The 72089-nt window shown below is 38.5% G+C and overlaps 1 long non-coding RNA gene across 1 annotated transcript, besides 1 other annotated feature; it reads right to left on the bottom strand.

Annotated features, from left to right (window-relative positions):
- Positions 1-40023: 40023 nt before the first annotated feature.
- Positions 40024-60588, bottom strand: LINC01432 (long intergenic non-protein coding RNA 1432). The gene is made up of 4 exons (NR_038394.1): positions 60394-60588; positions 45990-46239; positions 41212-41290; positions 40024-40176 (listed from the first exon to the last, which is right to left on the bottom strand). It is a non-coding gene; the product is annotated as a long intergenic non-protein coding RNA 1432 (long non-coding RNA).
- Positions 68393-69059: an enhancer, noted in NCBI's record as "OCT4-NANOG-H3K27ac-H3K4me1 hESC enhancer chr20:22026257-22026923 (GRCh37/hg19 assembly coordinates)". NCBI's record gives its function as "activates a minimal SCP1, AML or CMV promoter by ChIP-STARR-seq in primed H9 embryonic stem cells {active_cell/tissue: H9 hESC(primed)}" and the evidence as "EXISTENCE:reporter gene assay evidence [ECO:0000049][PMID:30033119]".

The following is a 72089-nucleotide window of genomic DNA, read 5'->3' as shown; positions in this document are numbered from 1 at the left end:
GCTGTAGACTGGAGCTGTTCCTATTTGGCCATCTTGGCTCCAGGACTTTTCCCAAGTTTTGATCATTAGCTAATCTTTGTGATACTCTCCTTCCCTCCAGCCCCCAACCAAGAGGTCCCAGTGGGTACTGTTTCCCACTATGTGTTCATGTGTTCTCAGCATTCAGCTCCCACTTATAAATGAGAGCATGTAGCATTTTGCTTTCTGTTCCTGTGTTAGTTTGCTAAGGATAATGGCTTCCAACTCCATCCATGTCCCCTTATGGCTGCACAGTATTCCATGGTGTATACTTACCACATTTTCTTTATCCAGTCTATCATTGACGGGCATTTAGGTTGATTCCATGTCTTTGCTATTGTGAATAGTGCTGCAATGAACATATGTGTCATGTGTCTTTATAATAGAAAGATTTATTTTTTTTCAGGTAAATACCCAGAAATGGGATTTCTGGGTCGCATGGTATTTCTGCCTCTAGGTCTTTGAGGAATTGCCACACTGTCTTCCACAATGGTTGAACTAATTTACATTCCCACCAATAGTAAATTTTTTTTTATCCACAACCTTATCAGCATCTGTTGTGTTTTGGCTTTTTAATAATTGCCATTCTGACTGATGTGAGATGGTATCACATTGTGATTTTGGTTTACATTTCTTTAATGATTAGTGATGTTGAGCATTTTTCTTATGTTTGTTGGCCACATGTATGTCTCTTTTTGAGAAGGGTCTGTTCATGTCCTTTGCCCACTTTTTAATAGGGTTTTTTTTTTCTTGTAAATTTGTTTAAGTTCCTAGTAAACTCTGGATATTAGACCTTCATCAGATGGATAGATTGTAGAAATTTCCCCCATTCTGCAGGTTGTCTGTTCACTGTGATGATAGTTTCTTTTGCTGTGCAGAAGCTCTTTAGTTTAATCAGATCCCATTTGTCAATTTTTGCTTTTGTTGCAATTGCTTTTGGCATTTTCATCATGAAATCCTTGCCTGTGCCTGTGTCCTGAATGGTAGTGCCTAGATTTTCTTTTAGGGTTTTTTTTTTTTTATATAGTTCGGTGTTTTACATTTAAGTCTTTAATCCATCTTGGGTTAACTTTTGTACATGGTGTAAGGAAGGAGTCCAGTTTCAATTGTCTTCATGTGGCCAGCCAGTTCTCCCAACAACATTTATTAAATAGGAAATCCTTTCCCCATTGCTTGTTTTTGTCAGGTTTATTGAAGATCAGATGGTTGTAGGCAAGTGGTCTTGTTTCTAGAGTTCTCTAGTCTGTTACATTGGTTTATGTGTCTGTTCTTGTACCAGTACTATGTTGTTTTGGTTATCATAGCCTTGTAGTATAGTTTGAAGTTGGGTAGTGTGATACCTCCAGCTTTGTTCTTTTTGCTTAGGATTGTCTTGGCTATTTCGGCTCTGTTTTCAGAGTCTGAATTCCATATAAAATTTAAAATAGTTTTTTTCTAATTCTGTGAATAATGTCAGTGGTAGTTTAATGGGAATAGCATTGAATCTATAAATTACTTTGGGCAGTATGGCCATTTTCACGATATTGATTCTTCTTATTTATGTACATGGAATATTTTACCTTTTCCTTGTGTCCTCTCTGATTTCTTTGAGCAAGGGTCTGTAGTTCTCCTTGAAGAAGGCCTTCACTTCCCCTGTTAGCTGTATTTCCAAGTATTTTATTCTTTCTGTAGCAATTGTGAATGGGAGTTCATTCATGATTTGGCTCCTTGCTTGCCTCTTCTTAGTATATAGAAATGTTAGTGGGTTTTGCAAGTTGATTTTGTATCCTCAGACTGCTGACGTTGATTATCAGCTTAAGAAGCTTTGGGGCTGAGAGAATGGGGTTTTCCAGACATAGAAACATGTCATCTTCAAACAAAGATGGTTTGACTTCCTCACTTCCTATTCGAATACCCTTTATTTCTTTCTCTTGCCCAATTGTCCTGACCAGAATTTCCAGTAATACGTAGAATAGGAGTGCTGAGAGAGGGCATCCTTGTCTTGTACTAGTTTTCAAGGGGAATGTTTCCACTTTTGCCCATTAAGTATGATGTTGGCTGTGGGTTTGCCAAACATCGTACCTGAAATCATTACAGTCTCTCAGACCACAGCACAATCAAATTAGAACTCAAGATTAAGAAATTCACTCAAAACCACACAACTACATGGAAGCTCCTGAATTACTCTTAGGTAAATAATAAAATTAAGGCAGAAATCTAGAAGTTCTTTGAAACTAATGAGAACAAAGAGACAACATACCAGAATCTCTGGGATGCAGCTGAAGCAATGTCAAGAGATAAATTTATAGCACTAAATGCCCACCTCAAGAAGCTAGAAAGATCTCAAGTTAACAACCTAACATCTCAACTAAAAGAACTACAGAACCGAGAGAAAACAAACCCCAAAGCTAGCAGAAGACAAGAAAAAAACCAAGATCAGAGCTAAACTGAAAGAGATCGAGACATAAAAAACCCTTAAAAAATCCACAAATCCAGGAGATTTTTTTGAAAAAATTAATAAAATAGATAGACTGCTAGCTAGACTAATAAGGAAGAAAAGAGAGAAGAATCAAATAAACATAATCAGAAATGATAAAAGGGATATCATTACTGACCCCACAGAAATACAAACAACCATCAGACAATACTATAAACACCTCTATGTAAATAAACAAGAAAATCTAGAAGAAATGGGTAAATTCCTGGACATGTGTCCCAGGATTGAACTACACCCTCCAAAGACTGAACCAGGAAGAAATTGAATCCCTGAATGGACCAATAATAAGTTCTGAAATTGAGGCAGTGATATGGTTTGGCTCTGTGTCCCCACCCAAATCTCATCTCAAATTGTAATCCCCATAATATCCACATGCTGAGAGCGGGACCTGGTGGGAGGTGATTGGATCATTGGGGAGGTTTCCCTTATCCTGTTCTCATGATAGTGAGTGAGTTCTCATGAGATCTGATGGGCATATAAGTGTTTGACAGTTCCTCCTAAACACTCACTCTTTCTCCTGCCACCTTGTGAAGAAGGTGCCTGGTTTCCCTTCTGCCATGACTGTAAGTGTGAGTGGAACTGTGAGTCAGTTAAACCTCTTTCCTTTACAAATTACTCAGTCTTAGGTATTTTTTATAGCAGTGTGAGAACGGATTAACACAGGCGGTAATAAGTAGCCTACCAAACAAAAAAGCCCAGGACCAGACAATTCACAGCAGAATTCTACTAACAGTGTTACAAAGAAGAGTCAGTACTATTTCTACTGAAACTACTCCAAAAAATTGAAAAGGATAGACTCCTCCCTAACTCATTCTATGAGGCCAGCATCATCCAGATACCAAACCTGGCAGAGATACAACACAAATAAGAAAACTTCAAGCCAATATCTTTCATGAATATCGACGCAAAAATCCTTAATAAAATACTGGCAATCTGAATCCAGCAGCAAATCAAAAAGCTTATCCACCACGGTCAAGTTGGTTTCATCCCTGGGATGCAAAGCTGCTTCAACATATGCAAATCAATATATGGGATTTATCACATAAACAGAACTAAAGACAAAAACCACGTGATTATCTCAATAGATGCAGAAAAAGCCTTCGATAAAATTCGACATCCCTTCATGTTAAAAACTTTCAATAAACTAGGTATTAAAGGGACTAATTTTTAAACTTGGAAAGAAATAGATCAACTCTCTAATTGGGCAATATAGGGACTACAGAAGTAAATTAAGTTCAGATATATAAAATAAAGTTGGCTTTCACACCTGGGTTAAAAGGTGTATGAGCATCATACAAACTACAGATATGAGACAAAATGTTCCACTTCTGTAGTAATAAAAGAAATACAATGTACAATTTATGAAGGTGACAACAGTTTGGTCAATGTCTGTCTTCCCCCACTCAGTATGAGCTCCGTGAGAACAGGGGCCAAACCTGTTTTTGGTCAACAGTACATGCGGTGCATGGAAGGCAGTGGTGCTTTATAAGAATGAGTTGAAAGACGAATAGGTAGGAAAGAGGAAGAGGAGGAGGGAGAGGGAGAGGAGTAGGAAAGAGGAAGAGGAGGAGGGAGAGAAGGAAGAAGATTTAGAAGGAGAGTGGGGGAGTGAGAGGCAGGGGAAAGAGCAGGCAAGGGGGTTGGGTTTTTCTGTGGAATACAATATGGAAAACATAGGCTGTGCTTTCTAAGGTCTTTGCCCTATAAATATTTATGTTGGAATGCTCACATGTGTTTAACACCCAAATGAATTTGGAGTGGGTATACAGAACTAGATTTCAGAGTATTGGAATTCTTACTTAAGCATCTTGAGTAGTGGTAGGAGTTAAAGCTTTAAATCTTGACAACTGCAAATTACCCCAGATGACATTTACAGTGGTGGGAGGTGGCAAGCCATATCTGATACTCCTGTCCTGCATCTTCTTATCACCTTTCATAAATCTGCTTCTCCCCTTTTAAGCTTATTCATATTCATTTCTGAAAAAACCTCTTTAAATCATAACCACATGTCATCACTTTATGTGCCTTCCTCATCCCTTCCCTCTGTCCTGTGTTCCTTGCTCCTCTTATCATTCTGCCTCTGTCCTTTCTTTCCCTGAACAAATATGTATAACAAATCAATTTCATGGCCTTTCCCATTTTGTTCCTCTTCATCTGAAATTCTTTACTTTGTCCCTGTCCTTTCTAAATGTGGAGCCCAGAAGAAAGGCACTACTCTAGATGTAGCCTTACAATGCAACAGTCATATTTCTGAACCCGAATATCAGGTTTTTATTAATCCACGTTAAAAGTACACTTGGTTTGGAGCAGCCCATAACGCTTTTGGCTCAGGGTGTGCTCACAACCCACTGAGCCTTCTTGGGTGCTTGGTCAGGCCAAATCATGTCCAGGCTGGACAGGTAGCATCAATAGCTGTCACGATCCTGTTCAAATGACCTGGTTATTCCTGTTATTGTACACCTTGCTGTTTTCAGGCTGTCTAAAATAAATAAAACCCTCTGCAATCTTGCAGTTTGTTTGCAAAACAACAGAATGATATGAGAATTAATTTTTGTGACCTGATAAAACCAGGACTTACGCAGCTTGAATACTTTACCAGTTTCATTCCATTGTGGATTCTTTTCATTTCATAATGAATTTACATAACTTCTGGGCTTTTTAAAGGTGAAGCAGAAGTTGGGCTTCACCTTCATTTCGACAAGACCGGCCCTGATATCATCTCTTTCGTATTTCTGCATTCTTCATGAAAGAGTGTAGAAAAGACAATGGAGTACACTATTTTTAAAACATGTGAAAACCGGCGACTTTTACAAAGCATTCCCTCCTGTTGACATCTGAATGTCAAAGTCATCCTACCCATTATCCTTTCCATATAGGCAGGAAAAAAGGTCTTTCTTCTTTTCACTGAGGTAAAGCTCTTGATTCTCCAGCTCAGCCACATGCCCTCCAACCTCTCCTGCATCTCCAATTTTTTCTTTTTTTTGAGACGAGGTCTTGCTATGTTGCCCAGGCTGGCCTCAAACTCCTTGGCTCAAAGGATCTTCCTGTCTTGGCCTCGCAAGTAGCTGGAATTACAGGCACATGCCACGTCACCCAGCTTGCAATTTATTTCTCTCAGTGAACATCTTCCCCTTAATCTACAAACAGAATAGCCCGCGCTAACCTGGCACCAGCCCAGGCTGCCTTCACTTCACCATCCCTTGCTTACTGGTTTTTGAGTTGTGTTTGCCACCACCCTGTGTGTCCTCATCAAAGGCATCTTAACTATTTCCCAGTGTTCATTATCCTGAAATCTTCACAGCATTTCTTAAAATCCAACCATTAGCCCCACTCGCCTACCACTAGAATCTCCCTTGAAACCTCTCCTCTCCCACAACATAAACCCATTGTAATGGCCCATATTTCAATGCCGTCAAAGTTACTTCAGTTTGAGAGTTTAGGATTATTCATGCAGCCTAACCCAGCAAAAATTGTGATTTTTGTCCTCCATCTATATTAGGTTTAACCATATAAAACTACTCTTTTATAGATCAAAAATGTTCCATAGTTTTGCAATGTTACCATTGGAGGAAACTGGGTAAATGGTGCATAAATTCTTTATGTATTATTTCTCACAACTGCATGTCAACCTATAATTTTTCAATAAATATTTTAATTTAAAATGGTCAAATAAAAATTTGACACGAGTCAGCCTAATAGCATTCAAAAATGTTCAGAAACAAATGAGTTTTTTTTCTCATTGTGGATTTTTCCAAATGTTATGAAATGGTAATACAGAGAGCCCAACTTTATAAACTAAATAACTAATGAAGACATGGAGTATTTCCACGTCTTCCTCCATGTCATAAATATTTCTGGAAATATTCCTTGATTATTTCCAGGAATAATTATATTTGTTCACATAGTGATTAAGCTTAAATATTTAGTAGATGTAACATTTACTTAATGCCAAATTCTTTTAACAAAGAGTTGACCTTAAAAAACTCTCATTTTTTTTTACAAATATATATTTCCCATGTGTTACATAATTTTTGCGACTAATAAATCCAATGTCAATTACATAAGTTTAGGCTTGGATTTGGGTGGGAGAATCTAACCAACTTGGCTTTATTTGCTTATCTTTTAAAATGTTATAGATTAAAAAGTTGACTATGGATTGGGTCAAGCCATGGATTAAATACTAAAGGCATCTTTAAATCATAGAATCTCAAGATATATGGGACATTAAGGTCATATAATTTGGTCACACATACCTATCCTACAACTTCCCTCTCCAGATCATCCTAAACCATCCTTGGATACTTCCAATTGTTAGATTTTGTTGTATTCCTCATCATAAGGTGGCATGTATTTCTCTGCAACTTCAGTTCACTAGTAGCAATTCTTTCTTGGGTCAAAAGAAGTAAAGTGTGGAACTTATTAGATTCGTAAATAGTTGCACTTAGCTATTCTGTCCTCCTTTGTCTTAAATGTTGTTTCCCAAGTCCAGTGTTTCCCCAGTTCCCAATTCTTCATCATGTGGCCTGACATTTGGTTTCTTTTTCATCTTGCTTGCTCTCCTTTGATGGGCTCCTCTTTGTGTTAGTCCACAGTTAAGTGCCATCTCTGCAATCTCGGCTGTGGTCTGAGCAGTCGATTGTTCCTTCCACTCATCCACCTAGATACCAGATCTAAATAATAAAGACTGAGATGATCTCATCAGATATTCTTGTATTTGGCATTCAGATTGTGCTATTAACTCTTCCATCTCTTAACTACAGAACCAAAATCATCTTTCATGTTTTCCCACTTCTCCTTCAATTCCAGATCAATTTTTTGGCTCTTGATGGTCAAGAATGGCCAATAACAGGATAAAAATAACTTGTCCCAAATTCAAATATCATCAACAGATCTTATATCCTTCCATACCTCAAGAAATGGTGTTTACGCAGAAATGAGTGATTAAACAAAACACGTGAGACCAAAATTGTCCATTTATCTTCTCTGAGTTTCAGGCTCAAACTTCCAATTAGATAAAAAACCTCTCTGGTGAAAACAGGTTAGTCAGTGATTACCATGATTGGAAGATGATACAGATCATTGCAGAATGTTTTCCATGATGGGAAGGGAATGGTAGCCTGTTTCTCAAATTATAAAGCAAAACAAACAACTTGTTATTTCCAGACAGGCAACAAGGCAAATGCTGAAACAAGTTTAAATTTATAAGAAGCCACATTACAAAAATGAGAGGAAAAAAAAGTGGTGAGGTGTTGGCCTGGGTAGTTCTAGCAAACCCAGAGAGTGTTCAGTGCTGGAAGCATCGCCAAACCCGTCTGCCTGGTGGACTATCAGGTATTACCTGAGAAGGTGAAGCCCACCCACAGGTCTGGGTCCTTCTGTTTCTGAATTAGGAATGGGAGCCTCTCATGATGAGCGGTGCCTTCCTAAGGTGCTCTGAGAGGTTAAACCCCCAGGAGGCACTAGAACCTGTTTAACCCTGTTCTTCATACAATTACCTTCTGCTCTACATTTTCCTTTTCAACTGCCTTAAACTCTTGACCAAGCTTTGCTATCTAACCAATCCCACCTCTGGAAAGTTTAGATTTTATCTTAAGTTATATAATATTTGGAAGCCATCAAAGCTTCCAATCAAAGCTGTATCTGGGGACTTAAATTCTAAGACAGTCATTTCTTTTTTTCAGCAGGTGGCACTGTTGCAATGAGGCTGTTTCTTCTAGAGAGGTCAGCATCAAGAAGAATCAGCAAATTTCAACCTTACAGTATATTTAATTCAAGGATCAGATTTTTTAAAATTACCTTAACAAGTGATGAAATTATTTTCACCTGTAATAGGACAAACCAATTTCATGTGTTGCACTGAGGACCTGCCACCTTATGTGGTGTTTTTGCCAAAAATGCATGACCTGAATCTAACCCTGAAGAAACATCAGACAAATGTAAAGTGAAGGACATTCTACTAAACAATTGACCAGTACTCTTCAAAAATATGAAATTTAGGAAGACAGAGAACGGTTAAGGAATCATTCCAGATTAAATAACAGAAAAGAGACATAATAACTAAATGTTATACATAATCCATGATTGGATCCTAAACCAAGAATTTTTACCCTGGACAGGACATTATTGAAACAATTTACAAAATTTAAATGTGCATTATAGATTAGGTAGTAGTATTGTATCAGTATCTGCTTTCCTGATTTTATGCTGTGGTTATGTAAGAGAATGCCCTGGATCTTAGGAAATGCAACTGGAACTACCTAGAGATAAAGGGTATGATGAAATCATGTCTTCAAAGTATTCTCATATGTTTAAGAAAAAAATATGCTTTGCATATATTGTATATTTTGTATATACTGAAATTATGTCAAAATAAAAATAAAAACCCCCAATGTTATATTTTCCCAGCACCTTACGCAACTTCTCCTTCCAGCTAATAAAATATGCATGCTGATACCCAACTTGATTGAGAACATCCTCCCATCAGTCTTTCAAAAGTTCATAAATTGTTTTAAGTTACTTCCTGTTTCTCTTTGAGCTCTCAAGTCTTCAATACCTTTAGGGACAGCCTCTGAGATATGGTTTGGTCTAATGTCATCTACTTTCAGATCATCTACCCTTCAAATATGTTTTGTAGATTCATTTCCAATAAGCAGTGTATGTTCATTTACTTAAACATGAGAACATGTTTAGAAAACATGATCAGAGGCCAGGTGCAGTGGTTCATGCCTGTAATCCCAGCACTTTGGGAGGCCGAGGCAGGTAGATCATGAGGTCAGGGGATAGAAACCCTCCTAGCCAACATGGTGAAACCCCATCTCTACTAAAAATACAAAAAATTACCGGGGTGCGGTGGTGCATGCCTGTAATCCCAGCTATTTGGGAGGCTAAGGCAGGAGAATCTCTTGAACTCGAGAGGCAGAGGTTGCAGTGAGCCAAGATCGTGCCACTGCACTCCAGCCTGGATGAAAAGAGCAAGAATCCATCTCCAAAAAAAAAAAAAAAAAAAAACGAAAACATCATCAGAATACCTAAAATCACAGGATACATCTTAGAATGTAAGAGCCAAAGGAATTTTAGAAGTCATCGTGCAAATATTGTCCCATCCCACCCTCCACCTCACCTTCTGGGAGAAGAAACAGAAGACAATAGAGCTGCCATGACTTACCCAAGTGTACATGGTCACTTAGGTGCAGAACCAGGTAAAATGCCCCTAATTCCTGTCCTGCCTCTAGTACTCCATCCCTCACTTTGCTTCTCACTGGAGAAATATAGACGATAAGGTCAGATGCTAAAGACATGAAGCCACAAAATAACACAATGTGGCTCCTGCGTCGTGACAAGAAATTTAAAATATCCTATAAAACTAAAATAAAAACGTATGCAAAATTTACTTAAATTTTCAAACTTAAAAACAGCAGACTTAAAAAATAATTGACACTTGTCACGGTTGCTTTGGACTGTACCCTCAGGTACTCTAGGAGTAGAAGGCCATTTTTTCTACTCCATAGTAAAAGTTCTCATTTAGAAACGGCAGAGAGGCCCTGGGACAACTTAACCAACCAACAGGAAAGCGAGTTCAGCTGACAACTCAATCTGCACAGCTCTTCTGCACCAGAGAATTTGGTTAATTCGCTGAATTTCCTCTATACCAGCAAAGTGTAGGTCACCCTGCAGACCAAAACACAGTTGTCAGCTATGAGAGATACTAAATGCCTGGCATCCTCAGGTGCTGTGTGACCAGGGGGAGAAGCAAGGGCCCTTCCAGAACAGCTGGCTGCGTGTGGGAAATGCCCACAACCAACCCCTAGAACAGTGTCCCCCAGCCCCAGCCCCCCACCACCAAACCCACACACACTCACAGGCCAGAGCTATATTTCCCTAACTCTAGCCTGAGGCGGTTAAAAGCCTGGAGCTCATCAGGTCCAGCACATTGGAAATCAGAAGGGGCCTCCCCTGCTAATCTTTAGGCAAATATTTTCTCAGCTCTGCGGACTTAGTGGTGAGTTACCAGCCTTGCACCTCTACAGTAAATTGAAGCAAGCCCACTTGGGTGGCAAGAGCACCAGTGCAAGGGGCCTGCCCTGGCCACTTGCCTCATCACCACCGTCCCAGGTGGAGATGCTAATGTTCTCTTCCTCTTTTCAAGGTGAGCCAAGAAAGGACCAAAAGGAAGAGGACAGGCAGCCCCATAGGGCAGATGACCAGAATGAAACTAAGCATAGTAAGAGAAAAATAAAGCTACCTTTATTTTTCTGGGTTTGGGGACTGATGGATTCATTCCTATGATACCTAGTCCTCTCTTTAGCCCTCAATTTATGATACCAAGTACATTTGAGCTTTTTGAGTTTGGATTTGGTTGGCGATTAGGTTGGATTTCTCCACTAGTGGACCCTGAAACAAGGATTCACACGCAAGTACTTATTTTGGCGGTGATCCCAGGAACCACCCCTAAGAGAATAGGGAAATGAGACAAGAAAGAGAAGGCAGCAAAAAAAATTTAAAAGGTGTGGATCAAGCATGTTTCCATTGCGGTCATTAAGCAACCCTGCTGAGAACCTCCAGGGACAGTGCATCGGAGTTGCCCCATGGCAATTCTTCCTTGTTTCCAGGGGCAAGGAAGCTGCAACATTTATCCACCAATTCTCATCAGCATTCATGTGAGGGCTGCTCCTTGCAGATGGACATGAACTCCCCAGCATTAATGGGCTACCCTGTGCCTGGGCTGAGGACACCTTGCTAGGACATAAAAAGCTCTCAGGCATAGTTCTGGGTGCCTGAGATAGAAAGCCAACAATGATGCAAAAAGAGCAGGTGCCAAAGGGGTGGGGATGGGGCACTGGCAGCATCTACCCCAGGAAGCCCAAAGCTAGAATCAAAGAGTCCCTGAATGTCAGACCAGTAGTTTACTCCAGGTTTGGTTTTCTTCCCATCTTTAGATTCAGTGTGGCAAAATGAACTAAAAGAAATCTCCAGCAGGATAGCAAACCCCAGTCCACTTTGCATGGTCTTATCAAGCCATTTTATACCACCAGTGGACTGTGTAGACAGAAGGGAGGGTGGCACAATAAAATATGGTACTTGGAACCTGATTCCAGTAACATGAAAAGGCCATTTTTACATTAAAAAGGAGTGGAGTTTGGAGATTTACAAGGTTAATAATCCCCCACTCAGGGCTACTCTTGACCTGGCAGAATCCTATCTTCAACAGGCAGATTGTCATCACAATCCAAACAAGATCCTCTCCCATGAGTAACTGGAAGATCCTAGAAGCCATACTCTCTGAACTGGCTCAGGGCAATATCTCCTGGCACCCTGTCCTGATCATTTCTGCTGCGTGCTTACAACACAGCATGCAGCCTCCACAAACTTTGTGTGTCACAGGGCTGCTTGTCACCAAGCCTCAAGCCCAGCCCTCTTAAGACTGCTCCACACTTTTTATCTTGCTGACCTTTCTGCAGAAAATGAAACTGGCCCTCTTTTTTAGAACCTTTTTTCCTTGCATTAAAAGTCATTGTTCTCTGGTGGCCTTCCTCTCTCGATGGCTACTCAGTGATTTTGAGTTTCTCTGCTGTCTTAACCTCACCTTACTACCCTCTAGGACTTTGTCCTAAGCCATAATCTCTTTTTACTTGATATTTCTCTGTTTGGTCAGCTTTCCTCCATTATACCCCAAATATATAACCATAACCCACAGACTGATGACGCCCACTTTATCCTTAACCCAGAATTATGCTCCCAGTTGCCTACTTAACCCCAATACCAATACACACACATTTTATTGCCTCACCCTTTACATCTGCCCCTTCCCTCTGTGTGCCTAGCCTGATGCATACCCCATTCTTCATTCAGTCAACAAAGGCAGAGAGTAGGTCATCGTCCTACATGCCTCCATCTCTACACCAACCATCCCAGTTCTGATTCCCATGCCTTCATCACCATAAACTTTTTAATACATCCCCCCAACCAACTCAACTCTCTTTGATTACTACAGTGACTTCTTTAAACATACAATGTCTCTGGCTTCAGCTTTGCTCCAATTCATCTTCCACATACGTCCAGGCTCTTTCTAAAATGTAATGTTAACATGTGTCTCCTCTGCTCAAAAATGTTGGTAGCTTTGGCTTTCCAAAGCCATCAGGATTAATTCAAATTCCTCAGCCTGACACAGGGCCACCTCCAGTTCATCATCTTCTCTCTCGCTCTCTCTTTCCATTCTCTCTCTGTCTCTGTCTTTATCTTGGTCTTTGTCTCTGTCTCTCTCCCTCTTTCTCTCTCTCTCTCTCTCTCACACACACACACACATGCACACTTTGTCTCTCTCTGCCTCTGTCTCTCTCCCTCTCTCTCCTCTCTCTGACTCTCTCTCTTACACATACACATTCTGTTTCTCCCTGCCTCTCTCTCTCAGTCTCTCTTTGTCTCTCTGTCTCTCTCTGTCTACTCTCTCGCTATCCTGTTACACACACCCACACACAAACACAGACACACAGACATCTCCACATCATTACCCCTGATGCTTACACAAATAGGTTCTTCCTCTCTCAGGCTATTCGTCTCTATACAGACCTCAAGGCTAATCTAAGCTGTCACCTCCTTGGTAACAGACTCTTACTCTCTCAGTCTTTAATTCATTAGACGACTTTTTTGGATGTTCTCATGGGATCCTCTACATTCCTTTGAAGAATCTTTGTGGCACTACCTTGTGATTGCTTAACTGTGTTCTCACTGAGAACAGGGACCATGTGTTTCCATCTTGATTTTCCCAACTTGGAGCACAGCCTTTGGCTCAGAGTTGAAGTCCCCTAAATGTTTGATGAATAAATGAAAATGAATAAATAAATGACACTGATAGTTCATGGCATGGAAACATATAGCTTGACAGTGGTCGACGTTCATGTTTTTCACCCTTTCTTCCGGTTACCCGTTTCCATTACAACCTGCTTAGGGCAGCCAAGGCTGTGGCTGACCCAGGTCTCTCCAGGCCTCCTAAGCCAGCTCTGAGACTAAGAATGGAGAGGAATGCTAACTTTGCCTCGACTATGTAAGACTTTACAAGTTCCAGAAAATTGATTTTTCCAGGCCTGCATGGCTTGGCATAAAAGTCAGACAATTTTTATTGAATCTGATCCTGGTTAGTTAGATTTTTGACCTTAGCAATGTGGCCAATAGATTCGACCATGAATACTTTTTTTCTAATTTTTGCCACATGGGCTCATGTTTCCCAGGTCAGCCAGTAGTTTCAGTCACCATTGGCTTCCCTCGGGATCTGTTTTCCCTGTTCCCGTGGCATCCGTAATTGTGAATAAGCTTGTGGGTGCATTTTTGAGGAGTGGTGCGATGGCAATGGCATGCACTACAGGAGATGTGTGCCAACTGGTACTTGATGGCTGTTTACGTTTGTCAGTGGTCCCTGTAATTGGAAGGCTGTATTGCCTTGCAATTTTACAAAGGATAATAAAAAGAAAATTGGGGAAAACATATAACATCAGACATAAACCAGTGTTATTTTGTAATTTTACACAAATACAGTACAGATTTCTTCCCCAAAATCTACTCAATTGTAGTGAATACTGAACAAAGAAAGCTCAGAAAACTCCACTTTAAAACCCAAGCACAAACGAATAGCTAATCTTTGGGTCTTTGAACTGATACAGTCCACTATAACCACACACACTCTCTGTCAGAATTCAATGAAGGCAGGAATCCAAGATTGTTGTTTTTCCAATGAAAAGCATTAATTAAGAGGTGTAGGAATGCAGCATGCTGTAAAGAAAATGGATACCTTGTATGGTTGCATGGATTCTACCACATCTTTTTAAGATTGCCACTGCAGTAAACCTTGTCAATGCAGACTTCACTAGCTCCAACATTACTCTATAGTTAAAAAAGAAAAGAAAAGAAAAGAAAAAAAATCATTCTTCTTCTGAGAATATGCAAATTTCGACTTTTTTAAAAGAGGAAAATCTGAACATTCATCTTAAAATAAAACTAAAAATTAAGGTTTCTATCAACAACCTGCTCTATTAGATTCAGGAAAATAATATTATTTAAGGGGTTATTTATTGTTAAAAATGAATCTATATAATCTGGTATGCCTTAATGTAGGCATATTGTGAAACTTCTGAAAACTTTGGGTGCTTGTTGATATAATTACACTATGATATGAAAAATCTTTGGGAAAACAGAAATACCCATCACTGCCCTTTCAGTTCAGGCTTTGGTTAGACAGCATCTTACTGCCTACTTGCACATTCCCAGACTTTTCCACATTCACACACTGTCTCAGTCTATTTTGTATTGCTACAACAGAATACCTGAAGCTGGGTAATATATAAAGAAAAGAGGTATATTTGGCTCATGGTTCTGGTGGCTGAAAAGTCCAAGATTAGGCAGCTGCATCTGGTAATGGCCTCATGATGTTTTCACTAATGACGGAAAGTTTAAGTGGGGGTGAGCATGTGCAAAGAGATCACACGCTGTGGGAGGAAGCAAGAGAGAGAAACAAATGAAGCCAGATTCTTTGTCTTTGGTCACTCGCCCCTGAGTGAGGGCATTAATGTCTTCATGAGTGACCACATCCATGACTGAAACTCCTCTCACCTGGCCCCAGCTCGCAATGCCACCACACTGGGGATTAAGTTTCAACATGAGCTTTGGTGGGGACAAACAAAAAATATCCAAACCATAGCACACATCTACAGCATGTTTCAGTTCCTTTTCTTTCTTGCTGCATGATCATAGGACTTGCAGTACAGTTGCATAACTAAAATATAATAAAAACAAAAAAAGTATTATGGTACTTTCTCAACCATACTGGCCAACTTTTAAATATCTAATTCATATATTATACTAATGGACTCAAGAAGTGCCTCTGTTATTATTCATACATATGTTTATATTTTAAAACTTTCATTTACTAAAATAGCAAACATGATTTGCACTGATTTATAGCTTCAGCAGCTTTTTCTCCTCATGGCACTGTCTTCAAGGGCAGCATGCAGAACTCTGAAAAGCCTCTGTGAAGCAGGATGGTGAGCTGTTTCCTCGGACTGTAATCCTGTTCCTTCTGGAGGAGGCCTCTGGAGCCCATCGACCCTCACTCATATCATTTCCAGAGTATGCATGTGTGAAGCAGAAACATGAGAAAAGATCACTCTCTCTGGGCCTACGTTTAGCTTTTGATCTCTACAGGTAAGTGTGTTACCTACTCACGGAACCAACTGGAAAGCCATGAGCTTCCTCAAGGAAATGGTCTAGATGAAGTATGACCCTAACTGTTTTTTGGCAGCATACAGGGTTTCTGAGCTTCTTTAGACTTAACATGCTTAGCATCTGGACTGGCTTAACTTTCCCTCGGCAATGTTTTGGATATTTTAATGGATAGGAAGTGCTTTCTCATTTTCTCTCCTTTGGGGAACCAAGACTTATGTACAGATTTTCCTCTCAGATTTGAGTGAGAGGTCTTAAGTCAAAACCAGGATTTTTTTTCCTCCCCTGAAAAATGCCACATGCCCAATGTCCAGGAACATCCCTCTGGTGGAGGGGAAGAGCAGCACAGGGGTTTCATGTGTTCAGAGCATCAAGGAAATGAGCAGACTCCTTCCCACAAAGTCTTTCATAGAAAGGACGGGGAAGATGGGCATAGAAAGCCAAGCTTCCTGCTTCATTATAATTATTTTTAAATTTATGACTCTTGTCTCTTTCAGTTTTGAAGGGGCGTTTTTAAAAGTATTTTTCTTGGCTACCAGCTAAGGTTTGTTGAAAACTAAAGCCAGAGTTAGAAAAAATGTAGAGGATGGGGAAGTTGACCTCCTGGGGCCAGTAACACACATTTCCTGTCCTTATGCAGACTCTGAAGATGTTTCAGAGTTTATCATCTTCAGCCAGCAGAGGAGATGATCAGTATTGGCAGATGGGTTTAAAGATCTCACAATAAAATCAACTGCAATCAGATACAAAGCAAAGAGTCTTTCTCGTTTATTTTACATTGAAACAACCCTAGGATGAGAAGAAATAAAAGTGATTCAAAAAGAAACATGATATCTGGTCTTTCAAAGATAAATGAAATTCTTAAGAGCCATGAAAGTCCAAGACCAAGGGCCAACATCTACCAGTGGAGCCTCTGATGTGAAAAAGTGACCCACAGCTATGATTCCATCCTGGGATAGCTTCACCCTTATGTAGCGTCTCTACACTGCTTCGCAAACACCCTTCCCTCCACACCAGATAAAGCTTGAAAACCCAAGGAGATATACTGGGAAAATGACTACAGCTGTTTGTTCCCTAATTTTTCTGTCTTTAACATAAGTAACAGAGCCAATGACCTCTCCCCTCACACAACCTGCTCTGCAGCTGAAAGGTCCAATGACAAAAGGCATCTTCACTTTAGAGGGTACAAGAACTCCACATTACTCAGAGATGTCTTACACATAAAAGAAAAGGAAACAGAGAGAAGTGATGGATAACTCATTTCCAGAGGAAGTAGAATTAAATGGAAGTACACACTTCAAAAAAAAAAAGAAAGAAAGAAAATGCCTAGTGTTGTAGAACAAACTAAGGCTGCCAGAAACACTTTTTTTTTTTTTTTTTGTCAGAACACTTTTTAATGGACTCTCATTGTAATAATTAGCAGTCTCACACAAACCTAACCAAACAACCCATATCAATTCTCACTTCTGCTAGAGGTTCGGTCTCAGCCACATCCATCTAATTTTTAAAAAATTTTCCTTTGAAAAGTCAATATATTGAGTTTCTCAGTTGTTTTTAGTTAAATTCTGGGGCAACAAATTTCCATAGCATGAGAAACTTCTCAAGTGCATAGTTAGATATTTCATATTTATTTTTTTTTTTTTTTTTTTTTTTTAAGACGGAGTCTCACTCTGTTGCCCAGGCTGGGCTGCAGTGGCGCGATCTTGGCCCACTGCAAGCTCCACCTCCCAGGTTCATGCCATTCTCCTGCCTCAGCCTCCCTATAGCTGGGTCTACAGGCACCCGCCACCACACCTGGCTAATTTTTTTGTATTTTAGTAGAGACGGGGTTTCACTGTGTTAGCCAGGATGGTCTCGATCTCCTGACCTCGTGATCCGCCCGCCTCAGCTTCCCAAAGTGCTGGGATTACAGGCGTGAGCCACTGCCCCCAGCCTCATGTTTACTTTTATATAGATAAAAGCATTAATCTAAATACACTTTAAATTTTTCAAATACACTTTAATTTTTTAAAGTGTATTTGACTAATGGAAAAATGAATTAAATTATTTGAAATTTATGCAGTTTTTGTGCTTAAGAAATATCTGCCATCTAGAGATTGCAACTTCATTTTAATGGAATTAAAGAGAAGGAAAAAGTGCAAAGTAGGAAAAAGAAATTCTGTCCTTGGAATGGGAGAAAGATTCAGGGGATTTTCTAGGTACAGGAAGACACAGTTTGCACTGATACCTACACATTCTTAACTGTTTCCTATACCCAGCTCATAGATGAACTTAAGTGTCCAATTTTGAAATAATTTTAAAAATATTGAGTGAGTAGCTCATGAAATTCAAAATTTATCATAGTGATGGTTGATGACTGTAACAAAGATTTATTGATCCCAACTGGTAAAATAAAATAACACTGAATTAACTGGCAGAGGAAAATAAAAATTTCAAAAGAAATTCTTAAATTACAATGTTTTCCTTTAGCAAGGAAAAATATATTCATTCAACTGAGTCACTCTGAAGCAGTGATTTTTAAACATCTTCAGGATCTTCTTTGACTGGAATATTACACAATATTCAACACATGAAAGAGATCAATGTGAAGCTGCAAGGCCGAAGCAGGATCCCAGAAACTAGAGTTCATACCCCACTAGCTGTGGACCAAAGACACCATACTCTAAATACAAACAAACGCACAGGTCAGTTATTTTGAAGATCCTCCATCAACATGGAAGCAAAAATCCCGAATAAAATACTAGCAAATAAACAAAAAATAGAGATATTTTAATATATTACTGCAGAATGTTTTCTAAGTTAAATTGTTAAAAAAGAAACAAGCAAAGTGTAGGAAAAAATGTATTGTACTCTAGCACTGTTCAGGAAAGGAAAGTGATATGAATACAAGCTTCTGTAAATTTTCTTTTTAAAATGTATTAGAAAAGTAAAATTAAAATATTTTAAATGTTGACTTATGGCAGAAAGAGAGACTAAGATAGAGAAGACAGAAATAGACATTAAACTTTTTAAAATACATCTTATTTTGCATGCTTAATTTTGAAAGCATGTAAATATTTGTATATAATTTGAATAAACAAATACATAAAATAATTTCTAAAAATAAAAATAAAAAGCAACTATGTATGTAGTTTGTGGTGTAAACACACTCAGAGGAACTATTTCTAGCTACTTTGAGATACATTATTTGACTGTACATTACTACTTGGACATGTCCTAAGGACAAGAAGAACTGTAAAACAACGTTTAAGGCTCTTTTTCATTTGTATATAGGTTTTTCCATTATCTTATTATATGTAGTAACAATGGTGCTGTGTGTGTTTTGTAGGATAAAACAAGTTGTTATGTTGGCGTTTGTGGGAATAAGGTTTTCCAGTATGACCTCATGATGTATTTTATCTTTTTTAAAAAATCATTTCCTAGTGGTGAAAATGTAAAGTGAAAAAAGCATTTTACTTTATAGTGAAAAGAACTAGAAATAATGTCACCCAAGCTGTGATCTTTAAATATCATTTCCCATTGAAAGGAACAAGTTCTCCTTTGGAAAATGAATGCAAGACTGGAAAGGAATTGTACAAAATGAACTTGAGACACATTATTATAGGAAAAAAACAAGGATGCAATTAGGACTTCTGGATCAACTATAAGGAATTCAGCAACTTCTCTCCCCAGTGAAACAATGATCAAGTGTCGATTATTATAAAACACAACCATTTGAAGTCTTTGGAAATGGACCTAAGGGCATACAGCAAATTGAGAAGCATTTATTCAATAAAATCTATAAAACCTTGGAAAGAACAGTGTGGCCGAGAGGATGGCAGATCCTTTTACTCCCAGGACACAGTCATAAGGCTATGGCTTCACCCCAAGAGGGGCAAGCTGCTGGCGCCTCTTTTCCTCTCTGTTCTGGGAGGTGCGGTCAAGAACTGGGCCTCATTTCCCCCACCCACTTCCACTTATTTGGTGGAGGCTCTATCTAAGGCTTTTTAGGCCAAGAATACCAGGCCCTGATTACTGCCTGTCCACGGTTTCTACTTGTATGTTATAGGCTCCCCTCAGAGAGGGGCAAGCTGAGAATACCACAAGCTACTATACTTACTCCCAGCTCCCACTTATAAGGTAAAGGTATAAATCTGGAAGAAGACCACCATCTCCACCTCCAGTTCTGGTACAGTAGAGCGCTAGAGATTCTTCCCAGAGGGAGGGGCAAGATGGGAACACTGGAAGCTCTACAGATCTGACGGAAGGGCTGATATTATCTGGAGAAACTCAGGCCTCAAGGCATTGTGGAAAATAATAGAGATCTTAGCGGTGAGCAATTAAGAAAAGTCTAAAAACTCATCAATAGAGTTCTAAGAAAATAGCTGACCAGCCAGAAGTTTAACAGAAAGAAACAGAGTAGGAAAAAAAAATTTAAAAAAGAAATAAAAAGACTGCTAAGACTGTATTGAGCCCTGGGGTTCTGAAAGCTGAGTATATGCGCTAGGCTGCACTCACCCAGGAGGAGCCAGATGGAGCACTTGAAAGCTACTAGCCTATGTTAAAATGTGGGGTGAACTTGAAACTATACACATATTCATCAACAAAGGGCCAAAGTTGTACAAACTTAAAGGGCACTAATTCTGACCAATATTTGAATGAACACTAAACTATGCTGGGCAAATGGTGGCTTCCAGGAGGCAAGCTTAAAAAATAAAAACAAACAAAATGTGGCACATGCACACCATGGAAAACTATGCAGCCATAAAAAACGATGAGTTCATGTCCTTTGTAGGGACATGGGTGAAGCTGAAAGCCATCATTCTCAGCAAACTATCGCAAGGACAAAAAACCAAACACCACATGTTCTCACTCACAGCTGGGAATTGAACAATGAGAACACTTGGACACAGGAAGGGGAACATCACACACCGGGGTTTGTCATGCAGTGGGGGTGGGGGGGGGGGGATAGCATTAGGAGGAATACCTAATGTAAATGACGAGTTAATGGGTGCAGCACAGCAACATGGCACATGTATACATATGTAACACACCTGCACTTTGTGCACCTGTACCCTAGAACTTAAAGTATAATAAAAAAAAGAAAATATCTCAAAATAAATAAATAAATAATTAATAAAAACAAAGAAGAAAAGATTGAGCAGTGACATCAGAGGCAACCCTTTGGAGGAAGTAGAATTTACAAATTTAGTTCAGGCAAACCACTATACAAATAAACTAACAAAACCCACCAACATCAACATGCCTCTGATAGAAGGAGGCACTAATTAATTAAGATCCAGAGTTGCCACAATGTATTATCTAAAATGTCCAGTTTTCAACAACAAAAACAACAACAAATGAGACATGCTAAAGACGCAAGACAGTGTGATCAGTATACAGAAAAAAAATAAGTGAGTAATAAAAGCCGCCCTTCAGAGAATCCAGATATTGGATGTGGCAAACAAAAATTTTAAAGCAGCTATTATAAATAAGATCAAAGGTTTGTTTAGAAGCTATTTTTAGAGGATTAATGGCGGTTTGATGCAATGATTTATCAAATAGAGAATACCAGTAGAGAATAGAAACTACTTCCAAAACAAATAGGAATCCTGGAATTGAGAAACACAATATCTGATATGAAAAGTTTACTAGAGGTGCTCAACAGTACATTTCAACTGGCAAAAAAGGGAATCAGCAAACTTGAAGACAGATGATTAGAGATTTACAATCTGAATAACAGAATGAGAGAATGATGAAAAATGCAAAACTCTTCAGAGAGCTATGAAAATCATTAAGCATACCAACAGACACATAATGGGAGTATCAGAAGGAGAGGGAGGAGCAAGATAAGATAGAAAGTATGTTTGAGGAAGTAATGATGGAAAATGTCTAATGTATGGTGAAAAACATTAATCTACACAACCAAGACTTGAGATACTTATTGGTCAGAGTTGCCCTTTAAGTTTGTAAGTCCTCGGCCCTTTGTTGATAAATCTGTGTATAGTTCGGGGAATGCTTTCAAGTCCACTCCACATTTAGCCAGAGAATGGCAGCTTTCTAGTGCTGAATCTGGTTGCTCCTAATACAGACAGAAGACAGGGAAACATTGGGTAGAAGAGGGTGGATCCCCAGCAAAGACCCCACCCTCAAGCCTGAAAATCTGCAGCCCCAAATAAAGACAGGAATTTCTGGTTTTGCACCCAAAAAGTTGCCTTTTGGCCTGCCATGCCCCCTCCATCCTGCCCCCATATAAACCTGAGACCTCAGCAGGCACACAAACAAGTGGCTGAACATCAGGACCAGCAGACCAGCTACAGTGAAACAACACAGCAGAAAAAGAGAGAAGAGGAAGGATGTCTGGCACCAAGGGGAGTTCAGCCAGGAGCAGTCAGAGAAGTGTCTGGCTGCTGGGCAGCCTGATTCTAGGGGAAGACCACCTTCCACTCCATTCCCCATTTCTGGCTCCCCATCCATCTCACTGAGAGCCGCCTCCACCATTTAATAAAATCTTGCACTCATCCTTCAAGCCCATGTGTGGTCCGATTCTTCTGGTACACTGGGCAAGGACTTGGGATGTAGAAGGCTGTCAAACTGACCCCCTGCCCTTGAGATAAGGCAGAGGGTCTATTGAGTTGATTAACACAAGCCATCTGCAGACAGCAAAGCTGAAAGAGCACACTGTAACACATGCCCACTTGGGCTTCCAGAGTAGCAGACCCCCACCGCTAAATGCTGCCATGGGGCCAGAGCCCAAAAGTGCTCACACCAGCCTCTACACCTGCCTGTCTGCATGGTCCCCTTAGGGGTTTGAGCTCTGGGGTTACCAAGCAGGCAACACCCCTGTCTCAAAGTCCTGTGAGGGGAACCAGGGAACTGTCCCATTTCACTCCTGGGTGAGTGCAGTCTGGCACATGTACATAGCCTTCAGATTCCCAGGGCTGAATGTAGTCTTACTAGGCTTTTATTTTTTATTTTAAAATATTTTTCTTTGGTTCTTTCTGTTAAACTCCTGGGTAGTCATCTATTTTGTTTGTTGTCATTATTTTCACTGAGTTAATAACCTTTTTTAATTGCTCACCACCAAATCTAAACTTCAAGTAGGATAAACACAAAGAGATCCAAACATAGATATATTACAGTCAAAATGTTTCAGGACAAAGACAAAGAGAAAATCTTGAAAACAACAGGAGAGAAAAAAACTTGTCTTTAGTCACGTACAATGGAACCTGAGTGGGCTTAAAAAATGACTTCTCATGAGAAATGAGGAAGAAAAAATGCTGTGGGACAATGTACTGAAAGAACCAGAAGAAAAAAATCTGTCAACCAAAAATCCTATATTCAGCAAAACTAAACTATCTTTCAAAAATGAAGGCAAGGGAAAACTGATGCCTAGCATGACAGCATGAGTAGGTCTGCTGATTTACTCCCCAGGGAAATTAATAAAAAATATTTTAAAACAACCTTTTGGAAATAACCCTAAAGGCAAATAGTAAATGAATAAACATCTGTTGAAGAAAACCTATAAAAATTCAGTAGCAGGCTAAGCATGGTGGCTCATGCCTGTAATCCCAGCACTTTGGGAGGCTGAGGCACGCAGATCGTGAGGTTAGGAGATTGAGACCATCCTGCCTAACACAATGAAACCCCATCTCTACTAAAAAATAAAAAAAAAGATTGGCTGGGCATGGTAGCACGTGCCTGTAGTCCCAGCTACTCAGGAGGCTGAGGTAGGAAAATCGCTTGAATCCAGGAGGCAGAGGTTGCAGTGAGCCAAGATCATGCCACTGTGCCATTGCACTCCAGCCTGGGCAACAGATTGAGAATCTGTCTCAAAAAAAAAAATTCAGTAACAAAGGTGAGGCCATGTGGTATATGAACCAATACCTTGCCCTCTTTCCTCCCCTCTCAATTTAACAAGGCAGAGACCCTTCTCCAAAATGCTGCAGCCAAGAACACAGAGCTTCCTATTTCCCAAAATGATTAGGACTTCAGCATTTCTCATCCTATTCTCAGCTACTTGTTGTTGAGGCTAATTTCCAGGCAAGCAATGGCAAGAGGTGGAGGTTCCCCTTATCTGCCCAGGCCCCACTTAAAGAAAAGAGGCTCTACCACAGGTACAGTATGCTGAGAACTCAGAAGCCCAAATTGCCCTTTATCTGGCTCATAAGGCTGTAGATTCATGCTAGGAGAGAGAAGCCAGGAGTACCTCCTCAGTCTGCTATCCCCTTCACCCAGTGCTCAGCTCCTAGAGTGGGGATATCACTAGGAGAGAAGATTTCCATTTCCACTACTGCCAGCTCCAGAGCACTGGCTCAGAATTTTCCTGGGAAGATAAATAATCTATAAAATACATAGCTCTTACTCTCTTCCCAAGGGAACTATCTTTATTTACAAAAGAGGATGGAGAAATTTAAACCTAAAGTCACTCTTAAGAACAGTGGATATTGTGGTGAAAGACAATTTGGGGAACTTTCTTGTATTTAATAAAAATACACCCAAGACAGTTAACCAACTGGTTTGCCAGAGAGAAACAAGGAATAAGACATCTAGAAAAACCCTTCTGGGTTAGAACAAATATTACACAGGACATTAGAAACTTTTCTTACAAAGGAGCCATACTTGATTGGATTGGTATGTAGAGCAACCTATGCCCCCAGGAATCATTGCAAACAATAGAGTAATCAGTTAGCATTAGTGGAGTTTAATATCTGAGTTGATCAGGAAAAGAGACTACTAATATCAGTGTCATCCCAAGTGACTACAGACATACTCAAAACTGCACCTCCCTGAGAAACGACCTCAGAGGTTTACCACTGTTGGAGGTAAACAGACATCGCTAAAATAATCCAGCCACTCACTAAAACATAAAGAAGCAAATAACAATACAAGCTAAGCATTGGGGAAGGGCTACTACCCACAGTTGCTGCAATACATATGATCTAAATTGTCCAACTTCCAAAAGAAAGTGATGAGGCATGCAATGAAACAGAAAAATATGAGCCATATACCAGAAAAAGCAGAAAACATAAATTTGTCTGTGAGAATGACAAAACATCAGATTTAAGAGAAAAAGACTTCAAAATAGCCATTATAATTATGTTCAAATAACTAAGAGAAAGCATGATAAAAGGCATAAAGTATAATGATAACATTGCATCAAAGATAATACAGGTTGAGTATACCTAATCTGAAAATCTGAAATCTAAAATGCTTTAAAATCCAAAGTGTTTTGAACACTGACATGATGCTCAAAGGAATGCTTCACTGGGGCATTTTCAATTTTGAATTTTTTGATTAAGAATGCTGAATCAGTCAACAGATAATGCAAATATTCCAAAATCCACCCAACCCAAATCTGAAATCTGAAATACTTCTGCTCTTAAGCATTTCAGATAAGGGATATTCAACCTGTGTTAATAAATAGAAATAAATTATAAAAGAGAATGAAATGGAAATTCTGGAGTTGAAAAATATAATAACTGAAATTTTAAAATTCACTAGGTGATTCAACAGAGATTTAAACTGACAAAAGAGAAAATTGGTGAACTTGAGCATAAATTTATAGAGATTATACAAGCTGAAGAACAGAGATAAAAAGGAATAAAGAAAAATGATGGCAGACTGAGAAAAATATGGGACAATGTCACCTGTACCATGTAGGCATACCTGAAGGTGTAGAGAGAAAAAAAGGAAGAAAAAAATTCAAGAAAACACTGTCAGAAAGCTTCTCAAATTTATTGAGAAACACTAACTCACACATCTAGAATATTCAACTAGGACAAACACAAGAGATCAACAAACAGATACATCATAGTAAAAATGCTGAAAGTCAAAGGCAAGAAGAAAACCCTGAATGCAGAAGGAGAAAAGCTCATCACTTACGATGGAACCCCAATAATATTAACAGCTGACTTCTCAACAGAAACAGTGAAAGACAGAAAGCAGTGGGATGAAACAGTCAAAGTGCCGAAAACAAAAAATTCAACCAATAATTCTACATCCGGCAAAGCTACATTTCATTATCTTTCGAAAATGAGAGTGAAGTAAGACTTTCTAAAATAAATAAAAACTGGTCATTTGTTGCTACCAGATTAATCTTACAAGACATACTGAAGAAAGTCCTTCAGACAAAAAGTAAGTAACCCTAGACACTAATTTGAATTCACACACACACACAAACAAAGAACGTTGGTAAAGATAATTTTGTAATTTTATAAAACAGCATAAAAGCACATTTTATCATTTCTTGTATGTTATTTAAAATCAATTGTATAAAATAATATGTATATGTGCAATGTAATTTTGGGCTTATCACATATAAATATGCAACATATGGATAATATATTTGCCGATACTAGCACAACAGAGGTGACAGGGAGCAAAACTGTGTTAGGATAGATGGTAAATCAATAACTATAACAATGCATTGTTGGTTTGTAATATCAATAGAGGTAATGATATATATAAAAATAATACCAAAAAAGGGGAAAATGAAATAAAGCTCTAATGGAATCATTATTCCATTTAATGTTTCCATATATAACTGCAATTAAGAAAGTGAAAATCTGAAGGTGATTCTGATAAATTAAGATACATGTGGTAAACCCTAGAGGAACTATTTTAAAAAAAACCTCAAAACTTTAATGAAATAAATATTAGATAAACTAAAATGCTACATTAGAAAACATCCACTTAATGCAAAAACAAGCAGTGAAGGAAGAATAAAGGAATAAAAATTGCATGAGACATAGAAAACAAAAACTAAAATGGCACATAAAAATCCTACTATGTCAATAATAGAACTAAATGTGAATGGAGTAAACAATCAAAAGTTAGATTTTGTCACACAGTACTTTAAAAAATGATCCATCTATATGCTGTCTATAAGAGACACACTTTATATTCAGAGATAAAAATCCATTGAAAATAAAAGGATGAAAGAAGACATAAAAAGATATGGAAAAATATTAAAGAACAATGTCTCTAGCCAATGGGCTTAAGTATTACATATAAACAGCATACCCTTCTGCCTGGGCAAAAGAGACTTCTGCCATATGCGTATACTTTAAAGTATACGCCCCAAATATCACACCAAAAAAAGCCCAAGTTAATAAATATAGGGCACCTTAATCAGAACATGACCCTAAGCAGCCACCTTAGGACTAATGTAGTTGAGGCCCCAGGTAAATGCTTCTCTCCATTTTTTGCCTTATGTCTTCAAAGCAAAGGGTGACTGCATGGAAAGGCAATGAAGATCTGCATGCTGTGCTTCTGTCAACGTTAGAGATAGACATGGCTTCAGAACACAGAGAGTTTTAAGCAGTGGAAGCATTTAGTCAAAATAAGTAAGTACAAGACAAAAATTAATTTTCTCTCAGAAAACATAATGACAGCAAGTCCTTGGGTAACAAAACATCATTTTCCAGTGGTGCCAACCATTCATTTTCTTGTTTTCTGTGTGCTACCAGAAGTATTCATGGATTTTCACATTATTAGCAATATTTGCATTTTTGTTAGGGAATATTTACAATATTAACAATAAATACTACTTTTAAATATATAAGTATATAATGCACATAATTACCCATATATATGTATACATATATATCCACACAGACATGCAGGTGCAATTCGTTACATTTGGGATTTAGATGAACGTTGAATACATCAATTCCAAGAATTGCAAATAACCTACTTTTGGTTATTTGATGCACATACGACCAACTTTTTACTTAATATGGCATTGTGAATATTATCTTTTATCACATAATATCTAACTAATTCTCTATTTTTGGACCTTTATATTTTCACCCTTTGCTTCCATAATTAGGGATGAGATAAACAGTGTTACCATCAAAGTTCTACAAGTATTCATGGGATAATATTCTAGAAATTATTTGCTGAGTTAAAGGAAACATAAAATTTTAGTGTGGGCTGTATTACAGTAATCAGTAATTATTTTAGTTTAATAAGCTTAATAAACATTTCAGTAAATGTGTCATAATTAGAGCATCTCATGAATAGCATTCTATTGTCTTTTTAAATTTTTCAGATAAATAACCAAATTTAATACATCAAAGAAGCAATCATGAATGTCAGACAATCAAATTATATCTCAGAAAATGCCTACAACTTTAGTTGCTCTAAAAAAGTGGGCATTCTTAGTCAACCATGAATCTTTTTAAAAAGATGTCCCACACACTTGGACAAAATATATACACACATGTTACATGAGCATGCATTTGTGTTTATTTATTCATTTATTTGTGAATGATTATTATAATACATACTTTGGAAAGACATTTGAGTGAGTAGTTACACCATAAAAATATGCCATGGCTTGGAGGATTTCTCCCATTTGAAGCCTCTGTAGTTCAAAGAGAGAATCTATGATTTGGGTAAATATTCATTTACAAAAAGAAACCAACAAAAACAAAATTTTTTTCTTATGATTTCTTTTTAAAGTCAAGTTTACTTTAAGTGAAAACACAATAAATATTTGGTAATAGGGAGCAGACCCAAAGTTACAGAATAAAAACTATTTAATACCAGATAACAAAACAGAGTCGTCAAAGGAAAACTCATCTTAAACTATTTATAGCATAACCTTGCCCATCTTATAAAGGCTTTTATGTGATACTTGGTTATTCATGTGATTCCTACCAACATATGTGTTTATGTTATTTTGAAGGAAACTATTCAACCAATTATATTGTTCAATTCATCTATTAAGCTTTAATGTTCTTTTACACAAAAATGTTTTTGACAAATTGGCCAGTATTTGATCTACAGTTTATATTTTGCTACTTTTTTGCAGGGAAAATTAATATTTATCTTCATGTAACACTTTACTGAACAGAACTAATAAACACTCAACAGGAGTTTCAAACTGAAGTATATATGAGATTCAAATACATTAAACAGAATTCTTTCAAAAACTTGCCAATTCACAGGTCATGTGGTTTAAATTTTTACATATGAATTTGACACTCAGCACTCTAACTTAAGCATCATAAATATGCAGAAATAGTGCACAGTATACAAAATTGGGAAGTTGCTTTCTCTCTTATGTCCATGGCCCACTCTATTAATTACACTTTGTCTTCAAAAATCTCTCTGATCTCATGCCACTGACTGAGAAATCCCCTAGTTAAATGAAACTCTAGAAGGTCATTAAAGAAGACCTCCATTTGTCACCTCATACTGTAGCTTTTAGCCTCTTCTTGGACTGTTTAAAAAATATGCTGGTGGTGACTCTAGTTCAAGTTAGGCCTCACCTGAGGCCACAAATTGTGGAGAGTCAATAATCAGTAAAGCCCACTGAGTTATAATTTGACTCAGGGAGCCCTACAACCAGAACCCAAGAACTGAGCTGACACAGGCCTACTTGGGACAACTGTTGATATGGGCATGAGGCTGTGGGAGTGCAATAGGGAAGGAGTGTTCATTTTTATAAGAAAAGCTGGTGTGAGTATTCTGTTCCTAGATGACTCAGGATTTTATCTGAATCCTAAGAAATTTTTCTGCTATAGGACCTTGGTTTCCCAAAACATCTCTAGAAGACAAATGGTTGTTCCTAATTATTGTCCTGAAATTTAGGACTCCCTTCTAACCTGGCTCCACTGTGCCCATGGCTGCTTATACTTGTTCTTGGCCTTTTTTGAAGCTTTTTTCGTTTAACCCTAAATTAGTTTCAGACTTCACTAGAATTGGAAAAGTGAAATGACTCTAGATGCCCCTCAGTCCTGCTAATGATAGCTGAATAGAAATGTCACCACTTCAATGAAATGTCTCTGGCAAAGCATCTAGCAAGACTGTGTATATTGTTTTAATTAGGCCATACTATACAAAGTCTTTTTAAAAACACTGAATTAATAGGAAAAGTAATTTTTCAGGAAACGTAATTATCTTTTGATTAACTACATATTGTTGCATTTGAAGAAAAATGTCTAATAACTACATCTTTAGACATTTTTAATCTATATTTTCATAAGGCACAGTTTTTTTTCTTCTAACACCAAGGAAATCATACTGCAAAGAAGACAGATTTTAAAAAAAACAAATAGACATTCATTTTTAACTTGTTACAAACCAAAAGCATTTAAAGCATTATAAACTTGTTGATTAGAAATAAAAATGTTTTTACATCCCTCCTGACATGCTTTGATTTTTCTCCAAACATGTGTCCCTCCCATAGCTAAGAGAAGAAAGCATGTCCAAAGTTTAAATTGCTATTTATTTGTCTTAACTAGTATGTGTTCTCCAACCTCTCAGCAAAGATGACTGACTGAAACCAGAAGCTTAAGTATGACTTTGTCACTTGGGGTGACTCAACCAAGCTCTTTTGCCTTGCATTGGGTTTTCTGTGAAATATGGAAATCATTACACCAATGATTGTGAAGGCATGATGAGACCACATTGTCTCCTTGGAAGATCTGTGGGACAGGGATGGTTAGAAGAACCCTGAATTGTACTTCCTTTCATGTGACCATAGACGGATGAGCCACTCTTTAACAAAGTGCGCCTATGGATACTGGAATTATACAGCAATAGCTAACTAAAACACATACAAAGATATCTATTCTGGTCCCAGAATTAGTAAAGTATTTACATGGGAAGATAAAAAGACATAAACTAATGATATAGCACAGCCAACTCAAGACAATTGAGGAAATAATCTGGATACAGATTTGAGGAGAGATGCTCGGCAAAGTCTATCGGAACGATAAAATAATAAATAAAAAAATTTTCCATTAAAAGAAATCAATATGAGAGAGATAAAAAGGAGATGAAAGAAAGAAAACTCTTACTTTAATTCTACCAGAATATCAAACTTAGAAATGGAGTAAAGTGAAAGTTTTCAGGGTTTAATAAAAATGAGCAATGAAAAGTTGCCTAAGATATATATATATTATATATATATTATACATACATAAGTATATATAATATGTAATATATACATATAATACATATACAACATATGTATATATTATATATACATATACAACATATGTATATATTATATATACATATACAACATATGTATATATTATATATACATATACAACATATGTATATATTATATATGCATATATTATGTAGTATATATGTATATATTATATATGTATCTATATAATATATATGTAATAGGAAGCAGGAATGAATGCACAGAAGACCTTAGAGTTTAAGGCATTATTGGTATAATGAGACACATATATATGTATATTAATATATACGTATATATAATATATACATACATAATATATACATATATAATACACATATATAATGTATGTATATAATGTATGTATATATAGTATATATGTATACACATATATATAATACACATGTATATAATACACATGTATATAATATACGTATGTATAGTATATATGTATACATAGTATATACTATATATGTATATATGTATATATTATATATACGTCTATATTAATATATGTATATATTATATATACGTCTATATTAATATACGTATATATAATATTTCTCATTACACAAATAATGCCTTAAACTCTAAGGTCTTCTGTGCATTCATTCCTGCTTCCTATTACATATATAATATATACACATATATTATATATACCTACATAATATATACACATATATTATATATACCTACATAATATATACACATATATTATATATACCTACATAATATATACACATATATTATATATACCTACATAATATATACACATATATTATATATACCTACATAATATATACACATATATTATATATACCTACATAATATATACACATATATTATATATACCTACATAATATATACACATATATTATATATACCTACATAATATATACACATATATTATATATACCCACATAATATGTACACATATATTATATATACCCACATAATATATACACATATATTATATATACCCACATAATATATACACATATATTATATATACCTATATAATATATACACATATATATGCCCATATAATATATATACGTATTATATATGCCTGTATAATATATATACCTATATAATATATATGCACATATTACATATACCTATGTAATATATATACCTATATAATATAAATGCATATATTATATATACCTATATGATATATACCTATATATACCTATGTGATATATACCTATATATACCTATGATATATACCTATATATACCGATATGATATATATCATATATACCGATATGATATATATCATATATACCTATCATATATCATATATACCTATCATATATCATATATACCTATATGATATATGCGCATATATCATATATACCTATATGATATGTGTGCATATATCATATATCTACCTATACCTATACCTATATGATATATGCGCATATACCTGTATGATATATGCGCATATATCATATATACCTATATGATATATGCGCATATATCATATATACCTATATGATATATGCATATGTCATATATACCTATATGATATATGCATATGTCATATATACCTACATGTATAATAAATAATATAAACGTGTTTAATATATACATATATGTACATGTGTAATATATACATATATAATATATACATGTATAATCTATACATATAATACATACATGTATAATATATACATATAATACATGCATGTATAATATATACATATAATACATGCATGTATAATATATACATATAATACATGCATGTATAATATATACATATAATACATGCATGTATAGTATATACATATAATACATGCATGTATAGTATATACTTATAATATATACATGTATAATATAATATATACATGTATAGTATATACATATATTATATATACATATATTATACATATAATATACAGATAGTATATATAATATATGTATATATGTAGGTATATTATTATATACCTACATATATACATATATTATATTGTATTATTATTATATTATATTAATATATAGTAATAAGTATATATTAAAAGTGTATATATAATATATATAAATAAGCATATATAAGTAAAAGAACGGGAAAAAGATAGTTTTTGTAAACCTACCCAAAGGAAAAGAAGTTGTTATATGAAAAAGACACCTGCACACACATGTTTATAGCAGCAAAATACACAACTGCAAAAATATGGAACCATCCTAAATGTCCACAACCAATGAGTGGATAAAGAAAATATGGTATATATACATCATGAAATACTACTCAGCCATAAAAAGGAACAAATTTAATGGCATTCGTGGAAACCTGGACAGAGTTGGAGACCATTATTCTATGTGAAGTAACTCATGGATGGTAAACCAAGTATCTTAGGTTCTCACTTATATGTGGGAGCTAAGCTATGAAGATGCAAAGGCATAAGAATGATATAATGGACTTTAAGGACTTGAGGGGAAGGGTTCAGATGGGTGTAAGGGAAAAAAGACTGCATATTGGGTACAGTGTACACTGCTTGTGTGACAGGTGCACCAAAATATCAGAAATAACCACTAAAGAACTTAATCTTGTAACGAAAACCACCTGTTTCCCAAAAACTATTGAAATAATTTTTTTCTTAAAAAAGCAGAAAAAAGGGAGCTAGAGTGGCTATACTAAAAAACAAATTTGACACTAAGTGAAAAATTGTTAGAAGATAAAAGGACATTATATAGCAGTAAAAGAGTCAATTCATCAAGAAGTTACAATTATAAACATGTATGCACAAAACAACAGAGCCTCCATATGGGGACAAGAGTGATTCTATTTTAGATGCTAATCTGCCATGTGACTCCTGACTAACTTTGAATCTGGGAATTCCTCCAAGATGTCTCATTGATATATTACTCCCTATGTAGAAATACCTATTTATTGTAAGTTTCACCTTTCCTCCAAAACAGCCCTTGATGTTGGATGCATCATAGGTTGTGATGCCAGTAGTATTCTTTAAGTCACCTACACATTTCTTCCAGGGATATGTACTTACCCCCCACCCAAGATATATAAGCCCTGGGCCTAGAGGGTTGCACTGCCGAATTCTTCCTGGCTTGCAGCCACCCAAGACCACATTTCTGTCTGTAAGTCCTCTAATAAATCACCATTTACTGACAAACTGGATTTGTCTGACTCATTTTTTCATTTCTTGGCTCAATCTGCATTTGGAGATCATGTTGTATATACAGCCCTTTCACAGAACACCTCAAGTATATGAAGCAAACACTGACAAAATTGAAGGAGAAATAGATAGTTCTGCAGTAATAGAGACTTCAATACCCCACTTTAAATCATGGATAAAATATAAACAGAAAACGAATAAGAAAATAGAAGACTTGAACAACTAGACCTAACACACAGAATACTCCACCCAATACATATTCTAACAACAAAATATGTATTATTCATATTTGTACATGGTATTCTTTAGGACAAATTATAGGTTAGGTCACAAAACAAGTCTCAATAATGTTAAAAGAGTTGACATTATACAAAATATCTTTTTTTTTTCTTTTGAGATGAAGTCTTGCCCTGTCACGCAGGCTGTAGTGCAATGGCAAGATCTTGGCTCACGGCAACCTCCGCCTTCCAGGTTCAAGCGATTCTCCTGCCTCAGCCTCCTGAGTAGCTGAGATTACAGGTTCAAGCCACCACACCAGACTAATTTTTTTTTTTTTGTATCTTTAGTAGAGACAGGGTTTCACCATGTTGGACAGGTTGGTCTCGAAACCCTGACCTCGTGATCCGCCTGCCTCAGCCTCCCAAAGTACTGGGATTACAGGCATGAGCCACCACACCTGGCCTACAAAATGTCTTTTTTGACCATAATGGAATGAAGTTAAAATCAACAGCAGAAGGAAAACTGGGAAATTCGCAAACATGTGGATACTAAACAATACACTCTTAAACAACCAGTGAGTCAAAGAAGATATAACAAGGGCCATAAAAATACTTGAAGATGAATCAAAACAAAATATAACAAAACTAATAGAATATATCCCACACAGTATTTAAGAGGGAAATTTATTGCAGTAAATGCCCACATTAAAAAAGAAGAAAGATCTAAATCAGTACCTAAACTTACACCTTAAGAAACTAGAACAAGAAGAGAAAATTAAACTGAAAGATACTAGAAAGAAGGAAATAATCAGAGTAGAGTTGCAGTAAATGAAATAGGGAATAGGAAAACAATAGAAAGAATTAACGAAACCAAGTTGATTTTTTTAAAACATCGACGACATTGACAAAACTTTGGCTAGACTGGCAAAAAAGAAAAAAAGAACAAATAAAATCAGAAGTGAAAAGGGGGACATTGCCACTAATCTAACAGAAATAAACTGTAAGATAATACTGAGAACAGTTATACATCAACAAATTAGATAACCAGTCTGAAATGGACAAATTCTTAGAAACACAAATTACCAAAACTGATTCAAAAAAAAACAAAAAATCTGAACAGATTGATAAGTAAAGAGATTGACTCAGTAATTTAAAATAAACAAATAACAACAACAAAAATTTCCAACAATGAAAAGCCAAGGATCAGATGCCTTTACAGATGAATTTTACCGAACATTTATAAAACTCTCCCCAAAACTAGAAATTAGAGATCTAAAGAAATGGATTGCAAAAATTTTCTCCCATTCTGTAGGTTGCCTGTTCACTCTGATGGTAGTTTCTTTTGCTGTGCAGAAGCTCTTTAGTTAAATTAGATCCCATTTGTCTATTTTGGCTTTTGTTGCCATTGCTTTTGGTGTTTTAGTCATGAAGTCCTTGCCCATGCCTATGTCCTGAATGGTATTGCCTAGGTTTTCTTCTAGGGATTTTATGGTTTTAGGTCTAACATTTAAGTCTTTAATCCATCTTGAATTAATTTTTGTGTAAGGTGTAAGGAAGGGATCCAGTTTCAGTTTATCCAGAATATACAAAGAACTTAAACAAATTGACAAGAAAAAATCAAACAACCCCATCAAAAAGTGGGCAAAGGATATGAACAGACACTTCTCAAAAGAAGACATTTATGCAGCCAACAGACACATGAAAAAATGCTCATCATCACTGGTCATCAGAGAAATGCAAATCAAAACCACAATGAGATAACATCTCACACCAGTTAGAATGGCAATCATTAAAAAGTCAGGAAACAACAGGTGCTGGAGAGGATGTGGAGAATTAGGAACACTTTTACACTGTTCGGGGAGTGTAAACTAGTTCAACCATTGTGGAAAACAGAGTAGTGATTCCTCAAGGATCTAGAACTAGAAATACCATTTGACCCAGAGATCCCATTACTGGGTATGTACCCAAAGGATTATAAATCATGCTACTATAAATATACATGCACATGTATGTTTATTGCAGCACTATTCACAATAGCAAAGACTTGTAGCCAACCCAAATGTCTATCAATGATAAACTGGTTTAAGAAAATGTGGCACATGTACACCATGGAATACTATGCAGCCATAAAAAAGGATGAGTTCATGTCCTTTGTAGGGACATGGATGAAGCTGGAAACCATCATTCTGAGCAAACTATTGCAAGGACAGAAAACCAAACACCGCATGTTCTCACTCATAGATGAGAATTGAACAATGAGAACACTTGGACACAGGGTGGGGAACATTACACACCAGGACCTGTCATGGGGTGGGGGATATGGGGGAGGGATAGCATTAGCAGGAATACCTAATGTAAATGACGAGTCAGTGGGTGCAGCACAGCAGCATGACACATGTATACATATGTAACAGATGTGCACGTTGTGCACATGTACCCTAGGACTTAAAATATAATAGTAATAATAAAAAGAAATGGAAAGTACCCCATGTTCATGAATTAGAAACTTATTTTTTAAATAGATATTTTTAAACTTCATAAATTGATCTATATATCCAACACAAAAATTGATATCAAAATTTAAATGGTCTTTACTAGAGAAATGAAAAAGCTTACCTTTAAATATGTACGGAATTGTAAAGTGTCCTAAATAGTGAAAACAATCTTAGTAAAGGAGAACAAAGTTGGAAGACTCACACTTCCTAATGTCTAAAGTTATTGCAAAACAACAGAAATCAGAACAATGACACTAGCATGAGGATAGACATATAGACCAATGGAATAAAATAGAGAGTCCAAAGTAATCCATATGTCTATGGCCAATTCATTTTTGACAAGAGTTCCATGACTAATAAGTGGGGAAATAATAGTTTCTTCAACAAATAATGATGAAACAACTGGACAGCCACCTACAAAAAAGTAAAGTTGGATCCTTACCTCACACCAGGGAAAAATTCACTCAAAAATAGATCAAAAATCTAAATAGACAGAGAAAAACATAGGGGTAAATTTCCATGACTTTGATTTGAGAATAGATTCTTAGATAAAATGCTGAAAGCCAAAGCAACAAAAGTAAAATAAATAAATTAATTAAACTATATCAAAATTTAAAACTTTTTTGGGTCAAAGGAAATTAATAAGAAAGTGAAAATATAGCCTACAGAATGGGAGAAATATCTTCAAATTATATATCTGGTAAGGGTCTAGTATTTAGACTGTATAAAAACTTTTACATTTTGATAACCAAAATACAAACAATCCAATTTTAAAATGGACAAAGGATTGACAGACAAAGTAGATACACAAATGGGCAATAGGCACATGAGAAGATGTTCAACAGCATAAGTCACAAGAGAAATCAAAACTACGATGAGTTACTGCTTCACACTCACCAGAATGGCTATAATTCAAAAAAAAGAAAAGAAAAGAATGAATTTCAGCATGGATGTGGAGAAAATGGAAGCCTTGTGCATTGCTGGTGAGCATGTAAAATGGTTCAGCCATTCTGACAGTGACTTGGGCAGTTTCTCAAAGAGTTAAATGTAGAATTACCATATGATTCATCAATTCTACTTCTAGAAATGAAAACAAGTACTCAAACAAATACATGCACATGTACATTTATAACAGCACTGTTAACAATAGCCAAAAAGTGGAAACAGCCCAAATGTTCATCAGTATATGAATGGATAAACCACTTGTGCTATACACATACAATGGAATATTATCCAGTCAAAGTACTGATGCCTGATACAATGTGGATGAGTCTTGAAAATATTATGCTAAGTAAAAAAAGCCAGACACAACAGGTTATGTATTGTGTAGTTATATTTATGTGAAGTGGCCAGAATAGGTAAATCCAGGATACAGAACATAAAATTGGTGGTGCCAGAGGTGGGAGAAATAGGGAGCAATTTCTTAATGGGTACAGGTTTTCCTTTTAGGGTGAGGAAAATGTTTTAAAATTAGTAAGGGTGGTTGTTGCACAACATTATGAATGTACAAAATGCCACTAAATTGTTCACATTAAAATGGTTACTTTTAAATTATGTCCATGTCACCTCATTTTTTTAAAAAAAGAGTGTCCAAAGGGAAGCTAGTGCATACATGTCTGCAGACAGCTGAAATAAAGCTAGAGTATTAAGATGGGAAATTAATTTTGTTTCATTGTTTCCTGGTAATGATAGCAAAATTAGTGTGATCATGTTCTGCTGATTTTGTTTGTGTATATGTTTGCATACCTTCCATTGTCATGAAATGGTAACTGGATTGAGTCACTTACCCTTGGAAGAAGTCTCATTATTGTCACTAAGACATCAAAATCCCAGCATTTTTATTTTGGAAATTGACAAACTGATTCTAAAATTAATATGGAAGTGCAAGGGACCTAGAATAGCCAAAATAACTTTTTTTGGAAGGAAGAAAATAGTTGAAAGACCAAAACTCACTAATCTTAAGACTTATTATAAAGCTACTGTAATCAAGACAGGTGTGATTGGTACAAAACACAGACAAATAAATCAATGGGAAAAAATAGAGAATACAGAAATAGACCCACATTTATGTAAATAACTGATTTTCTACAAAGGTGCATAAGTAATTCCATGGGGGAAAGGGTAGTCTTTTCAACAACTAATGCTGGAACAATTAGATATTCATATACAAAAAATGAACTTCAATCCACACCTTGTACCATATACAAAAATTAACTCAAATGGATTGTAGAATGAAATGTAAAATCTAAGACTATAAAACTTGTAGAAGGAAACAGGACAAAATCTTTGTGGCCTTGAGTTAGGCAAAACCTTCTTTGCTATGACAGCAAAGTCATGGTCCATTAAGAACAAATTGGTAAACTGTATTTCCACAAATTAGAAACCTTTGTTTTTGGACCAACATTGTTTCATTCATAAAAGAATGAAAAGGCAAGTTACAGCCTGGAAAGGTATATTTGCAAAGCATAAGTCTAATAAAGGACTTACATTCTGAATACAGAGCCCCCAAAACTCAATAACTTTAAAAAATATTTTAATAGGCAAAACAGACACTTCACCAGAGAAGATATATGAATGATAAATAAGCACATGAAAAGATAATCAACATTGTTAGTCACTAGGGAAATGCAGATTAAAACCACAATGATATACCACTACACTCCTGTTTCAATGGCTCAGATTAAAATGACCGTCAGGTGTTGGCTAGGATTTGGAGGAACTAGGACTCTCATGCACTGCTGGCAGGAGGTGAAATGGTACAGCCACTTTGGAAAAAAATTGGCAGTTTAACAGTTAAATATACACCTCCTAGTTGATCCAATAAAAATGAAACTATCCATAGAAAGATTTGCACTTTATTTGGTAATAGCCTAAAACTGGAAACAAGCCAAAAGTCCATCAACATATAAATGAATAAACGAATGACAGTATACACAACAGAATATCACTCAGTAATCAAAAGGAATAAAACACTGATATAAGCAACAACATGGATGAATCTCAGAATAATGATGGTGAGTGGAAAAAAATCAAAAAAAGATTACATCCCATATGATTCTATTTATATAAAATTCTAGAAAATTATCATTAACCTACAGATCTATAGTGCCAGAAAACAGATCAGAGGTTTCCTCTTGTAGGATGGCAGGGGGCAGATTAGGAAGGGGCAGACGGAGGAATTATAGGTATCCAAGGAGATTTGGAAGGTGATAGTTGTGTTTATGATCTTGATTTTTGATGATGGTTTCATATGGCAAAGCACATCAAATTGTACATTTTAATAATTGTGGTTTATTGAATGTCAGTTATACCTCATTGAAGTTCTTGAAAGCATATCAAAAAGCAAAATGTCTAAATTCATTACTCAGCAAATATTTACTAAATTTCTGTTTATCTGTTTTTTGTTTTTTTTTTGTCTAACTCTTCTCTGTTTCCTACTCATATCTTGAGTGAAACAGATATAACACTTTTAATTCCACTTTTTGATAATTTAGTGATTGTATTAGTCAGTTCAGGCTGCTGTAACAAAATACCACAGGCCAAGTGGCTTAAACAACAGTTTATTGTTTCACAGTTCTAGAGGCTAGAATTCCAAGATCACAGTGCAAGCAGGGGTGGTTTCTGGTGAGATCTTGCTGGTCAGGTTGCAGAGGGCCGCCTTCTTGCTGTGTCCTCACATGGCCTTTCCTTTATGCACCTGCAGAGAAGAAAGAGAGATCTCTAGTGTCTCTTTCTCTACTTATAAGAACACCAGTCCAATCAGATTAGAGCCCTACACTTATGACTTCATTTAACTTTAATTACCTCTTTAAAGACTCTCTCTGTGAATGCAGTCATATGGGGGTTAGTGCTCCAATATATGAATTTGTTGGGGGGGGCATGATTTAGTTCACAAAAGTGATATTTAGTTTTATTTTTTAAATCTTTGTCCAAATATAATACACAGTAATAACTAAACATACACAGACCTCTAGAGAGGATTATGGACCCAGGTCAAGCTATTGTCAGGGTCCGTATTCTTGGTGAGTAGGACCATGTGTCTCAAAACCTTGCTAAAAATGCATATTTCTTAGCCTCAGCCCAGGCTACTAAATCAGAATCTCAAGGGATGGCATTTTTAAATAAGTATCACAGGAGATTATTGGGTACACTGAAGCTTGAGAGCAACTAGACTCCCTTTCCCTTTAACTGCGACTAATTGTTATTCCAGACCCTTTCTGTCTTTTACACCATGGGTTGGAAAACTTTTTTCTGTAAAGGGTCAGATTATTGTTTTAAACTTTCAGGGCCATACAGTCTCAACTGTGCCATAGTAGCAAAAAGCAACCATAGACAACAAATAAACGAAGAGCATGTCTCTGTTCAATCAAATTTTATTTACAAAACAGGCTGGTGGGGCTGTGGGCCATTTAACCAGAGGTATAGTTTGTGGACTCCTGGCCTAGACAGTCTATTAATGCTACCTACTCAAGAGACAACCATGTTGAGGGTGGTTTTACATTTTCTTCAGGTGAGAACAAGAGTTGATTCTCTGAGATTCAGAATTAGAATACAGATTCATGGCCAAATCATCAATAAATAATTTTGAATGCAGATTTCTGGGCTCTCCTCTCATCTACTGAGTCAGAATCTTAAGAAACTAGGGCTCTGGACGTCCTTAGGTTCGCCAGTGACCCAGATGCACAGACAGTGGTAGGGATTCTGGAAAAGGATGCAGCATGACCATACTTACTTTGCTCCAGGTAAGCTGGAGTGTTGCTGCTACAACCAGCGGCTTCTCCTCTGCATGGCAGACACTGCACCCATGGCCACTGTAGGGGGAATTTCTTTTTTAATGTTTGTTCAATGAAATCCAAGGAAATGGGAAAACTCACCTAAAGCTAGCCTGGACCTTAGCCTTTAGGGAAAATAGAGGCTGCGTGATCCTCCTTGGGAAACTTCAATGGCTCAGAAAACCAGACACAGTCCTGCTGAACTACACACAGGCCGTTCCCACCATTTCCATCCCATTTCCCCATCCTCTGCCCCATCTCTTGAGAACAGGATTCTGAGAACCAAATGGGGAACTGAAATAAGTGTGTGCTTTAGAGTCAGATAAATGAGGGTTAAAATCATAACTCTGCCATTTTTAAGCCAAGGGAACTCAATCAACGTAGAAAAGATTATTCTCCCTGAACTTCAGTTTCTCTGTTTTCAAAGTGATAAAATGGGAATAATAATAAATACCTCATAAAGTTGTTCTGAAGATTTAATGAAATAATGGAGCTGAAACTTGACCTATCACAGATGCTTGCTTGGTGTCAGCAGAGGCTGAGTGGGCATAAGCATTATTTTTAGTAAACGTTTGAATTTAGAATAATTTTAGATTTATAGAAAAGTTGCAAACATAGCACAGAATTCACCTATACCCTGCACCCAGTTTCGTCTATTGTTCACAGCTTATGTTAGTGTGGCACAAGTGACTCAATCAATGAACTAATATGGACACATCATTATTAACTAAAGTCCACACTTCATGAAGACTGCCTCAAGTGTCTTCACTCTGTCCTAGGATCCCACGCAGGGTCCCCCATCACATTTAGTCATCTTATATCCTGAGCCTCTGGGAGACCCTGGCCATTTGACACTCCTCTTGTTTTTCATAATCTGGACAGCCTTGAGGAGCACTGGCCAAGAATTTCGTAGAATAAATGTCCTTCAGTTTGAATTTGTTAGATGTTTTTCTCATGGCCAGACTAGGGTGATGGGTAGTATTTTTTATTCGTCTTCTCTCTTTAGTTTCCATCCAATGTCATTCAGATCCTCAGGCAATGGGCCATCCGACTCAGAATAACAAGGCCAGGAGAGAGAAGCCTGTCATTATTTATGGAATCAGGGCAGCCACAAGAAGGCATAAGTGCAATAGCACTACAATGAGCTTAGATTTGCAAACAAAAAATGTAGTTCTCACTTGTTACACATGTGCTTGATATAAAGTTAATTCGGGATTTTGTCCCAGGAATGGGTGCAAAGTAACAGCTCTTGCTAATTCCTTAACTGTAGGTAATAAATAGTAATAAAAAGTTCTCTTTGTTCATCACCACTGAGTTGCATAATTTGCAGGCAGTTTACATCTCTGTGTCATAAAATTTAAAAAACAAGCTACTCCTTCAAGGTCAGTTAGTGAGAACTTGAAAGATCTGAGTCAGGCCATCAATAAAATGTGGCAAAATGAGATCCAGGTGGACAATCTGTCGTGTTCAAAAGTCTGAAATGAAATATGATCACCAAATGATACAGAAAATTTCAGCAGCTAAAATTCAGCTAGATTACTTAGAAAAAGTTGCCTGCACTGGATAACATCTGTTATAGATGCCAGAGATGCAGTTGCTATTAAATTGTATAAAGTGTCTTTTAAGTAAAAACATCACATTTCTTTTCCACTATTATCAGGAACCAAGACAACATATTATTGCAAAATGTATGCTGTCCAGAGGGTGTGTATGACAGACTTTGATGAAGCTAAAGCCAAGATCAAGGAAAACTAAATAGGAAAGTTCATTATTGACTCCCTTCAAGCACGCACACAACTCCCATACATGGGAATGGCAACTACATGTGCATATCAAAAGCCGAGTACTTGCTCAAGCTCTTAAGACTGAAAAATATAGTTTCCTCATCTGTAAAGTGAGCAGGCAGCACTAAATGATCTCCAGGGTCTCTTCCAGATTGAAAGTCCTAATGTCCTGTAATTCTATTATCCCAGCCTTTGATATGGAATACTCAATGAGAAATAAACTCAAATCAGGCCTGACAGCCAAAATATAATGCAAAGAATCAGTCTTCCCACTCCTAATGCACTAACTGAATTAATGGTTTAGTAGTAATACATGGCTTGTCCTGACAAATTCCATTCTGTATCTGGTAGCAATACCAGCGGGGGAGGGGAGATCCTTGGAAAATACAGCAGCAAGTGTCCATAATGATAATGCCGGTTGAGCACAGTTTACTGTGGGCTAAGTTTAAAATCAGCCCAGATTGTTAAATAAAAATACACATCAGGAGATTTTTCCAGGAGATTAGTTGGCTTTTTCCACACTTGAATTTTGGGAACTTGGAAGTCAGCCCAAGATCTTACAACTTGGCAACAAGGGGGTGGGGTGGGTGTGGGGGACAGGTTTGGAGAGTGTAGAGAGAGAGGTTTGGATTTACTCTACTTTCCTCTTTCTAACACTTTTCTGATATCCAACACAGTTCCTCTTCCTTTAATAAATCAGTAATACCAAAATCAACAAACACGGGAAAGCTGACTAAACAGCAATTGGCTCTGGCCTGCTGTAGTTACTACAATGAAATGATGCCATTAACTGGCCCCAGCCCCATCCTGCTCAGCGCTGAGATTTCTAATCTTACACAGCTGTGCAGCTCCTGGGCCCCTGGAGTTCAGACAGTCTGACTCAGGCCTGAAAGATGCATCATCCTCGACTCTGCAGATCACCAAAGAGGGTCACTTAGTTTGCTTGCCCTTGCTACTCACAATGTAGCCAGGCACCAGCAGCATCAGCACCAGCTAGGAGCACCTGGCAGACTCTTGGGCCCCACCCCACGCAGAACTACCAAATCTCAATCTGAGTATTAACAACTCCGCAGGTGGTTCCTACGCACATTGAATTTTGGAAAGTGCTGGCCTAGACCTTCCCTTTGCTTTCCTCTTTGAGAGAGAGAACAATGTAGCAACTTTAGGTACTTCAAGGCTTCAGTTTTCTGAAAGGGGACCAGATTCTAAGCATCATAAGAAGTGGCATCCAGGCTGGGCATGGTGGCTCACGCCTGTAATCCCAGCGCTTTGGGAGGCCAAGACGGGCAGATCACCTGAGGTCCGCAGTTCAGCCTAGCCAACATGATGAAACCCCGTCTCTACTAAAATTAAAAAAATTAGCCAGGTGTGGTGGCATGCACCTGTAGTCCCAGCTACTTGGGACGCTGAGGCAAGAGAATCGCTTGAACCAAGGAGGCGGAGGTTGCAGTGAGCCGAGATCTCACCACTGCACTCCAGCCTGGGTGACAGAGCAAGACTCCATCTCAAAAAAAAAAAAAAAAAAAAAAGAAGCTTCATCCAAAAAGAGAGTTGGAACTTTTTATGGGATTCTGCTCTGTGTGGCAGGTTAATTGAGATGGTCCTTTGTTGTTTGTTTGTTACCCCTCCACATGCAGACACAGAATCAGCATTTGGGGGATGCGGGAGACCAGGGACGACTCCTTCCTCCTGGGAGAGCTGGGATTCCAGTCCTGGGAGTGATTCTGGGTCATCAGGCCGGAGAATCACACTCTCTGCTATCAGCATCCAACCTACTTGAGTCCTGACCCCACACTGCCAGGAGAGTCCAGCAAGCCCTGAGGGCCTGAGCACAGCCAGGCTGGACACTGGAGGCAGCCCCGGGAGATGGTATGTGGCCTGTTCATGGAGAAGCTGGTTCTACCTCCTGGCTACCTTATTTAGGTGTGGTTGCATTTAATCACCATTTTTTTTCATTGTTGTTTCTTGAACAGATGAACCCCCATACATTCACAATGCCCCTTCTAACATATTTTCACCATATTCTAAACCATTGCTACTTAAGAGTGCAATCCAAGGACCACAGGCCATTGGCATGCCTGTGAGCCCATCACCTCTGCAAGGCTCATGCCCCATCTAGTCCCACTGAGTCTGAATGTGAATTTCAAAAGATCCTGCATGATTTGTGTGCACATTAAAGTGAGAAACGTTGTTGTAAACAACTGCTGCATACCATGAAAAGACTGTTGGAAATGTGCTCAGAGAAGAGCCCTCCTCATCCTCTCCCTAACTGTACCATAACACAGAGCTGGTGCTGAAAAGACAACAGCACATGGTGTGTCTGTGTGATTGCTTGTTTCTCAAAATTTCCTTTTCTCTGAAGTTATTTAGAGGAGTATTTCTTGAAGTGGGCTTCTTTTTTACTTTATTTTGACCCACTAGTTCAGTACTGGTCCCAGTTCCCAAAGAGTTTGGTTTTTATTGGTGAGATGGGGTGGTGGGTCATCGAATTAACTGATGTCCATCTACAGCTAAGTACCTGAGTGGGTTCAGAGGCCTTCCTCTCACTGACTGCTTAACTTCTCTCCTCTACATTGTTGCTGTCCTTTTATGATGCTTTTCCTCGCTTCCTAGGCATGGTTCCTACATTACATCCATCCTCAACCCTCTTTCTTCCTGGCCTTACTCAGCTTAATTCCAGAACATGATTTATAAAATATTAGTCTAAATAACATACTAAACTTTATATGTAACTTGATAGTCTCTAGAAATATGCCCAAGTCAGGTTGTTTCTATGACATTTCTGGAGCCAAAAGCAAAATGCTAACCACAGGTAAAAAGGAAACTTCACTACTCCCATTAGTAATACCCAAACAGTGACATATTCAATTGCCTGCTAAATTCTGAAACCTGAAAAAATACAGCATTGATGTGACTTACCATTAGAAGCAATTAATAAGATTATAATGACTTACCAAGAGTTACCTTTTATGATTATGAATCTTTGTACGTTGATGTCAGGTTTTCAACAATGTGACTTATCTCTTGAGGACAGGAATCATAATTTAAAGCCATTCGCCTTCCTAGTGCTAAGCAGTGCCCAGGATCCCATAGAGTGATGGCTGTACTGGGAGTGATGGTGCCAGTGATCACCAGGATGGAGATTTTGCCATTTTCAAGATGGGTTCAACCCTTTCAGGATGTAGATTTTTTCTTGCAGTTATTCTGTTTTCCAGAAAGAATTAAGTTTAGAAACAACTATAAGAATAGGAAGTCTAGCAGAAAGGATCTTGGGACCTTCAAGAATGATTCCTCTGCTACAAAAAGGTTCTTCCCCTTTAGAAAGGAGAGCATGGGGCCAGGCACAATGGCTCACATCTGTAATCCCAGCACTTTGGGAGGCCGAGGCGAGAGGATCACTTGAGGTTGGGAGTTCGAGACCAGCCTGGCCAACATGGTGAAACCCTGTCTCCACTAAAAATACAAAAATTAGCCAGGCATGTTGGTGTGCACCTGTAATCCCCACTACTTGGGAGGCTGAGCCAGGGGAATCAATTGAACCTGGGAGGTGGAGGTTGCAGTGAGCTGAGATCATGCCTCTGCACTCTAGCCTGGGTGACAGAGCAAGACTCTGTCTCAAAAAGAGAAAAAGAAAGGAGAGCATTGGAGAACCTAAATTTTGGGTTTAATATAATTTCATCAACCATCATTTGAAAGAAGGCTCCAGGTTCTCCAAAATGTAGCCAGGCATCAGCAGCATCAGCACCATCTGGGAGCACATTAGAAAGGCAGACGATTAGAAAAACAGTTCTCCAACCTGCAGCAAATCCTGCTCTCTCCTCCCTTAAAATGTCATATTTCCCTATAGACATTAGTCATATATAATGTATCTATTTGGAAAATGAATTTATACCTAGAGCAAGCCTCAAAGTAAAGCCAGGAACAGAAGGGGTTGAGGATGGATGCAATGGAGAAACCATGCTTAGGAAGCAAGGAAAAGCATCATAAAAGGACAGCAACAGTGTAGAGGAGAGAAGTTAAGCAGTCCATGAGAGGAAGGGCTCTGAACCCACCCAGTTACTTAGCTACAGATAGACATCAGTTAATTCCATGATCAACCACCCCCATCTCACCAATAAAAACCAAACTCTTTGGGAACTGGGACTAGTACTGAACTAGTGGATCAAAATAAAGTCAATAGGTACCCATGCTTTCCCTTGCAGCTTCAATTCTAGCCACCAGTCATACTCAACAATCAAAGTTTCATGAACTCACCTCTTTGAGCCTTTGTGTCTGATGCTAAGTCTGAAAAGAACACCTTTTTCCTATCTGACCCAACCTCTACTCATGCTCGAGGCCACTACTTTCCACAGGGAGTTTTTGCTGATATTCACACATGCAAGGCTCTCTTGTGGTAGCCTGTGTTCACTCCTGTTGGAACTGATAAAATTATCTGTTTACTTGTCCTCTTCCTATCTCAACTGTTATCTCCTAAAACATAGAAATAATTTTGTTTGGTTAATTTGTGCCTCACATACTGCTAGGGTATGTTAGATGCCCAATACTTACGTATCTAATCAACTCATCAGTATTCTATGATACTCCTCATTGATCAGTATTCTTAAATACCACCAAGTTGTCAAAAAGTGGCTCTTACATGAAAAGAAATTATTTTCTAAATTACTGTTTCATATTTGTCTTTACATCCATCATTTATTCCTCCTCAAAAGAAAAGGGGAAAGAAGCCTTGTTATAGCCACAGTTTCCTGTTCTCACTCATAAAATAGTCATTTTATATTGCTGTTGGGATGCAGGTGGTTTGTGCAGGAACTTGGGGTGATAGAGGAAAGCCAGACTCAATGATTTTTTGGTCCTTTCCACTCCAGAAGATGTCTTCAGATATTCCTTTTTCTCCCTCTCTTTTCAAAATTAGGTGGGACCTCCTAAGTGACGCCAAAATCCATCTCTCCACTAAAGATGTTTATCTAGCTGCAGACAAACTTTCAAACCTTCTCTTGGCTCCTCGCCCAGAAGATCTGCCAGGGAAGCACAGAATGGAGAAGGAGGAGAGGTAGAGAAGCACACTTTGTGCTTAGGGACTCTCTTTTCCTTCCCCCAATCTTCCACTCTCCCACTACTGTGTTTTTCTAATACTGTCTACTCTTCATCATGGTTGAGAAGCTACTGAGCTGGTGTTTCCTAAATTCTAGAACTAGTGCCTGATTAATTAGCAAATAATTACAAAACAATATACAACCTCCAGATGAAAAGCTTAATGGCAGAGTATTATGTCAGGACCTTAGAATTAATAGCATATAATATTTACACTATTCTATTGCTGATCTCTGACCACTTCCACAATTTCTGCAGAAATTAGATATTGTCTTTTTTAGCTATAATTGTCTCAAAGGGAAAAAGAAAAGCTGACATGACAGTGCAGTCCTTCCAAATAGAACTTCATGATCAGTTCATTGACTTGGAGGCATCTTAAAGAAAATTTTAAGATCACCTAGGTCAAATCATCCATTTTATAAATAGGTAAAGTGAAGCCCACAGAGGCTTTGGGGATTGTCCAAAGGCCAAGACTTGAGTCTCACATTTAATCTAATCTAGCATTCATCTCAGCAGTAGTTCTCAAAGTGCGCTCCACAGAGCAGTAGCCTCAGTACAACCTCAGGACTTAGAAATGCAGACTTTCCACCCCATCCAGACCTATTGGATCAGGGCCGCTGGTGGTCAGGCCCAGCAATCTGTGTTTTCACTGGCTCTCCAGGGGGTTCAGATGCACCCTCGGTTTGAGAGCCACTGCAGATGCACCACATACCATCCAAAGGTTGCTCAAAAGTAATGGGCAAGTCTTCTGACTCGAAGATCATGTTGACCAGGGAGTGGGGTGGAGAGAAATATTCTGATAGCCAAATGAGAGGCGATCCAATAAGAATAAAGATGCAAAATAAGAAGGAAAAGTAGGCTCAGGACTCCAGTTGGAATGCCTATTAAAGTAGCAGCAAGATCCCTTCTTATCCTTGGCTATGAAATAGTGACTCTTCCCTTTCAGAAAATAAAACATGAGAGGAAGGAGGAAGATAAAGAACCACTTTCCTTTCCCAATCACTTTCTTAGCTCCAGAAAGTTTGCCTCTTAAGGAATTTAATCAGGAAATAAGATCTCAGTAGGAAGTGGAGTAAGTTCTTTCTTCTACAAATCACCTGACAGTTTCCAAAGTCATTAATCAGCGTTTTCAATTCCACTCCTCCCATGTGTGGGGCTCAATCTCTCCTTCCTTTACACAGTGGAGAGCATGGCTTTCTTCCTGCAGTCCAGTGTCACCAGGCTTATGTCTTCATAGCTCATTTCCGAGGAGATGGGGGAATCTTGCCTCATAGCTTTTGGCTTTCAAAGTGCATGAGAAAACCCTTGTGGGTCCAGCTTGGTCATTCTGCTACAGCGTGGACTATGTTCCACGGACAAACAGAAGAGACACCATGATTAACCAGGTCTGCGTTACAGGACTATGCTCTAAGCAAGGAAAAGGTCACTGAAATTAGGGATCCCCACCAGTGAACCATGACAAAAATGAGTGGAAGATTGGTGTTCCCAGTGGAAATAGTGGAAAGATGGCTGCTATGTCCCTTCTCCCAGCATTGGCCTTATGGAGCCTCACAGTGATGATTCGTCTGATCAACTATGGATGATGATAAACTAACTTTTGTTATTAAATATTTTGCCATCGCAGGACCCATTTATGTGGTTAACAGATTGGAGAAGGTGTAACACTGTGAGATTTGAGGGGGATGCAGTTCTTGGTGAAATTAAAACAGCAGATTATGGTAACTCAAAGTCCAAACACAGACATGACTCATGCTAATTCAGAACAGAGATTCAGGAACCAAAGGCCGCATTATCCAATCTTGCCTGTATCTCATTCTATTGGGCTAAACCTTGAGATGACAGTAGAAAGAGTATTATCCTTTCCATCTTACCAAGGAGAAAGCTAACACCCAGAGAACTTTACTAACTCTATTAATAGTAACAGAGCTGCCCCAGATCCTAGTTCAATGCCCTTACAATGATTTCAGATGGCTTTTACAAAAGAAAAGAGAAAGATAATCAGGCCATCAAGGTAAGACCATCCTGGACACTCATAAACATTCTGATGACCACAGAAATAAGCAGAAAGGTGGTCAAATATATGAATATTGTCATTTATATGAGAGGAAACTGGAGGGGAACATGTGTCATATACTATGCTTTCTTCCTCCAAGTGAATTTTCTAATTAGAGTTCAAGCGTGGTTCAATTGGGGGTGGAGGGACTAAAATATGGAACTTTTATGGATCTGCTCCTGTGTCTTATTTTATATCAAATTCTTGACCATTCTCATGAGTTTAGATCTGATTTATGATGACTTAGGAAATTGCATATAGATCCATCACTGCTGAAATAATGTGACCATCTGAAAATGAAGGTGGGGAAAGACCCTGAATCCACTCCAGGAGGTCATTTAAAATCTGAGGGGGAAAAATAGATAAAACATAGAGGAGACCAGCAGCAAAATAAAACCCGGCAATGTGGTTCCTGATTGAGAAGCTAGGGAGTGGAGAAGCAGCAAGCTGTGCACAGTTGGAAAATGCAGGGAGTGCTCATTTCAGTGGCCAGGTTTTGAACATGTCAGTTTAATTATGATGCATCATAGTTGACAGCAATGCATATGGAACCAATTACAGCACATGTTAAAATCAATTATTGCATATTTCAGCTATCCTAAACACTGGAAAAAGCATTCTGTGCATTGCTGCAGATTTCAACTCCACTAATCATTTTTACTATCATGGTTCAACAAGAAAAGGAAAATATATATATATATATATATATGTATGTGTATGTATAAAAAATATATATATGTATGTGTATGTATAAAAATATACATATATATCTATACTGAGAAAAACACGTTTCATAACCAACATCAAATGCAAAGCACAGAAACAGTAGCAATAGAAAAGTTTCAAACGTTTGTTCTTAGAGAAGTCTAATCTTCCATCATGCCTTTTTGAAGAGAAATAATGAAAAATAAAATTCCTTGCTATCTCCCAAACACTGTTTTGATCAATTTAATCCACTTGGGCCTCTTTACCAGCAGTGAGGTCCATTCTCAGCTGCTGTCTACTGGCTATTTTGGTCTAAAATGTTTGCCTTAACTGTTTACCCTGTTTCTGTGGCCTTTTCTCCCCCTTCAGATTTCTAACTCAAAAACTATCCTTCAAAGTCCACAGCTTATTCATTTTCTGTTTACTTTTATATGCACCAGCAAATAATTGGGTTATTGAAAAATGAAGGTGAGGAGGAGGAGGAGAAGGAAGGTGAAAAAAGTGAAGGTGGATGGCATTTGCCATTCCTCGGAGATTTGCACATATCCTGGTTGTATTAAATCAGCAGCCTGTATGGTGTGGTGAGCTCCAAAATACGTTTCCTGTGAAGAAGGCTTATATTCTGCAAATTTCTACTTCCTGTTCACTGTGCATAACAAAAGTCGCCATAGCAAAAGTGAGTTGCAGGAAACCCACTGTGTCTGAACTGCACTGAAGGCTTGGGGACACACACTGGTCTCCCATGGTGATAATTTATCTACACAAATCCTCCTGTCCTGGGATGAGGCAGGAGCTCCAAGGTGACCAAGCATTCCAAAAAAAAGCCACACGCCTCACAAAACTTGGCTCCAGGGAGCAGGTGGGTGTGTATCCCGGGAAAGGGATCAGTGGTGTCTGAGTCAAGAAGAGCCCAGTGGTCCAAGCAAGAGCAAAGAAAAACAGCCCATGCGGTTTAGTCAAGAGAGAGCCGGGCAGGATGTCGGGAATGCTGACTTCTCTGCTCAGCAGCTTGCCCAGCTGGGGCAAGGCACTCAATGCCTCGTTGTCCTCCGGACTGTCACCTGGCAATGAGGGAAGTATATCAAAGAGAGAACGAGGCCTCTGAATTGCTTCAGGGCCCATAAAAGGAGGACAGCTCCATTTTGAAGTTTTTGAGGATCAGGGTGGGAACAACTTATGCTTGTTTGTTCTGTGACTAAACGATGGACCCCAACTTGTGCCAGCTGCATTTCATTCATTTGTTCCTTCCTTCCTACCTACCTTCCTTCCTTCCTTCATTCACTTAAGAAGTACTTATTTTGAACTAGTCCTAGAGATACCCATTCTCCTCTAGTGGAGCTGATAGATTACCAGGGAAGACAGCGGCATCAATAACCACATGGACATTAAGGGAAGTAAAACAAGACCCAGGCCCCTGGGTTGTGTTCTGGATAAAGGGAGAATCTGCACTATACTGTACACATGCCTGTGATCTGCCACAAAGGGAGTATGGTGGGAAAGTGGAGGAGAAAGAATCCCACATTGCCCCTTCCCAAGAATTTGATGGACTCTTAAGTCTGCATTGTGATTCAAATGATTTAAAGGGTATCTTGTGTTCCATCCAATAAGTGGGGACCTGGGCTGTGTGAGCTGAGTAGGAAAATCTGCTGGTGGCCATTTGCGAGTTGGAGGACAAAGCTCAGACATAGTTTGGGACGAAGGAGTTTCATGGGTCAGGGTCCCAGAAGGATATGGAATTCACCCATATGGTTCAAATGTAGAAATGCTGTCCAAGGGGTGGCAAGACAGAATGTAGGCAGAGTAAACCAACAAGGGTTGGGAGGCCCCCAAAGACTAACAGCAGTTTGGAGCAGTTTGGAGCTATTACTGCCCTAGGAGATACTAGGAGCTAAGGAAGAGGGCTGCAGGGGAAGTGCCCACCAGAAGGGAAGGGTACAACTGCTGCTGGAATTGTGACCCCAAGGCAGGGAGGGAGTGGAGGAAGAAATGCCCCATCTCTCTCTTCTGTTTGCCTACCTTCTTCAACAGAGCCCAGATGTGGCATTCCTCAGCACAGATCAGTTCCTCAGCAAAGAAAAAAGTATGTTTATATGGCTGGAAGTGACCAGAACAAGGACTCCAGCAACCCCAGAACATGCCCAGTTGCCCAGGGTTCAGGGACCATTATCTCAATGTATCTGTAACCAGATCTGACATTCAAATTGGGACACTCTAGAACATGATTCACCCCAGCAAAGGTGTGCAAATAGAGTGCGAGACAGGAGCCAGCTCTAGATGAAGAGACCTATGAGCAATGGTCTAGAGCATCATGCCCCCAGCATGCTTTGGGCAAGCTTATGTGGTTAGGGAGGGAGGCTTGGGAGAGAACCTCAGAAATGTTGAGAAAAGTGCTAGAAGGCTTTACTAAAGCATTTGCACTTGATTCTAAAGCAATGGAAACAAGCTTTTAAGATGAGCCCACTCACTTCACCTCTCTGTTCAGAAACACACATGTGCTTTTGACCCCAATGGGTTCAGTAACAAGCTTGTGAGTAGACGCGAGTGGCTTCTACCAGTTGAAGCTCATCAGAAAAGCAATCAGTAGTTTCATGTAGTAGTTAAGAGCATGGGTTCTAGCCTTGGGTATGCCACTTACCAGCTGTGTGACCTTGGGCAAGTTACAGATAGTGCCTCAGTTTCCTCATCTGTAAAATGGTGATAAAAATGGCACTGACTTCATTGGATTGCCTTGAGGAGTAAATGAGCTCATATTTGAAAAGATCTGAGAACAATAATTAGTATCCATCTTAATAGCAGCCACATATAATGCATAATAGTTACATATTCAAAAGAGATATTATTGTAACACTTACCAGCTGACCAAGAACCCTGAAAAGATACCCCTGAAGAGCACCCATAAAGAGATTTGAGCTATAAATAAGAATCAAGAAAACATTAGGCTGCCAGCTCATCAAAATTGTCCCAGCCCAGACCACAGAGCAGAACAAAGACATCTGAGAGTTTTTGCATATACTCCCTTATGACAGAGAGAACGGCCACATACAGTCTAATGCTGAATGTGCACACGTTGTGAATATTTCCAGACCTACAAAACTTCCAGGTGGCATGTCACAGTATTCTAGAGGCAAGCTGTCTCTAGAATGTCACAACACAGAACTTTCCTGAAGGCATCTCAGAGCCAGAGGAGTAAACAGCAGAGACTAGCTCCCAGGTCATCTGCCTGTAACCCTCACTGCTGCTAAAACATTCCAAGAAATTACTCTTACCATCCCATCTGATTCACTTGGTACAAGCAGCAAGTGCAAATACCCATGTGTGGTCTGAACCACATGACCCTTCAAATAAAAAATATAAAATATGTCATAGTATTTTCACAATCCTCTGCAAAAAAAATGCAAATTTTTTTTCTCTTTTTCATTTTTCTGTTGACATTCATAGCTCTACAGTTGACATTTGGTCTTCTAAAATGTCTTATATAGATGTATCAGAGGCTTAGGCAACTGAAAAAGTGGAGGCATAAGGAGGTGTTTTGTAGTTTATCAAACTGTGAGTACTGATACCTCATTAATTTTTAATGCTTCCTTCGGCCAAGGTGAGGCAGCGTTTTCCTCCGGCAATCTTAATGATGCAAGCCCTGCCACTCACACAGGTGTTAATGGCAAAGTAATTTTGAGGTTTCTGGATGAGACAAACATTCCACATTTGTAGAACAAACATTCAGGAGGGATCCAATGTCAATGTTTCCTACGGATTTTTATTTAATAGCTCTGCTGCCTAGCCTGCTGGGATGCTCTCAAGAAGGGACACTGTTGTCCAGTCAGTCCTTGCTGAATCACCCATGCCCACTACAGCTCAGACATGCCCACATTGTCCTCACTCCTCACCACACCCTGGAGAGGGCATCTTTCCTCCACATGCTGTTCAAAAATTGACACAGCAGAAGCGGAGCCACAAGACACCTGGACCAGCCCAGAAAGTCTCTGCAGCATTATTAAGGCAAGGGTGCTCCGAACAGTTGTTCTTAAAATGTAATTCTGCAGTTCACCCAGGAACTTGTTAGAAATGCAAATTCTCAGTCTCCACACCAGACCTTCTGAACCAGAAACCCTGGCGATGGAACCCCACTATCTGTGCATCAACAAGCTCCCCCCAACACGCCGCAACAAGTGATCTGATGCCTACTGAGACAACCAATCAAAAAGTACACAAATAAAAATGTGGTTTTGTGTAAGTAAGGTTAGTACATTATCTGCATGGTGAAACCCTACAAAACATAGGTCACATCTGTTGCTCAATCTAGAGAGAAGAGACCTAGGGTCCAAATGTCAGTGGAAGCTTCAGGACATTGAGGAACTGCCCTTGCCGTTATTTGGAAAGAGAGAAAAAGACTACCCCTGCTCCCTCACCCAGCAAAAACAAAATGCCCTAAAGGGTATAATTTAACAGAGCCATTTAATGATCAGAAAGGGGCTTCCTTTGTCGGTCAGAAGGAAGGAGGAAAAAGGAGGCACATTCTTCAGCGAGGGAGAGAAAGCCCCTTTGGCAATCAGGTGAAAGCCCAGTCAGAGCATGGTTTTGGAGCCTCTGCACAGCAGGTCTGGGACTACAGTCTTTGGGATGATGTGACACTCCCTCAGCAACCTGGCAGAGCACAAGGACAAGAAGGGTGGTGATAGATGATACTGGATCAATTACTTGGATTCCACCAGTTAAGTAGGAGGAACTTAAATGAGAACTAGAACTCCAGCCACCATGCTATGCAGGAAAAGGAATAGAAAAACAGCTTATGATTTTTGCTTCCTGGCTGGGAAGCTTCCTGGCTGTGTCTGCTATGCAAGCAATAAAGTGGTTTGACCTGCCTGTTTTGACACCATGTACACAAAGCTTAGTCTGTATATGGTCTTGAGGATTTTAGAACACTTGGCTTGGAATTTTATAGCCTCATGTTCTATCACAATTCCAAAAAGATATCTGCATGAAAACAAGAGTTTTGGAATCTATTTAACAGAGCTACAGTCCTGATATATAGAAGAAATAATATTCAGGTGGCATCCTCTGTCTATCCGTGGTGGCTCAATACCTGCCTTCAGCCTTCTAGGGACTTTTCCTTCCACTTCCCACATAAACTCTTCCTTCAGCCAGGCCAGCTGCCCTCACTGTCACAGCGTCCAGTGTTCAACACTTCCTATCTCTATGCCTTGGCCTATCATGCCCTCTAGGCTGAATGCTGCCGCAACTCCCTCTCTGGTTACTTGCTCCCAGGACTCTCTTACTCCTCTGCATCTTCACTGTTCAGTTTCCCTCTCTCTGACTTTTCCCTTGTTTTTATGTGTTCATAATGCTCTGCCCTGTGCTGTGCACTTGGACTGGCACAGGAAGTAACCCTCATGGAATCCGTGCAGGCTACCAGCTATACAGGTTTGGCCCCAAAACCAGTCAAATTTGTACATAACCGGTTATTTACATTTCAATTCCCGAATTTTACCAAGGCAAATTGCTGAAATAAAAGTAATATCTGTTTACAATGACTTTAAAAAGGATTTTTTTTCCTTCAAGTCTTTGCCAGATTAGAAACACACAACCTATGTTTCAGAAAACTGAGGAACTACAGGTGTGGAAAGAGCCCAGCAGTGCTTGCCACTTTCTTAGACTGAGAAGTAAGGTGGGCTCTTCCTGCAGAGGGTAGAGAAACAGGGTGAAGAAAAGGAAGGGCAACAAGATTGAGTCCACCCATTCTATCCATCTATCCCTCCACCCTTCTATCCATCCGTATTAGTTCATTTTCACACTGCTGATAAAGACATGACCAAAACTGGGAACAAAAAGAGCTTTAACTGGACTTACAGTTCCACAGGGCTGGGGAGGCCTCAGAATCATAGCAGGAGGCAAAAGGCACTTCTTACGTGGCAGCGGCAAGGAAAAATGAGGAAGAAACAAAAGTGGAAACCCCTGATAAATCCATAAGATCTCATGAGACGTATTCACTATCACAAGAATAGCAAGGAAAAGACTGGCCCCATGATTCAATTACCTCCCCCTGGGTCCATCCCACAACATGTGGGAATTCCAGGAGAAACAATTCAAGTTGAGATTTGTATGAGGACACAGCCAAACCATATCACCATCCATCTGTCCATTCATCCACCTATCTAATCATACATTCATCTATCCATCCATCCATCCATCCATCCATCTATCCATCCATTCATCCACCATTTATTCATCTGTCATCCATCTACCTATCCATCCACTTACCCATTCATCCATTCATTCATCTATCCATCCACCTTTCCCTTCATTCATCAATCTATCTATAGATCCATCCATCCATATATTTATCTATGTCTATCTACATATTATGTTATAAAATTATATTATTATATACTGTAAAATTATAGTAATATAATATACTATTATTAGGATGTAGATTCAATGGTTATAACAAAAAAAAACCCTACCAATGGTGACTTAAACAAGATAAGATTTCTTTCTTGCTTGCTTAAATACACAGGCTTAGGCAATTCTGAACTGATGTGGTGGCTCAACAGCATCAATGACTCAACTTCATTAGTTCTCGCTTTGCTGTCCTCAATGATTAGATTGCACCTCCTGGTCTCATGTGGCTGCTTCAGCACCCACTGCCATGTGCAGAGCACAAGGGACAGAAGGAAAGATATGAGCATGACTGAGAGGTGATATCCACCATCGCCATTCACATACCTCTGACTATAAGTTTAGCATGTGACCACCACCACTTTAAAGGTTCCTTTGGACAAGGGACCACACTCAGTATACACTCAGATAAACTATTACTAAAGGAAGAAGGATGAAAGGGATATTGGACACCTGTATCTCTACTATACTGGCTATCCTGACTTAATAATGTGGAAATTCCTAAATTATAAAAGATATTTATATATATACAAAATTATTTTCCACAGAAAGCACTAACGTGTATGGGCTGTTTGCCATCGTGTGCCATCTGTCACTCCAGCTTCCCATTGCCATCGTTATCTTGAGTGGGCCTTACTACAGCACTCCATTTCTGGGTGGAGATTAAGTTCATAGACTGTCAAACTTTCCTTTATGTTTTTAAACTTATTTTATAGAGTGGGATTTATTACAAATGTCATGCAATTTTGTTATAAAATAATTCAAAAATGCAAATAAGCAAACAGAAGGAGAGGAAAGAGAGAGAGCAAAAAAAGAAGGGAAAGAAAGAAAAACATTTTGTGGTTCTATCCCACAGAGACCATGACTTGTAATTATTTGGTGTACATCACTTTAGTTATTATTTTTCTACCAAAATAAAATTACAAAGTATATATGACCTTGGAACTTAGTCAACCTTAACACATACACTTAACAGTACAGTATAGATTTGGTTCTATTTGAATACAACATTTCTCCAAGAAATTTGCTAATATCTATTACAATATACCATTGTAAAGATGTTTTTAAATTAATCTAACTATTGTTGAAGATGAAAGTTTTACCACTGAAAACAACAAACAATAAGCTCTGCGGAAATACAGAGCAAAAGCAATGAAAAAACTATGTTATCAGCATTTATGCTTTGAAATCTTAGATTCTTTTGGCAGTCTGTAAGCAAAAAGAGGATAAGAGAAGTGGAATAAGTGTTTTATCAGCAAGATCATATTTGCAAAACTATTTTATGAGCACAGGGTAAATGGAGAGCTTCATTCCTTTCAAGAGAAAGAATTCTAGAATACATTCCATTACCAATATACATCCCTATGTGAAGATGATCAAAAATATGTGCATTGAAAAAAAGAAAAGGAGGAAAAAAGATTGTAAGATGTCCCAAACAGAACAGATTGCTCTATTGTAGCTGATGTTTTCCTCTTTCCCTATAATCAAGCATCAAAGGCCCTAACAGACAATGGCTAAGTTGTCCCAGATGGCGGCACACACATATGGGAAAAGAAGACCAGTGCATGACTGTGCTGATGGGGTTAGGATGCATTTCCTAAATGTCCATCCAGGAGGACAAGGCAGACCTGGCCAGACCAAGGCTACAGACACATCGAAAGAATTGGAAACCTGACAGTGCACCAACCCAGCAAGCCTATTTGGGTGCCAGTCATACAAGCAGCATGCATAGGTTGCCTCTCGTCTGTAACAGCATCTCGTACTCATTAGCCCACTGGAGCCTCGTGCTTCCAGGGCAAATGTGAAATAAATTAAACCGACAGGGTCCTGCTTTGCAAGAATTTATGTTGTCTTTTTTTTTTTCATGGCCATATTGGGCCCCGAAAAGGGCCTCCTGCTCCAACCCTAGCCCCAGCTTGCATCCTGGCCAGGTAATCTAACATTTATGAAATGCCTCATTCTCCACATTTAGCTGGAGAGACAAATCCTTGAAGACATTAGGGATATGTTTTGCTTAAAAGCAAATTCTAATATATAAGATATAAGCATGGGGTAACTTTTATTCTACAAAATAATTCTGAACTTTATAGAAGAATTTCTCAGACAATTTTGTCTCATGTGAGCTTTTTAAGTAAGAGACAATTTACAAAATCATTCATACTCAACTTTTTTTCTGAGAATTCATCTATTGTGTAAAGTTAAGTACAACCACATTGTTAGAGTCATCATAATTAGATTGGTTAGTTCATACAATAAAAGCCACTAGTAACATTGTGTCTTATGGTTGACAAAGCACTTTCATAACTATGATCTTTCATAACTATGACCTTTCATAACTACGACCCTACAACAACCTCCAGTGAGGTAGTAATTACTATTCTCTCTGACACACTAATGAAGAAAACTGAAGCTCAGAGAGGTTGAGTAACTTTTTAAGAATACACAGCTCGTGGATGATAGAAATGGGGCTGGAATCCATTTCTTCTCACTTAACCATACTTTCCTCTCATTTCAACTCTTGTGGTATAGAACCAGGATAACCGTATGTCCCAATTTTCCTGGTATCACCCGTTTAAGACTTTTTCCCAGAATAAATTTATTAAGAATGTCTTCTTTTATTCTCGAAATTGACCCTGTTTGTATGATAAATGACAGAACAGTGTTTTATGTTCCATATTTTTCAGGCTGTAAGATTTCTTGTGATGCCACATAGGGATGGGGAACAGGGCAAGAGGTGTAAAGACCAAGTAGGCTAAAGAATCCCTAATTGCATTTCAACTGCAGTACTCATACCATTATCTGTTTTTATGTCTTTGTTCTGTTTTTAAACAAAACGGAAAACGGATACTACTCTTTTAAAAGGTTTAAAGCCTTTTATCTATAAAAATAGTTGCAGAAGTAAGACTATGGAATACACATCATTAGTAAAATCTAACCACTACACGTGGAAAATAATGGATTCTAATACCAACACTGAGAGACTTATACATTCAACAAAACCTAACAAAGCATAGGCTATCATATCATTTAAGACTGGTGGTTGCTATTAACTGAAAATCCAATTCACTGATTTAATTAAAAAGTAAAGAGAAAAAATAATGACAGTATTGACTCACATAACTAAAAAGTCTGGGACTAGATCCAGATGCTCCAAGCTGTCATTAGAAGTTGGTTTCTCCATCTTTAACGTCTGCCTTACACTCTAATGGATCCATTCTCAAGATTTCTACTGCTCCCTGGGAGTGCAGGGTTTATATAGTGCCAGTAATCTCAGCAAAATGCTTTGTATCTGCCTGATGCGCCTTACTCTCTCCATTCAAAGCAATCAGGACAGCCAAGTGAAAGCAATGCTCAGATTGGTCCACAGGAATTGCCAATCACATTCTGTACCTAGAGGTGGGATCTGCCCAAAGTATGTGTCAGGAGAGTAGAGGAAGACAGATTACCCCAAGAATGAAAGAGGGGAAATCATTACAAACCATGTAGATACTAAAAGGGGGAAAATGTATGCTATACTATACTATCACATACTACAGATAACTCCAGGCTGGTAAACTAGATAACTTAGATAAAACAGGGTGATGCTGCATTTTGGAGTTGAAGATTCCATCCTTTCTTTTGCACCCATATCCTAGATTCTTGGGGTAATCTGTCTTCCTCTGCTCTCCTTATAAGTGAGAACACGTGGTAGTATTTGGCTTTCTGTTTCTGAGTTATTTGATTTAAGATAATGGTCTCTAGTTCCACCCATGTTGCTGCAAAAGACATGATTTCACTCTTTTTTTATGGCTGAGTAGCATTCCATGGAATATAGTTATATACTACCACATGTTCTCACTTATAAATAGGGCCTTAAAAAGGTGTACACATGGACATAGAGTGTGGAATAATAAAGGCTGAATACTTGGAAGGGAGGAAGAGTAGGAAGAGGGTGAGGGATGAGAAATTACTTAAGGTGTACAAATGACATTGTTTGGGTGGTGGTTACATTAAAAGCTCAGGTTTTACCACTATGCAAAGTATCCATGTAACAAAACTGTGCTTGTACTCCCTAAATTTACACAAATAGAAAAAAGGAAAAAAGAACTCAAAAGGAGAAAAATAGTCTACTCTATTTATGTGGCTATTTCTGTTGATCTTCTTTTATTTTTGAAGTTCCAAGTTCCATTTCTTATCATTTCCCTTCTGTCTGAAGAATTTTTTTAAGCAATTCTTTTAGCACAGGTCTGATGGCAATAAACTCTCTTAGTTTTCCCTCATTTGACTATATCTTTGTTAATCCTTCATTCCTGAAGGAATTTTTTGTTGAATATAAAATCCTGGTTTGATAAGACTTTTCTTTCAGCATTTGAAAACTTGTGTCACTTCCTTCTGGTCTTCATGGTTTCTCAAATAACCCAGTACTTAATCATTTTCCCCTGGATGTTTTCCAGGTTTTTCTTTGTCTTTTATATTTAGAACTTTAATTACAATGTATCTAGGCATTGATTTATTTGGGTTTATTATGCGTTGGGTTTGCTTAGCTTCTTCAATCTTTACATTTTTCTCTTTACCAATGCGAAAAGTTTTCACTCATTGTTTCTTCAAATACTTTTCTACACCAGACTCTTTCTCCTGTCTTTTTTTACTCTGATGACATGAATATTAGACTTTTCATTATTGTCCCACAGCCCATGAGGCTCTCTTTTTTTTCTTCTCTAAAATTTTCTGTGTTGTTCAGATTAGATAATTTTTTTTTTGTCTATCTTCAATTTTACTGACTTTTGTCTTTCTTCTCCTTACTGCTATTAAGCCCTTTTATTGAGTTTAGGTCTTCTTATAGCTTCTATTTGTTTGCTGAGACTTTCTATTTTTCCCCTTATTTCAATAGTGTTCACAATTGCTTCTTGGGGCATTTTTATAGTAGCTGCTTTAAAACCTTTGTCAGTCAGTTCCAGCATCTGTGTGTTGTCATCTGTTGACTGTCTACCCTTGCAAGCACAGATTTTCCTCATTCTTCATATGATGAGTAATTTTGAAGTGAATCTTAGACATTTTATTTCTTGTGTTACAAAACTCAGGATCTTGCTTTAATTCCATACAGAATGTTAATATTTTTGTTTTAGTGGCAAATTGACCTGATAAAATTAGGCAACTGTTCCAATTCACCACCTGAGAGCTGTGGTTCTGTCAATTCACTTTTCAAAGCTTTTGCAGTGCAATTCAATGGAGAAATGATAGTTTTTCAACAAATGGAGCTGCAACAACTGTAATTTCACATACAACAAAATCTAGACACAAAGTTTACAACTTTCACAAAATTGATTCAAAATGGACCATAGACCTAAATATGAAATCTAAACGATAAAACTTTTAGAAGATAACATAGGAGAAAATATAGCTGAACTTGGGTTTGTAGATGAGCTTTTAGCTACAACATCAAAAGCATAATCCATGAAAAACTGATGTTAAATTTCATTAAAATTTAAAACTTCTGCTCTGCTATTTAAAAATTAAAAAACAGGCCGTAGACTTATAGAAAATACTTGCAAAACACTTATCCAATAAAGGAATTGTATACAAAATATATAAGGAAATCTTAAAACTCAAAAAAAAGAAATGAAATGAACAACCAATTGAAAAATGGGTAAAAGATCTGAATAGGCAGCTCACCAAGGAAGATACATATGGCAAGTAAATATATGTAAAGAAGCTTAACATCATGATATTAAGGAATTAACAATGAGATCAACAATGAAATATCGCTACGCACTAATTAGAATGACAAAAAAATACAAAAAAAACAACAATACCAAACGATAGTGATGATGTGGAGCAACAAGAACTTTCTCCTTCATTCCTGGTGGGAATGCAAAATTGCACAGCTACTTCAGAAGACAGTTTGGCAATTTCTTATAAAATTAGACTTATTCTTACCATACCATCCAGGAATTTCTTTCCTGTTTTGTAAAGTGAGTTGAAAACTTACATTCATAAAAATCTGCATATTCATGTTTATATCAGCTTTATTCATTATTGCCAAAAGCTGGGATCAAGCAAGATGTCTATCAACTGAAGAATGAATAAACAAACAGTGCTAGATCCATATAATGGAACATTATTCAGGAATTAAAATCAATGAGCTATAAAGCCACAAAAAGAAAGAAAGAACCTTACATGAATGTTGTTATGTAAAATAAGCCAAAAAGAAAAGACTATATATTATAGGATTCCAACTATGAAACATTCTGGAAAAGATAAAACTATAGAGACAGTAAAAAGATCAGTGATTGTCAGGACTTTGAGATTCAAGGAGGGATGAATAGTGCAGCAAGAGGGATTTTTAGAGCAGTGTAAGAATTCTGCATGGAACTGTAATGTTTGATATGTAGCATGCATTTATCAAAACCTGTAGAATGTACAACACAAAAAAATGAATCCTAATGTATGTAAACCATGGCCCTTAGCTAATAATAATGTATCATCACTGGTTCATCAATTGTAACAAATGTCCCACACCAATACAAGATGATAATAATAATGGAAACCTTTGGGAGGCCACGGCGGGTGGATCACGAGGTCAGGAGATCGAGACCATCCTGGCTAACACGGTGAAACCCCGTCTCTACTAAAAATACAAAAAAAAATACTGGCTCAGTGGCGGGCGCCTGTAGTCCCAGCTACTTGGGAGGCTGAGGCAGGAGAATGGCATGAACCCAGGGGGCGGAGCTTGCAGTGAGCCGAGATAGCGCCACTGCACTCCATCTCAAAAAAATAAAAAATAAAAATAAATAATGGAAACCATGAGTGGGGGAAGCAGGGTCATATGGAAACTCAGTATTATCTACTCAATTTTCTGCAAACTTAAAACTGCTGTAACAAATAAAGTCTACTAATTAATTTTTTTAATCCAAAGAAACAAAAAGCCTTGGCAGTGTTCTTTACATCTATCACAGGCACGTGCCCCTAGCAGCTGGTCCAGGCCTAGGCAGTGATCTGTCTCCTGCTCTGCTCTCAGCATCCCCCACGCTTATTACATCAGACCCATGTCAACTGTGTGGACCACTCTCCTGGGCGCCTCTCTCTCCATAACCTCCCATGATTTTCCAGTTCCCTCAAGTACTGTTTTAGGTCTTCTAAAACACTGTTCTGACATGCAATTCTGTAACTATGCATCCAAGGCCAAGGGGTGGAAGGAACAGAGGAAAAAGTGGTAAATTCACCACTAATTTTGGCACTTTAAATTCTGGTTGTTTTTTGAGTCACTTTTCAGAGTCCTCACAGCCACCCTGTGCCTTATGTTCAGGTTTTATAGCCACATCCAGTGAGAGAGATGAGTGAAATGTGCTCACTCCATTATACCTGGGACCAGGACTTCTCATTATTTATTTAGATACTCCAATGACCAGAGCCAAATGGACAAATATGCTGTAAAATGAAGTGGTCTGCACACCTCAAAAATGCCAAGGTTAAGTTAGACAAAAAATACTGAGGAAGTGGCCAAAGTTAAAGCAGACTGAAGAGACAGAACATAACGATAAAGTATAACAACATGGCAAAATTTAAATACAGTCTGTGGATTGAATAACAGTGTTTTATCCATGTTATATGTGCTGATTTGGTAACTATTATGGTTATGGAAAGGGATATCCTTGTTCTTTGAAAATATATACCAAAGAATTTACAGGGCAGAGTGCATGATATCTTTAGCTCACTTTCAAATGGTTCAAAATTCACATAAACACACAAACATACACATATGCACGTGCACACACACTCACACACACACATCCCTGCACATGCATGCAGGCCGAAGGGTGCAGAGGAAGGAGCACCAACAGGAGGATCAGGAGACCCAAGTTCTGGTCCCACTTCCCCTATGAGCCTGCACCAGGGCCAGTCATCAACCTTGTGGTGCCTCGTTTTCCTCTTGTAGAAGGTGGGATCGGAGAAGTGACCTCTAAAATTGCCTCAAACATGCCAAATGTGTGTATAGGAGAAGGATGGATTTCTGTCTCCATGGAGCTCTCATGAATACTGAGGCTTATGTGGTAAAAGAAAGAGGTGGGGGGAGAGAGAGAGAAAGAGAGAAGAAAGAAAGAAAAAAAAGAAAGAAGGAAGGAAAGAAGGAAGGAAGGAAGGAAGGAAAGAAAGAAAGAAAGAAAGAGAGAGAGAAAGAAAGAAAGAGAGAGAAAGAAATGGAGAGAGAGAGAGAAAAGAAAGAAAGAAAGAAAGAAAGAAAGAAAGAAAGAGAGAGAGAGAAAGAAAGAAAGAAAGAAAGAAAGAAAGAAAGAAAGAAAGAAAGAAAGAAAGAGAAAGAAAGGAAGGAAGGAAAGAAGAGAGAGAAAGGAAAGAAGGAAGGAAGGAAGGAGGGAAGGAAAGGAGGGAGGGAAGAGAAAAGAGGGGAGGGGAGGAGAAGAGAGGAGAGGAGAGGAGAGGAGAGGAGAGGAGAGGAGAGGAGAGGAGAGGAGGGTTGAGTTGAGTTTAGGTTTTCTCTTGAAACGAGTCTCTCACTTTGCTCTGATAACAGAGTTCAGGAAAGCTGGAGGTGCCTGACCTCACCACATGGCTGCCTTTCAGCTCCAGCTCTGTCTTCTCTTCCTTCCATCTGCTGTGGGGGAGGGTTGGTGAAGTGCTGCTCGGTGTGGTTTTGAGTAGCTGAGTTGTTTTTCTTATTGTTTCAATGCTAAAGGCAGAAGTAAAGCTAAGGCTTCTGAAGTTCCAAAACCTAAGCATTGAAGCAACTAGATATTCTTTTAAATTCACTCATGGCCATTAACTTCAAAGTCTAAGAGATGGAAATTTAACAGTAGGACTATTACAGAAATACACTTATATTCTGGGAATTATCTTTTGACCTCATGAGAGGTAAATCAGCAGAACTTCGTCTATAAAGCAATGAGCCAGGACCGAGATGGAGAGACCACATGAATCCACTCCCTCTTGCCTCAGAGCTGTAGCTATGATGAGCCCTTTTACAACATGACACAGCTGAAAATCAAAAGGCTAAACAACTTTCTGTAATTTGAACCCAACTCAGTCTCACCCCAAACCTCTGATCTAAGGCTAAGGTATAAGTGACATAAAAGAAACAGCTGGGCTTCTATAGCTAGAATCACAACAGAAAAAAGCACCAAATAAGGTTACTTGATTAATCTCCCTCTTTCAAAGGGATCCTTCTTCCAGTGGGAGCAGCAGAGAAGGAAGGGTTTGAGTTAGACAAACATACATTCAAATTATGCATTGAGTCCTGGGCAAATCACTTAACTGCCCTGAGCCTCACTTTCCCTTTCTGTAAAATGGAATAATAATGGAATCTATCTTGTAGGGTTGGTTGCTGTACAATGCTATATAAGATTTAAAATACCTTGCACAGTGCCCAGCCCTTTGTAAATGCTTAATCTGTGGTGACCCTCCTGAGATCATGAGTGTCATCTTGCTTTATAACACAAGTTTAAGACTCTTCTGATTCTCATTCAAACACCGACAAAAAGCAAAGAAATACAGTCCACCAAGGAAACTTCCTGCTTCCAGAGTGAAATTTTAACTAAAGATTCCCTGGTGTTGGCGCAAGGTCATTCGTCAATATCTACCACAGCATCCCAACATGGCAGCCTCATGCAAATCGTGCAGCACTACCACCTAGAAATATAGCATGAGCCACACAGGCATGTCAGATTTTCCAGAAGCCACATTAAATAAAGAAAAAAGATGAAACTAATTTATAATAAATGTAACCTAATATACCCAAATTATTAACTTTTCAACATGTAATCAACCTCCAAAATATTGGTGAGGTATTTCACATTTTTATAATCTTTTTTTATACTAAGTCTTAGAAATACGGTAAGTCTTTTACACTTAAAGCACATCTCAATTAGGATGAAGTTTCGTCAGAAATATTGATTGGTATTTAGGTTTCATAAAATTTACATTTGAAAAAGTAGATTTATGTGCTGAACTTGTTCTAAATATACTTAGAAGTTTTCCAATGACTAAATTGAGTATTGGTTCTTAAATTCCAATTAAAAAAATTAAAATTAAATAACTTGCAAATTCAGCTCCTCAGTCACACTAACCACAGTGTTAGTCGGGCAGTGCAGTCTTCAACATGGAGACTCTAGGGGACCTCAAAACTTTGTACATGGATTCTGTTGATCTTCCTCTGGATTGAGTCTTTAAGGGTCCAAATAAGAGACACAGTTAAATATCGCTTTTATTTCTGAATGATCAACAGATAAACCCATATTGAAAATGTATCTAACCAAAGACGAACTCTCCAAACATTCATTTATTCAATCTATCAATTACTTATTAATTTATAATTTATTATTGTAAGGTTCACTGAGAGCCACTTTGTGCCACCGCAGAGGGGACACCCGAGGCGTGTCTTTCAGAAGAAGTAGGTGCCAGCCCAACAGTGGGGCAGAAGTAGGAGCTGACACAGGGCATCCTTCAAGCTGACTGTGATGAGCCTTTGGTCATGACTCTGGGGTGTCGTCATTTCATAAGGAAACCACCACCTAGAAACATCTAGGAGGAAAGGCCCCATCCTAAAAGTATTCACATTCCTCACCTGACCCTGTCCTAGGTCACCAGCACACAGCACCTGACCAGCATTCAACCCTCCAACTGACGCCAATGGCTCCAGACACATGTGGAAGGCTGGCCAGGCACTGCTGATGAGAATCTGGTGAACTTCCTCAGGGTGAAGTAGGGCAGGTTCACAAGCCTGTTCCATGAGCTACACACACATACACACACACACACTCTCCACTCAGTGAGTTATTATAAAAGAGGAGCACATGGCAGGGGAGCCAAGATGGCCGAATAGGAACAGCTCCGGTCTACAGCTCACAGCGTGAGCGACGCAGAAGACGGGTGATTTCTGCATTTCCATCTGAGGTACGGGGTTCATCTCACTAGGGAGTGCCAGACAGTGGGCGCAGGACAGTGGGTGCAGCACACCGTGCGCGAGCCAAAGCAGGGCGAGGCACTGCCTCACTTGGGAAGTACAAGGGGTCAGGGAGTTCCCTTCCTTGTCAAAGAAAGGGGTGACAGACGGCACCTGGAAAATCAGATCACTCCCACCCCAATACTGCGCTTTTCTGAAGGGCTTAAAAAACGGCACACTGTGAGATTATATCTCCCACATGGCTCGGAGGGTCCAACCCCCACGGAGTCTCGCTGATTGCTAGCACAGCAGTCTGAGATCAAACTGCAAGGCAGCAGCAAGGCTGGGGGAGGGGCGCCTGCCATTGCCCAGGCTTCCTTAGGTAAACAAAGCAGCCAGGAAGCTTGAACTGGGTGGGGCCCACCACAGCTCAAGGAGGCCTGCCTGCCTCTGTAGGCTCCACCTCTGGGGACAGGGCACAGACAAGCAAAAAGACAGCAGTAACCTCTGCAGACTTAAGTGTCCCTGTCTGACAGCTTTGAAGAGAGCAGTGGATCTCCCAGCACGCAACTGGAGATCTGAGAAGGGGCAGACTGCCTCCTCAAGTGGATCCCTGACCCCTGACCCCCGAGCAGCCTAACTGGGAGGCACCTCCCAGTAGGGGCAGACTGACACCTCACACAGCCAGTTACTCCCCTAAGACAAAACTTCCAGAGGAACGATCCGACAGCAGCATTCGTAGTTCACGAAAATCTGCTGTTCTGCAGCCACTGCTGCTGGTACCCAGGCAAACAGGGTCTGGAGTGGACCTCTAGCAAACTCCAACAGACCTGCAGCTGAGAGTCCTGTCTGTTAGAAGGAAAACTAACAAACAGAAAGGACATCCACACCAAAAACCCATCTATACATCACCATCATCAAAGACCAAAAGTAGAAAAAACCACAAAGATGGGGAAAAAACAGAGCAGAAAAACTGGAAACTCTAAAAAGCAGAGTGCCTCTCCTCCTCCAAAGGAACACAGCTCCTCACCAGCAATGGAACAAAGCTCGATGGAGAATGACTTTGATGAGTTGAGAGAAGAAGGCTTCAGAAAATCGAACTACTCTGAGCTACAGGAGGAAATTCAAACCAAAGGCAAAGAAGTTGAAAACTTTGAAAAAAATTTAGACAAATGTATAACTAGAATAACCAATACAGAGAAGTGCTTAAAGGAGCTGATGGAGCTGAAAGCCAAGGCTCAAGAACCACGTGAAGAAAGCAGAAGCCTCAGGAGCTGATGCGATCAACTGGAAGAAAGGGTATCAGTGATGGAAGATGAAATGAATGAAATGAAGTGAGAAGGGAAGTTTAGAGAAAAAAGAATAAAAAGAAATGAACAAAGCCTCCAAGAAATATGGGACTATGTGAAAAGACCAAATCTACATCTGATTGGTGTACCTGAAACTGATGGGGAGAATGGAACCAAGTTGGAAAACACTCTGCAGGATATTTTCCAGGAGAACTTCCCCAATCTAGCAAGGCAGGGCAACATTCAGATTCAGGAAATACAGAGAATGCCACAAAGATACTCCTCGAGAAGAACAACTCCAAGACACATAATTGTCAGATTCACCAAAGTTGTAATGAAGGAAAAAATGTTAAGGGCAGCCAGAGAGAAAGGTCGAGTTACCCACAAAGGAAAGCCCATCAGACTAACAGCAGATCTCTCAGCAGAAACTCTGCAAGCCAGAAGAGAGTGGGGGGCCAATATTCAACATTCTTAAAGAAAAGAATTTTCAACCCAGAATTTCATATCCAGCCAAACTAAGCTTCATAAGTGAAGGACAAATCAAATACTTTACAGACAAGCAAATGCTGAGAGATTTTGTCACCACCAGGCCTGCCCTAATAGAGCTCCTGAAGGAAGCACTAAACATGGAAAGGAAAAACCGGTACCAGCCACTGCAAAATCATGCCAAATTGTAAAGACCATCGAAGGTAGGAAGAAACTGCATCAACTAACGAGCAAAATAACCAGCTAACATCATAATGACAGGATCAATTTCACACATAACAATATTAACTTTAAATGTAAATGGACTAACTGCTCCAATTAAAAGAAACAGACTGGCAAATTGGATAAAGAGTCAAGACCCATCAGTGTGCTGTATTCAGGAAACCCATCTCAAGTGCAGAGACACGCATAGGCTCAAAATAAAAGGATGGAGGAAGATCTACCAAGCAAATGGAAAACAAAAAAAGGCAGGGGTTGCAATCTTAGTCTCTGATAAAACAGACTTTAAACCAACAAAGATCAAAAGAGACAAAGAAGGCCATTACATAATGGTAAAGGGATCAATTCAACAAGAAGAGCTAACTATCCTAAATATATATGCACCCAATACAGGAGCACCCAGATTCATAAAGCAAGTCCTGAGTGACCTACAAAGAGACTTAGACTCCCACATAATAATAATGGGAGACTTTAACACCCCACTGTCAACATTAGACAGATCAACAAGACGGAAAGTTAACAAGGATACCCAGGAATTGAACTCAGCTCTGCACCAAGCGGACCTAATAGACATCTACAGAACTCTCCACCCCAAATCAACAGAATATACATTTTTTTCAGCACCACACCACACCTATTCCAAAATTGACCACATAGTTGGAAGTAAAGCTCTCCTCAGCAAATGTAAAAGAACAGAAATTATAACAAACTGTCTCTTAGACCACAGTACAATGAAACTAGAACTCAGGATTAAGAATCTCACTCAAAACTGCTCAACTACATGGAAACTGAACACTCTGCTCCTGAATGACTACTGGGTACATAACGAAATGAAGGCAGAAATAAAGATGTTCTTTGAAACCAACGAGAACAAAGACACAACATACCAGAATCTCTGGGACACATTCAAAGCAGTGTGTAGAGGGAAATTTATAGCAGTAAATGCCTACAAGAGAAAGCAGGAAAGATCTAAAATCCACACCCTAACATCACAATTAAAATAACTGGAGAAGCAAGAGCAAACACATTCAAAAGCTAGCAGAAGGCAAGAAATAACTAAGATCAGAGCAGAACTGAAGGAAATAGAGACACAAAAAACCCTTCAAAAAATTAATGAATCCAGGAGCTGGTTTTTTGAAAGGATCAACAAAATTGATAGACCACTGGCAAGACTAATAAAGAAGAAAAGAGAGAAGAATCAAATAGATGCAATAAAAAATGATAAAGGGGATATCACCACCGATCCCAAAGAAATACAAACTACCATCAGAGAATACTACAAACACCTCTACACAAATAAACTAGAAAATCTAGAAGAAATGGATAAATTCCTCGACACATACACTCTTCCAAGACTAAATCAGGAAGAAGCTGAATTGCTGACTAGACCAATAACAGGCTCTGAAATTGAGGCAATAATCAGTAGCTTACCAACCAAAAAGAGTCCAGGACCAGATGGATTCACAGCCGAATTCTACTAGAGGTACAAGGAGGAACTGGTACCATTCCTTCTGAAACTATTCCAATCAATAGAAAAAGAGGGAATCCTCCCTAACTCATTTTATGAGGCCAGCATCATCCTGACACCAAAGCCTGGCAGAGACACCTCCAAAAAAGAGAATTTTAGACCAATATCCTTGATGAACATTGATGCAAAAATCCTCAATAAAATACTGGCAAACTGAATCCAGCAGCACATCAAAAAGCTTATCCACCATGATCAAGTGGGCTTCATCCCTGGGATGCAAGGCTGGTTCAATATATGCAAATCAATAAATGTAATCCAGCATATAAACAGAACCAAAGACAAAAACCACATGATTATCTCAACAGATGCAGAAAAGGCCTTTGACAAAATTCAACCTTCATGCTAAAAATTCTCAATAAATTAGGTATTGACGGGACGTATCTCAAAATAGTAAGAGCTATCTATGATGAACCCACC

Source organism: Homo sapiens, chromosome 20 (assembly GCF_000001405.40).
Source record: "Homo sapiens chromosome 20, GRCh38.p14 Primary Assembly".
NCBI classification, from domain to species: domain Eukaryota; kingdom Metazoa; phylum Chordata; class Mammalia; order Primates; family Hominidae; genus Homo; species Homo sapiens.
This window is presented reverse-complemented; position numbering and strand designations above follow the sequence as displayed.